This window comes from Panonychus citri, unplaced genomic scaffold (assembly GCF_014898815.1).
Source record: "Panonychus citri isolate SS breed McGregor unplaced genomic scaffold, ASM1489881v1 Contig00060, whole genome shotgun sequence".
NCBI lineage: Eukaryota > Metazoa > Arthropoda > Arachnida > Trombidiformes > Tetranychidae > Panonychus > Panonychus citri.
In genome coordinates, this window is record NW_026515465.1 from 1 (window position 1) to 66,064 (window position 66,064).

General features: G+C 29.8%; 4 protein-coding genes across 4 annotated transcripts; 3 read left to right on the plus strand and 1 right to left on the minus strand.

Moving 5' to 3' along the window:
- Window positions 1–223: 223 nt before the first annotated feature.
- On the plus strand, window positions 224–2,092 carry LOC128385934 (inositol 1,4,5-trisphosphate receptor type 1-like). Its single transcript, XM_053344865.1, has one exon. The coding sequence runs from the start codon at window positions 224–226 to the stop codon at window positions 2,090–2,092; it is 1,869 nt and encodes a 622-aa protein (XP_053200840.1).
- A 4,503-nt stretch (window positions 2,093–6,595) lies between these two features.
- On the plus strand, window positions 6,596–8,502 carry LOC128385932 (cuticle protein 16.8-like). The gene is made up of 4 exons (XM_053344862.1): window positions 6,596–6,888; window positions 6,997–7,155; window positions 7,505–7,583; window positions 7,662–8,502. Exons 1-4 carry the CDS (start codon window positions 6,880–6,882, stop codon window positions 8,048–8,050), a joined length of 636 nt encoding a protein of 211 aa, XP_053200837.1. The 5' UTR covers window positions 6,596–6,879; the 3' UTR covers window positions 8,051–8,502.
- Window positions 8,503–10,267: 1,765 nt separating this feature from the next.
- LOC128385933 (glutaredoxin domain-containing cysteine-rich protein CG31559-like) lies at window positions 10,268–32,784 on the minus strand. Its single transcript, XM_053344863.1, has 4 exons — window positions 31,829–32,784; window positions 14,283–14,296; window positions 13,237–13,479; window positions 10,268–10,796 (listed from the first exon to the last, which is right to left on the minus strand). The coding sequence occupies exons 1-4, from the start codon at window positions 32,010–32,012 to the stop codon at window positions 10,401–10,403; spliced, it is 837 nt and encodes a 278-aa protein (XP_053200838.1). The 5' UTR covers window positions 32,013–32,784; the 3' UTR covers window positions 10,268–10,400.
- A 25,806-nt stretch (window positions 32,785–58,590) lies between these two features.
- Window positions 58,591–59,613, plus strand: LOC128385935 (uncharacterized). Its single transcript, XM_053344866.1, has one exon. It carries the CDS (start codon window positions 58,591–58,593, stop codon window positions 59,611–59,613), a length of 1,023 nt encoding a protein of 340 aa, XP_053200841.1.
- The last annotated feature ends 6,451 nt before the right edge of the window (window positions 59,614–66,064 follow it).

Below are 66,064 nucleotides of genomic sequence, written 5' to 3' on the forward strand. Positions count from 1 at the left end.
ATTCTTGATCAAACTTTGTGGCTCACATAAGACTAAAACAATCGATGGTAATTATCTTAACGAGGAAAATGTTGGCCTTTTCAACCAAACCGTTAAAACGCTGATTGAATATTGTCAAGGTCCATGTCATGAGAATCAAAATTGTATCGCTAAATGTGAAAGCAATGGAATTGAATTTATCATTACATTGATTAAAAATCGAGCAGAATTGGACTCTAAGTACATGGAAGATGTTAGATCGCTCAAGATTAACGCTTCCAAACTGTTACTGGCCATTATTGAATCACGATCGGATATTGATTTCGCCGAAATAGTTACCAAAATTGTGGACGCCAACCTTATCCATCATTCCTGTGAGATTTATCAAAAGTATAAGAAATTCATGGAAACGGAAGCTCATCGAGGTAACCCTTCAGCTCTTAAAGATGGCGAGGAATCAGAAGAGGTGAAAGAGATTGAAGTTGGTCATAATATTTACATTCTATGTCACCAGTGTCAACGATATTCAGTCCAATTGAACGAGCAAATCAACCGAGAGCAAAAACAAGAGGACTGTCGTGATGCGATCGCTTTCTTTCAGAAAAAAACTGCCCAAGTTGAGGTTGTCCGACGTGATAGTCCCGAACAGCGAGTTGAGTTTATCGTATTCGCGGTACCCGAACAATGCCATTTCCTCACGGAAGAGACAAAGAAAAAAGTTCTCCACCGAACTGAACTTGATGAGAAAGCTCGTTCCAAAGTTCCTGATTTTTTCCGTCAAGTTGACATTCTCCAGGCCGAGATGGAATGGCAACGTGACCTTCAGTCAAAGAAACGGCTTTCGCACGCAATTAGCCGTTACATGTCCAAATGGGGCTCTCTTTCTTTCCAATTAGCGGTTCTATTGAATCTGATTGTGATCTCTTACTATCCGTTTGGTGAGACTCCCGTTGGACTTGAACATCGGTCATACTTGGCCTGCCTAGTCATTGGTCTTTGGTTATATCTGTTTGGAACTCATAAAAGGTCACTTGATCTAGTTTTTGACGGCGCCTTCCGTTTAACCGTTGTTCTCACAACGTGGCTTCTAGTTCATACCATTGGTCCACAAGCGGTCATTTATATCTGTGGTATATTGGATATTATAATTACTATTGTCTATCTTTTTAGTTTCTTTATCAATCGTGGGTATCGACGGGGCTGGTTAAACAATCTAATGGACTATGAATTGATCTATCACTGCGTTTATCTGACCTTTTGTACCTTGGGACTGTTTCATCCGCTTTTTTATTCTGCCCTTTTGCTTCACGTTATTTATCAAGAGGAGACTCTAAGAAATGTTATACGATCGGTTACACGAAACTCAAAGTCTTTACTTTTGACCTGTTTATTGGCGTTAATCTTGATACACATTGCGGCCACTTTTGGTTATCTTTACTTCAATTTTGACTTTCGACGGGAATATGTACCACAAGATAATGAAGAGGAAAGTCAAGCAACCGAATACTCTTGTAAAACTTTATTCCAATGTTTGATTACCACCATAAACTATGGCCTTCGATCGGGTGGAGGTATTGGCGATGTCCTTCGACCTGCATCCTCGCAAGAAAGTCTCTACTATGGTCGTGTTATTTATGAACTTTTCTTCTATTTTTTCATCAATGTTATCATTCTCAACTTATTCTTTGGTATCATCATTGACACTTTTGCCGATCTCCGTCAAGAGAAGCAAAAGAAAGAGGATATCCTTAGAAATACTTGTTTCATTTGTGGCCTGCCACGAGCTGATTTCGATAATCGTGCCGGTGTTTCCTTTGAGAAGCACATTGCCCGTGAACATCATATGTGGCATTATCTTTACTTCATGATACTCTTACGAACTAAACCTAAGACTGAATTTACTGGACCCGAAACTTACGTGTTCAAATTAATGGAGAAAAATGATTGGACTTGGTTTCCCATTCGAAAGGCCATGTCGTTGGAAGGTACCGATCCCGAAATTCAATTGGAATACATTAGAGCTCCGGAACGATTTGCTTATCCCCGTGAATTGGAGGCTCAATGTTTATCCGGACATCCAAGAGATTCATTATCCCTTCTTACTCCATGTTAATTGAAACTCACGCAAAATCAACTTTATCCCCAATAAACGAGAGCAATTAGTTAATTATCAACACTCACATAAGGAAACGAGAAGAAAAGACGAAACCAAAATTCATATTTAAACAAAAATATCATTCCAATAGCTGAACACATGACATATGACATGACAACTACACATCAATTGAATGGACACAATTTAAATTAATCTCAATTAAATTGGCTTGAAACAATTACAACCCAATCATTAAGATCAACAATTAAGGAGCACAATTAATGAACATTGTTATAATTTCAACCCAAAACAAAAAGCTCAACTCAAAAGCTTATCATTTATTTTGCACAAAAAAAACGTTAATATAATTAATTTAATCATCCCGTGCCGATCAACACCTGATGAAATTGTTGGCCTGTAATCAAAAATGATCAACAAATCATAATTTTTTGTGTTAATTGTTACACAATATTTAGTTTATCAGCACAATTAACCTTAACCTTGTTGATGAAAATGAAATGCTATTTGTTAACATTATATTATTACATAAGTAACAATATGTACAAAAGAAAGTAAATGTTAACAATCAAAAATCAGATACAATTATAGTTAGTTAATCAAAATTTTACAATTTAGAGTGCAATTAATTAGCATTTTATTTAATCATCAAACAAAAGGTTTAATTAGTTTAATTGTCTTTCCAAAATTTACCGAAATGTTCAAGCATAAGAAACAACAAAAAAAACAAATCAAATTATCTCGTTATCATAATATTACAATCAATTGATTTTAATCAATTAAATTAAATCATTTCCAATGTTAATGGTCACAATTACAGAGACTTTAAATGAACGCAATCAACTTATGATAATTAAAGTCTTTCTGTTAATCAAATCTAAATAAAATATAATATTGAAATTATCACAACAATTTAATGTATTGTGACAATTGAATGATGGCAAAACAAAACAAAAACAATAAATTAAAATTAAAATTAACTGTTAAAACAATTAAATTAACAATCGATCCAGTTGATTGTCTCTACATGAGATATTAAACTTTAATTGTCACGTGACCGATGAGAAAGTGATTAGTTAATTGTAATGATAGTCTAGCAAAATTTTTCCCCTTCCTGATTTGCAATCTCAATGAAAGATCAATACAATTAATCATCATCTTAATTTAACTGGATTAATATTGATGATAATCAGGAACAATCAACATATTCAACAACACCAACAATTAAAACTAATTGTTTAATCAAAAATGAAAATAAGACAATAAAGTTAACCAGATAAACGTTTCTTGATTATCACAGTGAGTTAATCATCAACAATCAAAAGGTTAATTAACTTGTATTGTTTTAATCTGATATCACCTTGGGTATATAAAAATGAACAACAATTAACCAGCAATCAATTTTTTTCCTTGCTAATCCCTTAACCATTTTGGTGTAACAATTTAAATTGAAAGTTTTTTCATTCGCTTCCTTTAATTGTTAATTTAATTATTAACCGGATGTTTACCTTTAATGGTTAACTTTGTGATTCCAATGATGAGCTTCATGTTAATTAGTTTTATATAATTGTGACGATTGTTAAACAACAATTAAGACAAATCATAACGAAACAGTAATCAAATTATTAATTCGTAATGATAAACTTTGTTAATTCTTGATAACAATTAACTCAACAAACAATATAATCGCTCATAAGAAAACAATTGAACAATTTAGTAGATAAAATTAAGGCTTAATCTTTGAGCCTCTTAATTGTTACACTGCGAACATGATTAAGAAACAAACACAATTAAATTCACACATACACACACCTTAATTAAGAAAGTACATACAGTTAATTGTTAAGATAATTAATGATCGTTAGAAACTTTAATAGTTAAAGAAACTTTTTCTTTCTAAACAGAAAACTCGATTAATTGGAATGTAAGTAAATTGTGATCGTTAATTGTGCCACAATTTACGCAAATATTGAATAGTATTTAAACTAAATGATCAACAATCAATTTAAATTAACTAACGATTAACATTAAATCGATTCCGATGACAATCAATTAGTTTTTAAACGAAAATTTCATCAACTTAATTAAAGTTTGGATCCATTTTTTTCTTGGTACATTTAATGATTAAATCGTTGACACTTCGACACGCTTTCGACATGGTTATTGATACTCATCATCATTATCTTAATCATCATCATCATCATCATCATCGTGATAATGATGATAACTAAATTGTTAAGCTTCTTAAGTTTAGACGATTAAATTGTTGTGATTAACTTTTACCACCGAGAAGGTAAATTGTTGCAATCGATTAGGCTCATGGTGAGAGATTCAATTGAAGAGAAGGTGAAGAAAAAAAGTTCAACCGATAATCATGATCATCATGTTGATCATCATTTCCATGATTAACATGGAAAAATATTGATGAGAAATTTTTTCTTTTCCAATTATATTGGTTATCGATATATAATATTGATTCTGATATTATTATGATTCAGTTTGATTTCCAGGTAATCAGGAAATTGTTATGATTAAATTTCTTGCGATGAAAAATTGTTGCTTCCAGAAAAGTTTGATTGATTGTTAATTGGTAACAATTTAAATTGCTTCTATTTTCAATATCAATGGTTCATTTTGAATTACAAATTTTCATCGAGTAAATTAAATTGTAAATCAATTGATTAATATGAAAACTGTTTGATTATTAATTGGTTTTCATTTATTATTATCAATGTTATCATTATTTGTATTACTGGTTGTTGATTAACATTTAGTTAATTGGTTGATAAATTAGATTACCAAAAGTCAAATCTAATTTATATAACAATCAATTGTTGCTGTTGTTGTTGATTAAATTGTTAATAAATATCAGAAAACTTTAATTTGATGGTTGATTATTTCATTTTTCAGGTCAATCAATTTCAAATCAACTGATTAACTAATTAATTAACAATATGATTTCTTGATTCTTACTGATTATCAGAATTTGTAACAATTGCGAAGGAGAAAAAAAAATTAGTTCCAATTGATTTTCGTTAGAACTTTTTTTCTCCTTGGAAAAAGTTGATTGTGATTCTAAACAAAACAACTAATCTTAATTGTCTTCGTCTAATTAAACTCATTAACTATGCGATAATTAGCACATCCTGTGTCATCATCTTCATCTTCATCATCATCATCATCATCATCATCAGGAAGTCTTAACAGTTAATAGAAAACTTTTTTTGTCGAAAAAAAGTTTCCTCGTAACAGTTTGATTCCAATTCGTTATTCATTCAATTGGAACTAATAATCAAATTTAAATGATTGTAAATCAGTTTGATGTTAATAATATATTTATATCGATTAGTTAACAATTAGTTAATTGTAGAAAACAAATTGTCATGTTATTAGTTAATGATTAGGAAAATACAAATCTCCAGACTAACAATTGATTCAAATTGAAAATAATTTTTCCAACTTTCAATTATTTGAAATCAAATCAATTAGTTTTCAATTTAATTGTGATTAATATAAGTATAATAACTAAATTGGACAATTTAATTAAATTGTTGTCAAATGAACCAATAAACAAATTTAGTAATCCAATATTCAATTAATTGTGATTTAAAAGTGAAAAATTATTACTGATTGTTAAGTTAATTAGTTTTTAACAATTTTCCATCCGGAAACATATAAATGAAATGATTAATATAAATTGTCAATTTAATTTGATTAAATTTACGAAGACAATTAAAAATTTAACCTTAAATCACTTGTAACAATTTCTAATCGTCTTTGTGATCACAATTAAATACTTAAGATTGAGTTAATTGTAACAATTAACAAAACTCTCGAAGAACGAATCAAGATTAATAATCAATTGTCATTGGAAATTGTTAAATGATTAGCAAATTGATCAATTGATTTGTTGTCAAATTAATCAACAAAAAAAAAACGTTCTGATTGACCCTTAACTTAAATTGTACTTGACCACGAATTGATTTGATTAAAATGACAACAACAACAACAAGAGCAAATTTAATTAACTGCCCGCTGAGTTATTGTTAACAATTAACAGAAATTTTGTCTTTCTTGATGAAAATAGTTTCTAATTGGTAGCAAAAGTATTGACAATCAAATGAATATTGATTTAATTAGATTATCAAATTAATTGTAATAAAAAGTAATAGAAAAAAAGTTTTACCCACTTATTGTGGATTACATTTCAATCATTTTAATATACTCACACTTGACCTCAATCAACAATTTAAACCCTATCACAATCATGGTGTTAACCATGATAAACAACTTTCACTTTTCACACTTTTACTTGACCAGTGTCCACTCCTCCTCCCATTCATAATTGTAATCATTTTTTTCATCATCATCCTCAACATGGATCAACTCTGGAGGAGTCCTGAAGATAAACAGGAAAGGAGATCGAGAGAGAGAGAGAGTTAACAATTTTCACCGTGCTAATGTCCACCAGCACGTATATAATATAAAAGGCTGACCAGTTTCTCATCATTACTGGACATTACTAACTAACTGACCAGTTAACAACGTTTCCATTGTAGTAAATACAAGTTACATAAGAATAAGAAAAAGTTTTCTTCCGAAAAGATTGAAACCAAATTGAAAATCTTTCAAACAAACTTTCAACCTTTTCCCGTTATAATCACGATAATAAACTCTCGAAGTGACCAGTGGGCAACATTCATCGATCCAAGTGAAGTTTATTCATCACCATAAATTCATCATATTTATACATCTACAGTTGAGTTCAGTGAAATATCATCATCATCATGTTCAAGGTAGATTAATGAATCAAATGAAAAGTTGAATATCAGTGAAAATGGAATCAAACAATTTCTCCTAATCATTTACTCTCATTTTTTCCTTCTTTTCCTAACAAAATTCAGTGTCTTCTCGGAATCACCCTGATAACCATGGTAACATCTTCTCCAGCCTATTATGGGTATGCACCTTCATCTAAATACTCACCAGTGGGATCTTATCCATCAATCCCAGCACCATCATACTCTCACCATAAGCAATCATATTCAGAGCCAGCATCTTATGTAAGTTAATCTCTACAAATTCAGATCTTCTCGTTCAGATTCAATCAGATTTCATGATGATCAGCAAAGTATTTGTTTTCAATCAACATGAAACAACAAAAGTAAACAAACAATTTAACAAATTGTTCAATGAGCCATAAGATTGAATTGATTTTGATCAAGTAAAAAACAAGAATAAGTTTTTTCTTTCACATATAAAAAACCATCAAGAATCATCATCATCATCATCATTTCATCAGTAATTGATCAACATTAGATAACGAGAATGAACTTGAAAGTTAATTAACCGAATCAAATCTAATAATCAGTTAATTTTGCTTCTGCTTTTTTGGTTAACAAAATTAAACAGGAAAACAAAGGTTACCCTTACAGTTTTGGCTACGATATTGATGATGGTTATGGTAATAATAATCATCGGATGGAAGAGGGTAAGAGTTAATATTTAATTATCGATACAAAATCAAAAATTAATAACAATCATTTTCTCCCGATAATCAATCAATTAGGTGATGAATATGGTAATAAAAAAGGTTCCTATGGTTATACTGATGCTTATGGTGTTTACCGGAAAGTTGATTATATTGCCGATGATTATGGTTTCCGAGCAACAGTGACCACAAATGAGCCCGGAACTGCGCCAGCGGATCCAGCGGATGTTAAAATGTATGCAAAGGAACCAGTAACAGTTTCAACTCCAGAATATCATCATCCAGTACCATCAACACCTCCACCACCACCACCGCCACCAACTCCAGCAGCCGTTTACGCAGCTCCGGCTTACCTTTCACCTTCATACACACCAAGTTATGGCTACAAACCTTATTCATCATACACCTTGACCAAACCCTCTTACTATGATGAATACAAGCAACCCTATGAGTCTCATCGTTATTAAAAACACCCTCTAGAAATCACCCACTTCCATATATATACAGAGTCTCCCATCCTTTTTGATAAATCATCATGATCATCATGATGATCAACAATCAAAAATCACCATTGTATCAACAACAATTATCAAACTATGCTGATTATTTTAAACATTATTTATAAACCAGAATCAAAAGAAATCAATTTATTATTATCATTTTCTAATCACAATTAGTTTTTTTTGGAGTCGTTGATGGTTTAACAATTAACTAATAACTGATAATGATTATTGTAGTATTATCTATTATCAACTTTGGTTTTGATAATCATCACCAATCAGATAATCATTATAATCATTATTCTGATTGTCTATCAACTAATTGTTGTTTTCATTTCCATCTTGTTTAATTGTTTGTTTGTCTACTGTTGTTGTGACAATTAATTGAGTGGTGGTTGGTTAATAAGGTGCTAATAACGGTTTGTTAAATTAGTTTTATATAAGTTGATTGTAGAGTTAACAATTAGTGTATTATTAACAATCAAGTTTGCGAGAAGAAGCAAAAAAACACTTTTATCAACTCAACCATTTATGATAACTAAACCAACAAATAGAGTTACAATTAATAAATTGTTGTTACCGTTAACAGTTTGATGATGTGTTAACTTTAAATTGAAAACAATCAACATGATAATCAAGAAAATAACAACAACAACATCAACAATTAAATGTAACAATTTTTCTTTCACAATTAATATTGTTACACCAAATATATGAAAAGATATCACGACAATTTAGATACAATTAAAGTTAATCAGCTGATGATAATTCAAGGAGTCAACTAAAAGTCTTTACAATTTCCAAGTTAATTGTTAGACGAATATATTAATATACCATTGATAGTGATTGATTATTGATCGTATCAAATTTGAATTTAACTTTTGAATCAACCGATTGATTTGTAATATTATTACAATCAAATGTGTAATCAAGTTTAATCATGAGATTAAAGTTAATTCAGTTTATCTGAAACTTTTTTCTTATTCTGATTTTCAATTTGTCTTGCCAAATAATCATCATCAGATCATGTAACCATCAAAATCTCAAATTGAATTGAGTGATAATTGAACCCAAATGAGAATAACCAACAACAACAATCAACTTAAATAATATTAAATTAACTTTAAGGTACCAATTGAAACGGTAAAAATAAAGGTTATCGTGAGTAAGAGCTAAGGTGCTAAGATGAACCTTGAGCCAACCTTGAAAATTGCCCAAAAAAACATCGATGCATGATGATTACTCATCCACCATGTTGATAACAATATGAATCAAAGTTCTGAATGAGACTTGGAATCATGAAGAGAGAGAGAAAAAATTAGAAACTGATTTGACCTTTCAACCCGAAACACCACCAATATATCAGCATATTAACGATTTAATTTCATCCAATTTAGATTCATCATCATCATTGAATAATAATCAGTCCATTTGATTGTCACAATCGTAGACTAAACAATTAAGATGAGAGCGAAAAAAAAAATCCTATTCATGATATTTTTTTTTCTTCTTCTTCTTCGGTGTTCAGTTGAATAAACTTTATCGTTAGAACTTTTTTTCGCCTCATCTTCACTCTTGCAACTAATAAAAATATAATAACATTTAATAATATTAAACTTATATATTTCTACCATTTAAGAATTAATTGTAAACAATCAATACTAGTTGTTTTTTTTCAGATCATTTTCAAGGTTATAACGTTGACAGAAGATTCATCATTCAGGTATTCATATTGAGGGGTATTTCCTTGAACCGGAAACCAGAAAACCGTAGCAACCGGCAAGCAGCACCTTCATCACACTTAATCACGTTCCAAGTCACATTAAGTCAACTGGAACCCAATTAACTGATTGTTCAAATTGGCTGGATAATTATTATTACCAGGTAGCAAAGTATTATTATTATATTAGCCAAATAAGACAGTAAATCATATTAGGCAAACCAACCGGGTATAGATAATTGTTCAGTAACATTTCATTATAATGGATAAACAATTAATAACATGGTAATTGGTTTAACATTGGATAAATTGAATGGTTACTGTTGTAGGAAAACATATTAATATATAAACTTTAATTGTTTGCTAGCAATTAGTAAAATGATTTAGTAAAACAAGAAGTGTGAACGAAATAAAACAAAAACAAATGAATAATAATTAAGCTTGAAGATGATGTTTGATGATAATCTTACAATTAGAGTTGATTGATGATTAGAATGCAGGATTAGTAGTAGTAGTTAGATGATTAGTTTTAATTGCTAGGAAGTTATTGATTTTAATTTGATTTGATTAGTCTAATTTTTCAATCACATTGGTTGCTTATGATGAGGACGATGAAGATGAAGATGAAGATGATGAAGGTGGTAAAGGTGTAATAGGAAGCGGAAGTGATGGATTTGTATCTTTATCCATTTTTGGATTAGTTTGTGGGACATTATCATCTGTAAGTCCAGTAGTTGTTGGATCACATTTGGTACACTTGACCAGTCCAGTTGCGTTACACTGGGAGCATCTTAAGGTAATTGAATCACTGGTGAAATGATGGATTAGTGATTTTTTTGATCCATTGCAGGTATTACATGGGATGAATCTCGCATTACCACAACATGGACACACTTGAAAATATTTGGCCGATGCTGTGGCGGGAATCCTAAAGTTGACCAGAATGTCCATTAGTTTATCCGATTCGTTAAGTTTCTCGACCAGTTCAACTCCCTTCGAGAAATTGAAATATGAATGGGATAAATTGGAAGAAAAAAACGAAGAAAAAAAATTCGAATTAGCAATTCTTTCAATTTCAATATAGAAAATTAATTGATTAGAATCATTTTCTCAATGAGACAACTTTTTAATTGTCAAACTGATCAATTTATCGATACTAATCAACCATTTCTAATGATTAACTTATCATCATTATCATGATAACAAATGCTAATCATTTTACAATCAACTGTAAAATAAAAAACATTATCAACTTGTACTTTTAGCGTGATGTTAATCATGATTCAAATTGTTGGTTAATTCATCAACAATTTACCGTTAAATGATTTAAATTAAATCGTCCGTCATTATATTACTTATGATGATTGTGATTGAAACTTTTTTGTTCCGCCAGTAAATTGTTGCTTGTTATTTATAGTTACTCAAAATTATCATTAATTTATAATTGATGCATAAATTACAAAATATAAATAAATAGTAACTATTACAATCAGTTAATTATGATGATGATCAATAATAATGAATTTACCTTGGTTTGTGTTATTAAAGTGGCAAAAAAAAAGAGGAGCAATTGTTGAGAGACTGAACAACAATTAAAGCTTAAGCTTCAATTGATAATTGATTGTTGATGATGATGATGTTTATTAATGGTTATTGATATTGATTGGGAATGATTAACTTTCCTTTAGATTGTTATTGTTATTGGTTAATATACTAATCAAGTAAAGTTAATTGTTGTAGAGAGAGAGAGAAATCTTTGACTAATCAACTTTTGTAAGTTAATTGTAATTGCACAGTTGATTGTTGAGAGAGAGATGAAAATAGGAGAGAAGCAAAAAATAGAGTAACTTAATGACCATTAGATGGACATCATCATTAGTTAACGGTAATTGATTTTGAAAGAGCTTAAAGATGATGAAGATGATGAAAAGATTGTTATCATTGGCGATTTTTTCTTCCTTTTTCTATTCTCCTTCATCGAATCTGTCAGTTCTAATCAATCTTTCAGGTCAGTTTTCTATTGATCATCAAGGCTCATCATCAATCTAATCATCATCATCATCTTAATCATCATTAAACACCAGACAAGTTAAGATATAAATTGAACTGGCCAACGAGTTAATTGTGATCATCAGCAGAAAGAAAACTCAAGTTAACTTTTTTTTTTTGCTCTCCAATTCAATTGTGACCTCAATTAAACTTTAATTCATATCCCAACAATCAACTACACAATCAAGGCCACTAACTAACAGATTAAAGCGATGATGATTAAGATAATTAAAGATAAAGATAATAGAGCACAATTAAAGTTAATCTTGGTTAGAGAAAGTTTCTATTTATTAAAATTCATTTAGTAGTAAATGATTAAGGTAAAAGTTTCGAGTTGTTAAAAAAAAAAGTTCTAACGGGATAAATTTAGCTTCGTATGAACAAGTGAACAATCAACTAATTATTATTACTTGGCCTTAATGATTTAATTCTTGATATGATTTATTTTTACAAAGATTTCTCATTGTGATTAACCTTTAATTGTTGTTGTTGTTGTTGTTGTTGTTGTATGAACAATTTTTTGATTGTCTTGGATCTTGAACTTGATTTGATTTGATTTTGTTATTATATCAAAATCTCACAATTAATGGTAACAATCAGTTAATGAATCTAACTGATTGTCAACACTGTTGTTGTTATAATTAAACAACTTCCGTGAAAAATTATTATTATTTTTTCACATTGACTTTTAAACTGTTAACAATTAACTTTGATTGTTGACCATGGATTTGAGATTTCAATTGAATACATTGAACCTGAAAAAAAAGTACACAACAATTTAATCATCCGGTCAGCTAACGATTAACACAACAATTTGACAATCAACTAAACAATTGATACAAACAATTAAACAACAGTTAAAAGAAGTGAAAAAAAAAATTATCACAATTCAACCAACAATCAAATTAAATTCAATTGGTAACAATTTAAACTTCCTTGTTATTATTATTATTATTTTCACCATCGTTACATATTAACCATTTTTAATTGTAAACAATTAATTAATAGTACTCTTTGACCTGAATGTTATCCATAAGCAATAACAATTAACTAAATCACTGCAATTGCCAAAAAAGTTAAATACAACAATTTAGATAAACATAACTACCGGCTATTGATCAATAAACGTTTATAAATTACTATTAATATTAGTTTATAGCTGATAATTAACTGATTGTTGCTAATATTAGTATTTAACATTTTTTAATCAAAACAACATTTAATTGCTTGTAAAGTTTTAATCATGTTTACTGATTGTAATTGGTAAATGAGTGAATATAAATTATATAAGTGTAATAATAAATTGGAAAACTTGACCAATTGGAATTGAATTTTTTTTTTCGCTAAATTGTTGATAACAATTAAAATAAATTCTCATACTTACTCCTAAGTATTTACCCTCAACAAAGAGTGAAGGTATTCTTAATTGTCCCAATCTCTCAATTAGTTCATCTCGAAAATCACCATTAAGGTAGACATCTCGTTCTTCGTACATAATCAAGTTCGAGAATAAAATTTTTCTCATAGTTCGACAATTATCGAATGTACTTCGAACAATTCCCAAAGTCGTCGAATAGAGGACACATTTGTTTCTCTCTTCTTTCAGATAGTTTCGAGTTTTGTTATCCTAGAATTGAAGAAGATGAAAAAAGATCGTTAGAACAACAAGTTCGAAGGTAAAAAAGACAATTCGAAACAAAAAAAAATCGAATTCACTAACTAGAACTATCACCAAAGTGACTTCTCGAATTCTCAGCTAAATTTAAATTCAGACAATTAGATTAATTCTAATTGTATCTTCATCATCACCATGAGAAAGTTAATTGTTAACTGATCTGTTATAATGCAACGTAATTAAATTAAGCTTAATTGTAGTCAATGTTTGATATGAACAGAAAAAATTAACAATAACAAAGTTTAATTGTCAATTAACTAATGATCTAACTTTTTAAGTTAGTGAAAACTTTTTTGCTCCTCATTAATTGTTACTGTTGTTGCTTAACAATTAACTAATTATCCTAAATATTGACCTTTCTTTTCGTTACAATCAGTAAATTGTATCACTAGTGTTTAAGATAATCTGAGAAAATGATTAGTAACTTTCACACAATTAAAAAAAAAAGTTCTTAAAATAAACTAACAATCAGATAAAAACACTAATCAGTTACCTTGAAAAATGATTAACAAATTAATCTTTGGCTAATTGTGTGATAATTAATTGTTATATCCTTAACAATATCAACTGATTAAATATAAATTCATTGAATTAACTTAAATTTACTTTTGCTTGGTTGATCTAAATCATTACCATTGTCACCTTTACACAATTTGAATGGTTAATTGTTAACCTTGGTAAACAATTAACAAGGTAAAACAAGAAAATTAAGAAATAACAATCAATTCTCAATTAAGTGGAAAAGATTAACTTACTTGATTAGTGATAATCTCATAAGTAGTAATAAACTGCTGGCTTTGGCTCATTTCATGAGCCAAAGCTCAGCAGTTGTCTTTATTCATTTAAAATTGGTTATACATTTTAATAATCATCTTCATTAAGAATTTTAGTCAAAATATTTTTCAATATTTTTTCATTCATTGAATGTTTACAAATTTTAAACAATGAAAAAAATTTTCTAATTCTATTAACCAAGATTACGAATAAGACACAAAAATAACCACACGCTGTAGAATCATTTCCTTGATATTTCATGGATGAATGGCTGTATCCATTTGGTGCATTACGTTCTATAAATGTCAAAATCAAACCATCAGGCTGACGTCCAAATGAATCAAAATATAAAGCACGACCATAGTTATTGAAATGTACAGCAACCCAATGTGATCCTTCTTTATAGCTTTCATCTAAGTTTATTACATAAGCTTTAGGTTTTATGGTAAGATGTGGTAAACGATCAATTGGGTAAACACCACCAAACCATTTATATTTTTCAAAGCATTGTTAATATCTATGCTCGTAAGCATTTTAGTAATCTATTGTTACTTGTCTATCTTTGTCTATCGTTATTAGATTATCATATTGTCCAAAAATAATGGCTTTGACAGACTTATCTAATGTTTTAGAAAATCTTATTTCTAATCTAACCTTTCCTCTTTTAATTAAAGATAATACACCAGTCTCTGCTCCTAAGTCACCACCTATATCGAAAGCAAATAGAACAGTACTTTTCAAATATTTTTCATAGTCTAATTTCATTTGAGGAACTCCATCATCTTGACCAAGAACACGGTATAGATCAACGAATTCTCTGACCGCATTATCTTGTTCAAAATTAGGTGTATATGGGATACTTGGATATAATACACCATCAATATTTAAACAGATATGATTAATATTGAAATGGTCAAATTTCCAAGGATCTTTTTGAATATCACCACTCAAACTTTTATCATCGACGAATCCAATGATGATCCGTTTTGGTAATTGTCCAATGAAAATATTCTCAATTGTTACATTAGAAACTCCTTTGGAAATTGTTAATCCTTTTGTATCAGATCTAGTTACAAAATATTTAGCCGGAAATGATTCTAAAGTTTTCGCAATTGAAACTTGGACATCAGGATATAGTTTAACCCGTCTCAATATCAGAGAAAAGGCGTTAATTTTAACAGAATAATTTGTATCAGTAATTGAAATTAAAGGAAAACTTGAGGTGCTTCTAGTGAACTTAAATATGATGGGTACACCATTCAATAGAAGTTTGTCTTGTGTACACATAGGCACATTTAATCTAAAGTATAGTTCATAAGTTTTATTAGGTTGAACGTTTGTTTCCTTATTGATAACACCTTTTTCGGCTTCACAAGGATGACGGTATAATAAATTTTCAAGATAAGCTTGATAATGATACATATTATTTGCTAAGGAAGTATTGACAGTTCCTAGAATAAGATCAACTTGTTCAAATAGCGCGTTACCAAAGTTATTCACAAGTTTAACTGTATTTTCTTTGTCCACTATTTGACCTTTATCATTCAAAATATTCAAATTAATATGAACCATTGTAGCACTTAAGTCAGTGAAATCTTCAGATGCAGGAATATTAAGCTCATAAGTCTTTCCGTTTTCTAAACTAGCAGCTGGTCTATAGTCAACTTCATAGTATGTATCAATGGCGACTTGGTGGGGAACAACGAATATAGAAAGTTCACTTTTACTTGCAGGCATTGATGATTGATGTAGATACTCCATATTAGTCAAAAATATCTTTTTTATTTACTTTTCTTTTCTTACTTCTATTTTTCTTATATGTTTTTTTACGTTTAACACCAGAGCCTTTTTGCTCTATATAATCAGATGTTTTAGATAATGATTCTTTAGCAGCTTCCTTTAAACCTTGTTTAGCCCTTGTTATTAAAACTTGTTTGATATTTCTTTTCTTATCTAAGATATCTTGTCCCACATTTACTCCAGTTTTTAGTGCATGTTTACCAAACATTTTGAGAATCGGTATTCCAAATCTTCTGATTAAAGTACCAATACCATAACCTCTTTGATATGGAAAACCTCTATAGACACTGATATCCGAAAACCCTGAACCAGCTTGAGTTTTATAAAAGTGAGTGAAATTAGAATCACAAGAACAATAAACTTTTCTTTGCATTTTATCTTTATTTCATTTCAATAGCTAATTAGTATTACAGTTTTTCTTATATAGTTTCAAACTCTTTTCAAATGTAAACCAATAAGAACTCGGCCTGATGCGAATTTTATTTGATTACCCATCTCATCAGTTAGTAAAAAATTTATATCATCGATACGGTTAGTTCTTAGTGGATAATAAAATGGCTTCAGAAATCTCTCATGAACAATTTCTGATTTATCACCTCGTTTTAATGGAAGAACTCTCAGAACACGTGCAGATTTATTTCCAACAAAATGTTCAGCTACAATGTCTGAATGAATAAACATTAAATGAGAACGCAAATTAAGGTTGCAATTATTCACCCCAGTGAAGGATTTAGCTCCATTGTTGAAAGATTGAAGCATTTGCAAATACGAATTAGAATCAAATCCTAGAGCAGAAATGAAATTTATATCTGGAAAATAGGGAACAAATATATTTCCTTCATGCACTCCTGGGAAAATGATTATTTTACCATCATTATAGGAGATACCGGGAACTGATTCTATATCAGTGGGTTTCTCAATATTTTTACCCTTACTTTTACTGATAATACCAAGTTCGGATAATCGCAGTAAAAGAATCTTCCCCTGTTGTTCAACTCTAGATTTTTCTTCTTCCAAAGATCTTTTAACTCGTTCTGTTTCATTCAGAATTTGTTCGATGTTTTTAGTTTTATTCTCTAACTCGAATAGCAACTCGGATTTTTTTCCTTTCAGTTCATTATTTTCAATTTTTAATTGATCAAGAGTATCATTGTTAGCAATATTCATTTTGTTAAGATTATCTCTTTCTTCTTGTAGAATTATAAGCTTTTCTTTAATTTCTTTGATCTCTTTGTCTCGTTGCTCTATCAATGTATTGAATTTAGTATTTAAAAGTGTAATATTATCATTACATTTGTTGAGCTCAGCAACCTTACTAGATATTACATCTATTGATTGATTATTTTCCATCTCATAGTTTTTTTGACTCTCATTCTGGACTTTTTTAAGCTCAGTTATTTGTTTGTTCAAATTTTCAATTTCTTCTTCGTATTTTCTCTTCATTTCTCTTTTATTGTTTCTGCTAAAACGCTTCGTGTTGTCTCTTATTTTCCTCAAGCTTAAGTATATTTTCTGTCTTTCTTCTGAATCATTGATATGTTTTCTGAAAATTCCTGCATATCTCTTTCATGTTTAGCTATTTGAATATTAAGATTGTGATTGAGTTCTTTTCTAATCTAATCTCTTTCCGTATATTTTCGATAGTTTCTTCATGACGTTGAATGTGACCTCTTAATGTTTGAATGGTATTGTCTTTGAGTCTTGTGATACTTTCGATTTCTGAATTTTTCTCATTATTGAATGAAGCTTTTTTCCCGATTTGATCTTGTAAATCATGAACTTGTTGAACAAATTGCTTGAGTGATGCTTGTAATTTATCGATTTGCTGTTGTTGTTCAATAGTCTGTTTTTCATACTTGTCCATTTCATTGTATAAACTTTGTAAATCGATTTTATCTTTGAATTTTTCTCTCAAAGTTTTGAAAATATTTCTTCTTTCGTTGTCTGACAATTCTCTAAGTTTTTTAGCATCCCATTCAGCTACGAAGGTGTTAATATCTACATTTGGTTGAGTTTCAGGTGACCAAATAGTTTCAAATGTATTAACAGAAGATTGATTTTGCAAATTTTCAGAATTCGTTTCTGAGTTACTTTTTTCATTAGGCTCGTTTACATTGGATTTATTATCACCAATCTGTTTATTATCAAGAGTTTGCTCAACTGATCTTTTACTTCGTTTATTGCTTGTATTATCGTTATATAAATCGAGGAGAGCTCTATTTATTTTCTCGATAATTTTATGTGTATCGTCTGTTTCCTCTAAATCGATATCGGTTATCATTTTTCCAGTAACAGAATTGTTAGATAGCAGTTGAACTTCTAGTTTAAATGACGATGGTCTAACATCAACAGGATAAAATATTTCTTGTACCCCAACTACCCAGTCACCATCTAACTTCAATGAATATGGTAGTTTATTCGAGAATTTACTAAGGGTATTTTCTGGAAAATGGTCCAGTGAATCATTAGAAACCACTTCTACAAAATGTTCTTCAGATTGATTCCACATCTTTAACCCAGCTGTTAAATTTATCAGGGTATCCAATCCACTTCACAAAATATTCTTTTTTCTTAGTTTTAGAGTTTATCCTCGTCTTTAATACTTTAACTTGTAATAGATCAGGCTCGTTAGCATGTAATAACTGAGAATGATAAAAAATTGATGTTATCGGTTCACCTTCGTAGTCAGAAAGTCGATAAATATATCCTTGTGGAGATTTTTTCACTTTTACAACTTTGAATATTTCTTCAGTAAATGTACTTGTAGCACCTTTTTCAAATTTTCTTTATCACGAGATATGCGAACTGTATCACCAATTGAATAGGGTTTTCTTCTATCTTTGAATTTAGGATGAGACTTTCTTATATTAGCTAAAACATTTGAACGATTACTTTCATTGACTTCAGATGGCGTCATCTGTATTATTCGGTGGTAGGAATGATTATATGCATCGATTATATTTTCAAGGACATCTATATATCTATGCGTATTTTGATAATATAAATATCTATATAATCTATTGCGTAATGTTCTGTTAAATCTTTCAACTATTGCGCATTTAATCTCACCGTCAGTTGCGTAAAAAAAATTTATGTTAAAACTTTTGAAGAATTTTTTAACTGGTTCATTTTTAAACTCCTTCCCTTGATCACTTTGAATTTTTTGAGGTACACGCCCTTTGGATAAAATATCTTCAAATGCTTTGATGATATCAGTTGATTTTTTTGTTTTCAAAGCTCTGGCCCAAACAAAACGACTGAAACAATCGATAACATTTAGAATGTATTTGAAACCACTATTTTCTCTTGATATCCATGACATATCCATTAAATCGATTTGCCATTGTTCATCAATATTTGTTACGATAATTGGTAGTCTAGGGTACGGTTTTCTTACTTCCTTGAACAGATTATATGCGTTTTGTTTTTTTAACCAAGATTTTACAGTCTCAAATGAAATGTCAGGATTTATTTTTTTCGCTTCTCTGTAGAGTCTATTAATACCTCCTAATGAGCCAGGATTTTTTACTGTGAAGTAGATATTTTTGAGAGTCCTTTCCATGTTTGTTGAATATTACTTTGTAAATTCTTTTTTGCAAGGTAACTGCTATTATCAATCTTTTTCATTAAATCAGGATATGATTGCAGTGCATCTAGAACTCGTAGCACTCCACGAGGTGTTGGAATTTTAGTCAAATCAGATTTTTTAAACATAAATAGGAAAGGTAAAACTTTACTCAACTTAGAGTTATGCATAGGCGTTCCATCGTTTCTAAGTATGTTATCGTCCTGAACCAGACCTGGTATCTTTCTTATAGCTTCTTCGATTTCAGCTAAATTTAGTGAGGTTTTATTTAACAGCGTATTTTCTGTCGAATCGTATTGTGTCGATGTTGATGGTAAAATACTCTCATACTTATCATCTGATACATCAAAATCTTGTTGTCTGACCGATGGTGTTGATGTGGCTACTGGTTTAAAACTTTTAACTGGTGATGTAATACTTTCATTAAAATTATCATTTTCATCTTCATAAACTACAGGTTTTTTAAGATATTGATTTGGTAACTTATGTTGAATATCATGGTTTTTGATGAAATCGCTTATTTGATCTCTGATTTCTCCATCTTGTTCAAGTTTCTTTTCACGATTCTCTAATGATCTATGAACAATTTGATTTATCAATCTAACTTTCATTTCGTCAGCTAAATTCGCATTTAATATTGGTTTTATGTCTGATGCATTATCTGGTAGACATTTTTTATTATATTCTCGTTCTGAAATAAGAACCATTTTAGTCAAAGTGTTCATTTTATAAATTTACGTGCTACAATATCAGCAAGAAGCGATATTGCAGGAATTAAAAGAGCTGGAAGAGCACCACCATGTTGTATGATTATCTTTTTTTTATTTTTTAAAGAAGAACTTTTTCCTAATTTTCTAAGAACTTTCTTATATGGTTTAAGTCTTCTTTTCTGATTCGCTTTGAGGGAATGTTTCCTTTCAAGATATTTTACTAATATCACTTATTGTTGAATATATTTTACGGACATTTATCTAGTATTTGTTTTCTCTTCTTATCAGTCTTTACTTTACTTAATTTTTAAGCACAGGGTAAAAGAAATCGCACTTTGAACAGTCATTTTCAAATGATATAATAAATGATTTTAAGATTAAATCTTATATAATCTATATTTGATAAGCAGTAACAAATTTTTCTCACCAAGAACATCAGTGAGCAAGCGAACTTCATCTGGTGTTTGTGTTTTAGTATCAATGAAAAGATAAGAATAAGGCTTTAAAGTTGCATCTTCAAAGATGTTTCGAAATTTCCGTATTGCGAAGGAAACATTTGTCTTGCAATGTTAGTTGCAATCGATCTATCTCTGGGGTTTTGAATAAAACAAAATAATTACAATTTAATGAAATATTGCGGCTTTCAGACCCTTTAACAAAAAGTTTTGTACAATAAGAATCACTGAACAGTTTTATGATGACTTTTTTGTGAATAATTCAGAGACAATTTTTGAATTTGAAGATTCATTCATTAAGTCATCTATTATAAACAACTCTGGCTGAGCACCATCTAAACTTGTTAATATGTTTTCAGATAATCCAGAAATGAAATTAACATTATTAAGATGATTAAATATTTCCTGATATTCACTATAAAAATAAGTTATTCGCGCAGGCATAGGATATGAAAATCGAGAAACATTTTCAAGAAATTTCTTTACCCATAACGTTTTACCAGATCCTGACGGACCAGCAATAATCATTGTAAAAGGGTGTTTCAAATAAATATCATATAATTTCATTTTAGTTTGTTTAAAATACTTTTATTAATTTTTAATTTTTTTTCTTATACAGTTGTATTTTCTAGCGCTTTTTCTTTTTCAAAGCAAAAACGTTTACAAAAAAGATCTAATGATTTATTTAGCTGTGAATAACTTTTCGCTCCAGTTATTACTAAAGAGCCTTTATGGAAATAATTGAATGCTGTACCATTTTCTTTCCACATTATAGCAGGAAATAACTCAGGCTCATATGAAACTTTCAGATCACTTTTGAATATTTCTGAAGCTTTTATTATTTTATCAAATTTTATAACCGCACAAGATCCTGATATTTTTTCAAATATTGCTTCTGGGTAGATATTGTTGATAAAGGTTCCCGCGTCCCTGATAGTTTTAAATCCTGTCGCAATAATTTTTCCAGATCCGAAAACAAGAAGTCTCTTTTTACCATCTCTTATGATATCAGCATTAAATTTTTTTTTTTTACCGGATTTTCCCTCAATTTTAACAGGATGATGCAGATTCCAAACAGAGGCGATATTTACTATTTTAAGAGATGGATAAATTTGTTGCATTATAAGTTAGAAAATAAGGTGAATAAGTAGAATAAATTATTATTATGATTAAAGTTATTATTAATAATGTTGCTGAAATAAGACCGTTCATGGTTATGATCACTTACCTAGTTTTTACCGTCATTTATTGGATTCACGGTGAATTGCATGATGTCCAAATGCATATGTTGTAACGCCATCTGGTTTCAAATAACGTTTATCATCGAAGGGATTCAAGGCTAGTTTGTTGCTTTGAATAGATGATATATCATGTTGTTGACTACGAATGTATCGCATGTCGAAGAAGAATAGTTTATGATCAAAAGTGATTCTTTATAATCATCAAGAGTGATTTTGTCTTTTAACACACTCCTCTGTACCCTTTGGCTGTTTTTGATATTGTCTTCTGAAATAATTCCATATACTTTAGGCTTAAGTGCAATAAACTCTAGAATATGTTTACCATTCATTTCGTCTTTTAGATATCCGAGTTTTTTTATTACATTCATTGTATAAATTGGAAATATGATTTTTGGATAGTCACAAAAGTCGAATATGCATTTTAAATCCATAAAATCAACATGAACATTGTCGGTTTTTATATGATATATGAAACTATCGGTATCGGTGTATAAAAGAGATATTTTATCACGATATTTTGGTTTGAATATATCATAGTGAAGTTGATACATATGGAGCTTAGAAAAATCTAAGACCGAAAAACCTATGTATATTGGTTTATTCAACAAGCATTTTGTTCTATGTAGCTTGAAAAGGGCTTTATTTTCATCAAGAATGTAGAAACGTTGGCACATAGGACGGCGTAGTTGTTTCATAACACCATTTTTATTAAGTTCTAAACGAACATCTGAATGTTTTCTGACATCTTCAATAGATTTTCCGTATATTGCATTAACCATGAGTTTCCAAAAGTTTTTTTCAAAAGGAGAAGAACATTGCATTCTCATTTTTGTACAAAGAACAATATAATCTTTAAGCCAGGGTTTTTGTTTGAAACAAATGATTCGGTGAATCTTTGTAACTACTAAACCTTTTTTAACATAATAATTTAAATTTTTATAGTGTACAACATATTTGGACTTTTTTAGAAAAGATGGAATCAACTTTTCACATACTGTTCGTTTCCTACCGGTTGAAATTAAAATTTCATGTTGAGTTTCACTCAACAAATTATCGTCAATTTTTGTTTTGTCGGGAGCGAGCGGGTAGTCATTATGATCATCGTGTAGAAATGATGGATATGTTATATCAACTTCAAAAACTGTTCCTTCCTCACTTTCATGGGTTATAGTCTCTGTGACGAATCTATGATAATAATGTTTAAAATTTTCTTCTTTAACAAAACGAAAATCTGAATAAGGCATACTCTGTTGCAATGCGAAACCGTATAAATTGTTAACATCTAGGTATGTAATATAACTATTTTCTTGTGATTTATCATAATCAGGATAATTTGGTATATTCGCTTTAGTAAATCTGGTCATTGCTGAAGAAATACCTCCTCGAATACCCTTTTCAAACATCATTATCATGTCTAAATCTGTTAGTAAATCAATTTCGACATCTGTCTTTTTTAAAGCAGCTGACCAAGTAAGACCAGGCGAAGAAAAAAAATGTAATGGATCTAACTGAAATTGGTTTACACTGATTGATCTGAAATTTTCAAAAACAGCTGCTAATAGAACTACATCGATTTTCTGATAAATGTCTTGAAATTGTCCGATGTTAACTACATCAAAATGTTGCCAAAGATCACACATATTTTGATAAATTTTTGGATCGAGATTTTCGAATTTTAACTTATTATAAAACGCTGATATAGGTGGTAGTGATGTTTCATTGAATCGATCAAAGCTGTCTAAATAGTCATACGGTAATCGAGCTTTCTTGCAGACAAAATTTAGATCTTTGACGTTGAATAATTGTAAAAGATATGAATTTTTTAAATCATCATTCAAGTATCCTGCAAGCTCATCTAGAGAACTAGCAAGAAAAGCATAACTATCAAGAAAACAAATATTATCAAGTTTGAATGATATATACTTTTCCATATTTTGTGGAATAATCTTAACTTTAGTAAACATTTCTTTCTCTATTGCTTTTAAGATTATGTGTGAATCAAAGTTTTTCAAGTTGTGAAATACTACTGGTATGTAATTTGGGGTAGCCATCTTCAGATTACATGGAGAATGAGCTGCCCCTCTATACTTTCCAGTAAAATGATCATGATCCCTTACTTTAACTTCTCCTTTAATTATTTCTTTGTTGCAAATATGACAAACATCGGTAATTTCAAAGTTTTTAGTATCTTCTTCACTCATATAGAAATCTCTTTCTCTTTCAGCAATTAAACTTAATAACGTCTTAACATCACTGATTAATGTCTTCAAGAAATGATATCCGCACTTTTCTCCTCGATAAGATCGATAGTTTGTTATTTCATTTTTATAATTTACTATAACATAACCAAAGCCTGAAGGCTTATGTTCTTGATATTCAAAAGTTTGTCGATTCAAATCTGAATTTTTAGGACAACAAAGAGTTTCAAAATCTGCATATATGACATAAGGAAAAAATGATTGCTTATCAAAAGAGTCAAATTTCAGTTTGCTTCCTATTTCAGGTAATAATATTCTTTGAGATTTGAATTGATAACAAGTTTGTTCATGTTTTAGTAAACTTAGTGATGATGGAAATCCATTCAAACAACTATCACAGAAATGATGATATCGTGAGTTTTTTCACCTATAAACCGGTTGAAATTTCTTATTGGATAATAATGTTCATTGAATAACAATAAATGTACTTTTTTTGAACGTGTTATATTACTAACATATAGAGGTATCGGGATTGTCTTGCCCCAGTCATATGTTAATGTGTAAATATTAACTGTTACATCATTTTTGCGTTCAAAATATTTGACTTTTTGCAAACTTACGAAGTTTCGAAACCCGGTGAAGTCATATTTGGAAACATATGGGGTATAATTTTTAATTCTGTTTCCATTTTTCTTCACGGGGTGTAAACAAGCAAGAACACTCCACATAAAACAATCTTTTTTAACATCTAGTTGTAAGAAACAACGTTTTGCTATAAAAGATTGAGGAAGCTTCTGTTGTGAACATCCTCCCTGTAATGGTTGATATTTACCAATCCTCAACTCAATCATTTTTACCGAAAGCAAATTCCATCCACTGCCTTTATTTGTAAAGGAATCAAAGTCAATTAAAATTTCCATTGAACTTGTGTCAATAAAATCATTAAATAATTTAATTGTTGTCAGAGGTTTCAAGCTTGAATTAAACATGGATTCTATCCAAACAGTTTCATTGTTTTCTAATCTGTAAAAACAACACAATAAACCAATTTGAGCTTTGATAGCTTTAAATTGTATTAAACATTGCTCAAAAATCAATTTAATGTTTCTTTCTTCTTTTTGGAGAATTGTTTCAATATCAAATGACTTTTTCTCAACTTTTTTCATAAAAACATTCAACGTTTTATTGAAAGCATGTTTCTGTAATACATAACTTGATGGTAAATCAAAGTTCAAATTTATACGATCGAATGTTTGCTGGCTTTTACATATTTGTTCATGAAATAATAAGTTACTAGCTTTTTTGTAAATTTTGCGACAAAACTTACATCTTTTAGTAAATATATCCATTTTAATATATATATATATATACATATATATATCTATATGTATATTAAAATGGATATATTATTATCTTTTCTTCAATGATTATTAACTGCAATGAGAACTCATCTGGTTAATACATTCATTCGAATGAAAAGTTAGAATGAAACTGTTCATAAGATGTCTTTGCTTTTATACTTTTTGATCGTCTCACTAAGTGATAAAGTTTAATTGCGAAAAAATTCTGGAAGATGGAAGATTATTTTCAAGGTAAAATAGAGCAATAAAATTCGAATAGACATAAGGAAATAAAGTAAGGGAAATAAAATAATAATGTGAATAAAATAGTAAATGGAATAAGGAAATTAAATAAATGGTTCTAAATAAGGAAATGAAATAAAGAAAAGAAAATTAAATATTAAATAAGGTAATGAAATGAGGTAAAAAATAAGGTATAAAATGAAATAAAAAATAAGGTAATAAAATGAGGAAAAAAAATAAGATAATAAAATGATGGAAAAAAAATAAGGTAATATAATGAGGAAAAAATAAGGTAATAAAATGATGGAAAAAATAAGGTAATATAATGAGGAAAAAATAAGGTAATAAAATGAAGTAAAAAATAGGATTAAAAAAATAAGATAAAGAATAAGGAAAATCAAAAAAAGGAAATAAATGTTTTATAACTCAAGAATTTAAATTAAAAAATAGAGATTATCTGTCAGTCATTTTATCTTCGGTAGAAAAAATAAAAAAATATCAAGATCAGGGAGGTATAAAAGAATGATTCAAAAAGGTTTTTAAATCACTGTTATTAAAATTCTTATTACAATCAGTTGAACCGAAAATGTTTCTTTCTTCTCCACCTTCATCTTCTAGTCAAAATTTAAAGTGTGAAAAAAGTCCTATACGTTACATAAAGTTCAGTTCCTTGGCCATTTTACCGCAAAAAGGAAGTTATGGAGCAGCTGGATTCGATCTTTTCTCTGCTGAGTGTATGACGATTCCACCTGGACAAAGACGTTTAGTTTCAACAGACATTGGCATTGATTTCACCACGAATTTAGACTATTTTGGACGTTTAGCTGCACGATCGAACTTAGCCATACTAGGGATCGACGTTGGTGCTGGTATAATCGATTCGGATTATCAAGGTATTATTAAAGTCTTGATTATTAATAACTCTGCTTTGCCTTTTACAATTAAGTTAGCAGATCGTTTTGCGCAAATTATATTTTGTAAAATATGGCCGTGTCTGGGATTGAAAGAATACGACAAAAGCTATGACGAACTCAACACCATTTTCCCTATTGAACTCGAAAATGATACCGACGAAAAAAGCATCTTGGTATCACGAAAGGCTAGATACATTAAGCTACCTGAGTTGGCTAGTAAAAACGCTGCTTCTTATAATCTTTTCGCACCAAAAGATATAATTTTAGAACCTTCAATTCGTACTATAGTTTGGACTGGAATAAGCTTTGACTTTAGACCAAATGCTTATGGATTTATCACAGGAAGACGATCGTTTACAATTGATGGAATTGATACGTCAGAAAATGTTGTGGAAAATAGTTTATTCAAAGAGCTGAAATTACATCTGACTAACACGACTAAGACGCCTGTTTTGATAAGTGCTGGTGAGAGGATAGCTAGAGTCACATTTTGCGAAGTATATAATGCTTATGAGCTTTCTTCTTGTGATCTATTTTTGCTGAAAACTGGAAGAGGAACCGCAGGATTTGGTTCAACTGGAATAAATTAAAATTTTGGATAGTTTCGAAGGATAAATTAGTTTGTTCTGATTTAAACTAAATATATAAAATAGATTTAGACAATAACTTTGATTAATTAAAAAAATAACATTAGATTTTAAAATATTAATAATATCTACATCTTATATGACATTTATTGTAAAACTCTATTTGTGTTATGATAACAATAAATTTTTCGACAAGAAATATTCTTAACTAAGACTATGCATAATACTTCAAAATTCATACATTTATTCTTTTTAATCGGGACAATCTTGATATCCGAACACAAGGCATTAAAATCATCAACAATGAATTTGAAATCTTCAAATGGTTCATCCATATTTGACTCGTTGTAATGCGTAATGAAGATTTCGAATAAACGAGCAGCTGAAACAAGAAGACCAGTGACCTTTTTACCATCAATGTTACGACTGGCCTCACATCGAACTTTCAAATATTCCAGCATTGCTTCGTAAGTGTTACTCTTTTTCAATAAAAATTCCTTAACAGAGGCTGGAGCAGGACGTGACATTTTTTGATTTATTTTCCAACGATTTATCATGAATTTATTGAAATAATCATTCAGTTTTTTAGGGTTGGATCTCATGTACGATATTTTTTCATAAATTGAAGTCATCTGAAAAGATAAGAAAAAATCAAAAATTATTTTAAAACGTTAAAACAAAGGTTGGGTGAATAAATCATTTGGCTATTAAACCAGTTAAATGTTCAGAAAATCGAGACAAAATTTTTTGAATGCTTATTAGTTTATTCGTCTACATCTAAACAAAAGTGATACATTTACTAATTTTTGAAAAAAAACCTAAAACATCTAATCTCTGATAAACAAAAAAAGTTTTCTTAATAGTTCCATTGAGCGTTAATCCAGTCAACCAATTCATCATTCTTGCCATGTCGCATAGGTTTTTTGTAACCATGATACAAATTTCGGTATATCCGCTTTCAACATCTCGCCACCATACGCTGAGACCTGATGCTTCCGTCTTTCAACCAATATTTTCTAATTTTACCTGTCCTGATACCACTATAAGTTGAGCTTGTGAAGAAAACCAGATTGTCCGAAACTCTGAATTGATTTTGAACATTGAAATCAGATGAAGGTCGCTTATTACGATTTCCTGGTATATTGAAAAGATCCATTTCCATTGCCGCAACTGTTTCATTTCTACGATTTCTTTTTCCGCTGGAAGCAGATGATGTGGTACTACCATCCGTTTCGAGTCATCATCTCGCATTTCCTCATCAATTTTACGTTTCATTTCTGTCTCTTTAACAACTTTCGGTAGATCAATAGAAATTTCAATATCTTCATCTTGAGGTGGTTTTCTTAGCGATACGCTTTTGACCTTTTGCTTAGTTGAAGTTGATGGTAGCATAACTTGAGCCATTCTAGTCAACAAGACGAAAAAATCTTATTTTGGGTTGAATTGAATTACATTGCAATTAACCGCTTAATGGAATAAAATAAGAAATAACAATAGTAACTAATTAAAAAAAACCTAAATAGAGTAAATGAAGACATAAAGAAAAACTAAAATTTCCATGAAATTCCTTAATATCAGTTGTCATATGGACTATTTTGGAGGATTGCTTATCAGCTGGATAATTCTAACTTTTTTATCTTTATTTTTATCCTTAGCATCTTTGTCTTTGTTTTCGGGAATTTTTGGAAGACCAACCCATTCGTCAGTTCCACCATTATTATCCTTTGATAAGTTTAAAGGTTTCATGTCTTCTTTTAATGTTATGTATAAATTGAAAAGCTGATCAGTTGTGATGCCCGAATGAACCAATTTGGTCATCATTTTTATTTGTTCAAGTTCGTACTTGTAGACAGTTTCATTATTCTCAGGATTTGATTTCAAATAATCCTTTTTAGGGTCCACTTTGTTCGGTTCAACCATTTCTTAAATAATAAAAGCAAAAATAAACTATATAGCTCTAATGAGAAAATTCTAAAGAAATTCTGATAAATTATCATTGAGATCATTAACTGAGAATGTTCATAGAAAACTCATGACTAGAACGGAAAAGTTCTGATAAATTATCATTGAGATCATAAACTGAAAGAATTTTCAAAGAAAACTCATCAAAAGAACTGAAAAGTTCTGATAAATTATCATTGAGATCATAAACTGAAAGAATTTTCAAAGAAAACTCATCAAAAGAACTGAAAAGTTCTGATAAATTATCATTGAGATCATAAACTGAAAGAATTTTCAAAGAAAACTCATGACTAGAACTGAAAAGTTCTGATAAATTATCATTGAGATCATAAACTGAAAGAATTTTCAAGAAAACTCATCAAAAGAACTGAAAAGTTCTGATAAATTATCATTGAGATCATAAACTGAAGAATTTTCAAAGAAAACTCATCAAAAGAACTGAAAAGTTCTGATAAATTATCATTGAGATCATAAACTGAAAGAATTTTCAAAGAAAACTCATCAAAAGAACTGAAAAGTTCTGATAAATTATCATTGAGATTATAAACTGAAAGAATTTTCAAAGAAAACTCATCACTAGAACTGAAAAGTTCTGATAAATTATCATTGAGATCATAAACTGAAAGAATTTTCAAAGAAAACTCATCACTAGAACTGAAAAGTTCTGATAAATTATCATTGAGATCATAAACTGAAAATTTTCAAAGAAAACTCATCACTAGAACTGAAAAGTTCTGATAAATTATCATTGAGATCATAAACTGAAAGAATTTTCAAAGAAAACTCATGACTAGTAGAAAGTTCTGATAAATTATCATTGAGATCATAAACTGAAAGAATTTTCAAAGAAAACTCATCAAAAGAACTGAAAAGTTCTGATAAATTATCATTGAGATCATAAACTGAAAGAATTTTCAAAACTCATCAAAGAGAACTGAAAAGTTCTGATAAATTATCATTGAGATTATAAACTGAAAATTTTCAAAGAAAACTCATCACTAGAACTGAAAAGTTCTGATAAATTATCATTGAGATCATAAACTGAAAGAATTTTCAAAGAAAACTCATCACTAGAACTGAAAAGTTCTGATAAATTATCATTGAGATCATAAACTGAAAGAATTTTCAAAACTCATCACTAGAACTGAAAAGTTCTGATAAATTATCATTGAGATCATAAACTGAAAGAATTTTCAAAACTCATCACTAGAACTGAAAAGTTCTGATAAATTATCATTGAGATCATAAACTGAAAATTTTCAAAGAAAACTCATGACTAGAACGGAAAAGTTCTGATAAATTATCATTGAGATCATAAACTGAAAGAATTTTCAAAACTCATCAAAAGAACTGAAAAGTTCTGATAAATTATCATTGAGATCATAAACTGAAAGAATTTTCAAAGAAAACTCATCAAAAGAACTGAAAAGTTCTGATAAATTATCATTGAGATTATAAACTGAAAGAATTTTCAAAGAAAACTCATCACTAGAACTGAAAAGTTCTGATAAATTATCATTGAGATCATAAACTGAAAGAATTTTCAAAGAAAACTCATCACTAGAACTGAAAAGTTCTGATAAATTATCATTGAGATCATAAACTGAAAGATTTTCAAAGAAAACTCATCACTAGAACTGAAAAGTTCTGATAAATTATCATTGAGATCATAAACTGAAAGAATTTTCAAAACTCATCAAAAGAACTGAAAAGTTCTGATAAATTATCATTGAGATCATAAACTGAAAAATTTTCAAAACTCATCAAAAGAACTGAAAAGTTCTGATAAATTATCATTGAGATCATAAACTGAAGAATTTCATTCCAAACTCTTCAATCTAGCTTAAGATAACTTTCTTCCTTACTTTTATCGTTGATGGATTATTGGATAACGTTATCGATAACCAGGTGTAAAAAAAACCAATGATGAAAGCACAATAAGCTGGCACAAAGGGAAAAATAATCAAACAAAAATGATTAGAATTATTATACATAATAATCTATTGATTATTGAATTCAAACTATACTTACATTTTAATTCAGATTGAATCTCATGTAAAAGAAAGAACTCAATGAATTCAAACTTTGATCAATTAATATCGTTCTTTTCTGTTTGGTTATCAAACTTCGAATGATAATTTTCAATTTTCAGTTTCGTATTTATACAAATCGGTATATGATTTAATTACTCAGGAAATTTAATCTAAATTGAAATTAATTCGATCGTAAAATGTGAAGTTCAGTATATTTCAATATAAAACTTGAGGAAAAATCTTTAAATTGAATATTAAGTTTAATATTTACATTTAATCAATTTCATTTATCATAAATGAATCGTAAAAATTATGATTTAATAGTTAATCTAATATAAAATATTATGATTAAATGAATATAAAATTATTAAATTCATTTATTTCCTCAAATAATAACACTCATGAAACTGCTGAGCTTTGGCTCATGAAATGAGCCAAAGCCAGCAGTTTATTACTACTCTCATAATAACTTTTAATACTTTGACGGACACAATGTTTAATCCCTCGGACACTACCTGAAGGTCCCTTAATTGTTACACCAGTTAATGAACTATTTTCAGAGAAACCTTCATCCTCTGATTCAGTTGTTGAAATTGGTGATGAAGATGATGATGGACCATTAATATGAATCAAGGTGATCATTTTTTGTTTCTCTATCCGGCAAGATGTAATCCAAAATGTCTTAATCCGATTGATTGGTAATCCTTAATTCAGTTAATCAATGATTTATGTATACCGGATAAATCACCAGATATTGGAAACTGCAATTAACTTGGTTACTTGTTTTCTATTTTATCAATCAAATTGATTAAATCACTTGAGCCACAAAACAACAATTATAATAATATTGTGATGATATTGATGATCTTAATCAGGTTCAGTTCCTTAAACCGGTCAGTCTCAGGTCAACACTTGAAGTTTTAATTACGAAAACAAGAAACAAGAAACAAGAAAAACAAAACAAAATTACCGTTATTTTTGTTTACCCTCGAAATATAAATTCAAGGTTCAAATGGACACATGATGAATATTCAATCACAACGATGATTCCGTTAATCCAATTGACCAATGGTGATTTAGGTTGACCAGTTTGATTGGTTAAAGTTGTAACGAAAGTAAAGTTATTGGGTTGACTCCTTAAAGATCAATGATGAAAGTTTCAAGTTCTGATTTTGTTTCTTCAGAACTTTTTTTCTTCCAGAACAATTCTAATAATAACAATAATTAACATTAATTCAATGATGAAAACACGTTAGCACGATTATCATGTAAATGGTAAAAGTATCGTGTTTCCTGTTATTTGAACAGCAAGTAACTTACAACAGGTAAACTGATTTGTTTTGTTTGTGATGTGATAAATGGGATAAAAATGTTTGTGTATAAAATAAGCAGCAAAGTGAGAGAGTGAAAAAGAGACGAGGGAGATGAGTGAGATTGGGAGAGAGATAGAGAGAGATAGAGAGAGAGAGAGAGCAAGAAGGATAAGACAAGTTTGATGATGAGCAAGTTTAAAAAGGATACACAAGGTAATGATAAGGATGAAGATAATGATAACCCCTCGACACTAGTGCTCTCTACCTGATGATATTGATGATAATACGTGCTAATATTATCTACTACTCACCCTCTCTCACTCACTCATCCACTTGCTCTCTCATCTCTCTCTCTCTCTCCCTTTAAACAATCATTAGTCTGGTCTAATGGTCATCTTAAGGATAGTAAATGTATGTAATTAAAATAAATTATTGTTTCTCACTTGATGTGATATGTATTTAATTTCATCGGTTGAGTAAATGAAGAAAGATAATAAAAAGTAAAATGATTACCGTTATGAACTAATTAGCACTTTGGTGAAAATTTCGAATTTTTTTTTCTCTTCAAAATCGTTGTTCTTATTTATTGTTTTCTTTTCTTACCTCGAATTGCTAAGCCGGTTCTAAGTCTCTCTCTCTCTCTCTCTCTCTCTCGCAATTCAAATGGCTTGTTGAAGACAAAGTGGTAATGGTAACGATGGGAGAAGTCAATGTTGTTTAAAGTTAAATTCTGTCAGTCGCAGTGGAAATTTGATTGGAACATCAATCGATAATAAACATTATATACTCGAGCCTCGAATCTATTGGCTTACGAAACAAAGAGAGAGAGAGAGAGAGAGCAGTATTAGAACATTTTGTTGATTAGAGTCGAAGAATGTAGATGGAACTATCTGTTACCATGGAATTTGAATCGATTCTTATCATGATTTAGTTCGAGTTAGTTCTATGTGAACATTTCCATTTTAGTCTTTCTGAGTGGATTCTTTTTTTCGAACAAATTTCTTTTCTCTCTCTCACTCAGTTTACTATCAGAGAAAATATCCTAAGTTTACTTTTTTTCAGTTCGACTTGGAGTAAGTTTTATTATTATTCTTGTTCGAATAAGTTTTTCTTTTTCTGTTCCAAGTCAACATTCAATTACAATCAACATCATTATCATCACCATCTTATCATCATCAACAATCATAACCATCAGTAATCATCATCAACAGAAACAAACAAACAAAAAACAAACTTTCATCATCTAATAAAAACATAAACAACAATAATAATCATCAAATCATTTTAGTTTAAATTAAGTTAATTTGTAGCAATAAACAACAACAAAAAAAACCCTCAACACAATCACAATGATTTGTGATAAGTTTAATTTAAATTGTGTAACCAATACTTTGATCAAATGGATTATATTGATTGCTACCACGATCAGTTTAATACTAATCAATGGTGATCATGTTGTGTACACTTCACCCACAGTCTCACTCTCCCCACCACCACCACCATCACCACAACCTCCATCATCAACATCAACAACACCAACAATAGCAACAAAAACAACCACTGCCAATACCATCAGCCAAACCAAATCATCAAGTACCGGTGTTATCAACGGTAAAGATAACGGTATTAATGATATCGGTGTGATAACAGGTAAAAGTAAAAAGAGTGCCAGAGGCAGTGGGACTTTGGGTGGGCCAAAGGGAAGTACCAAATCGGCCCGAGCCCCCAAAACCCTTTACACTGCCGGATTTTTCCCGCTCAACTCGAAAATACCGGAAGGTTCAATAGGCCGGGGTGTTATGCCGGCGGTAAACTTAGCACTTAAACATATCAACGCTGATCCAACGATACTTTCAGGATACACTCTTGACATTGTACCCAAAGATACTGAGGTAAGATTAACACTAATCCTTTTCTCTTAATCAAGTAATAAATTAATCTGTTTACATTTCTTGCTGACAAGTAAACAAACAGCCAACAACCAACCAAGTAATTTCTGCAATCAAAAAATTTCAACTCATTGTAATTTCAGCGTAATTAATGAATACCATGAATATCATGAATACTTTGTTTTGTTTTTATTTTCTTAACCATTTATTTACCATGAAAACTCATCATATCTCCCTGGTGATTATTTGGAACCTTCAACTTTTTTTTTCCTCTCCATCAATTACTCAATTTTCAGCTGAATATTTTTCTGTTGATAATTCACCTTGATTAATAATCAGTGATTCTGATGGTGTTGATGGTGATAATTATTATCATTTCTACACTGATGATATTTTTTTCTTGCTTGTTGTTTGCATAATTTGGGAACCCAATAGGGAATCACATCAAGTGTGGTGACGAAGAGCGGGTTAACTATTAGCATTCTAAAGGATTCCAAAGGCTGAATAGAATTTTTTTCTCTCTCTCTCTTTCTCTCTCATTATCAACACTATTTTCATCTTTCTTCTTTAGTCATCTTCTTCTATCTTCTCTCTCTTTCTTTTTCGTTCTCTCTTCATTTTCTGATTCGAGGTTTTTTTTGCTTCTATTCCATGGGGCATTGATTAACATTGGAATCCTTTTGTACCATCATCATCATATGAATATTATCATGAAATTATTCTGTTCTTATTCATGGAGAGAATGAAAAATACACCAAAGGAATTTTTCTGTTGCAAAGAAAAAAACATTTATTACTTTAGTATATTAATACAAATGAACTTTCAGAACTATTCACATGGTTGATGATCATCATGAAAAAGAATAAGAAGCAAAAAAAACTACTGCTCAACAATTTCATTCCTTCAGAATTGATTTTCTACTCAAATTAATCACATGAACATCAATGTCTTCGAATCAAATTTATCATGAAATTATCACCAACACATTGAATAATTAGAACAAGAATTGATAGTAACACTAAATTGTTATTAATTAACATTCCAAACACTTGGAATATTTGAATTGGACTGAATTTAAAAAAAAAGTTCGTAACTTTGAAGAGAAAAATCTCTCAGAATTTTGAGTCTATTCTTTTCCCCTCTTTCTATTTTATCTTATTCGTCAGATAAATTCTGAGGATCATTTTCAGAATTCTAATACTCTCTTTCTTTCTTTCTTTCTTTCTTTCTTTCTTTCTTTCTTTTGGAAATGGAAAAGTTTATTCAATTCGAAGTTTCTTTTTTTCCTTGATCATTGTTTACTTTAATCTCATGATTCCGTTTCAACTGAATCTTTTTTCTTATAAAATTCAGACGAAATCATTACTAACCATTTAATAGATCATCTTATCAACCATTTTAAGTACCTCATTGGAATCCAAGGGTATCTCTTTTCATGATAAGTTTACTTTGAGAACTGTTTTTTTATTCTGAAAATTTTTGGAATGGAAAAAAAATTCGATACAAAATAATATATAATTGCTACACAAATAATGAAAATGTTATAAAATGTTCTCGATTTAAAATGATCATCATCATTATCATCATCATGATTATCATGTTGATATAACATTACCTAGTCGAGTCACGAACACTACAAAGAGAATGAGAGAGAGAGAGAGAGAGATTGGGGCTAGAGGAGAATTTTCTATTCTGCAGCATTTTCGATTCGATAAAAGTTCTAACCACCATGAACGTCACATGGGAACTTGACATGTTGATTCCGTTCGATAGTTAATTGTCCATTGTAATCAATTAGATAGAAGGTAAATAAACTCGAATGTCCAATTTTTTTTCTTCTTCTTCTCTTGTAATAAGAGATATTTTCTCTCTCGAGATAAATGTATGTTCAGAGCAGAAAATTCTGTCATCCGTGAGAAAAGAGAAAGTAAATTAAGAATTGTATAATCGGGAAGAGAGAGAGAGATGGAAATATTGTTAAATCGAAAAAATTGTGAGTAAAGAGAAAATTTTTCCAAAGAAAAGGAAAACATTTTTCTCTTTCTTTCGTTTCTTTTTCATTCTTTCTTCTTCACCTTTGTTTCAATTCGAAAATATATTCAGAACTTTCTCCTCGATCATCATTATTATTACATCGTCTTCATTTTCGTCTTGATAGTAAATCTTTTAGAACCTGAAATTTTCATTCATGATATATATTCAATAACATGACAGTAATAAAACTCTCTCGATGGATCGATAACTTTTAGGTTCTAATACACATTCAGATATCAAGTTCTAGAACATAATAAAAAAAAGCTACTCGACTTGTAGTTCCAGAAGAATATGAAAAAATTAGCAAATCATTTCGATCAATATAATTCATAGTTAATATGAAACATCTCCTCATCCAAGTGATGAAACTTTCGCAATCAGCATGGAATCGAAAAGCCTAAGAATCAAAAGAGATTAAACTTTCGAAAAGTTTAAATTAGAACTTTTTTTCGAATCAATATTAATTCGAGTTCTAATTCTCTATCTGTTATAATAATATCTCATACTGAATATGGTATGAAAGTAGACATGATATTAATTTGATAATAAACTTTTCAAGCTGAATTAATATTGTATTTTATGAAATACCCTCAGGGCTTTTATCATATTGAGTGTAACTATTATTTCATGGTAATATTTTCAAAGAATTATATATTTACGTTCAGATATAGAGATGATATTCCAATTTTGTAAATTAATAGTGAGTACTTGAAATGATTAACGTTAATTTAATTTGATCAACTTGAAAGATGAAAAATTTCATCAAAATGGATTCATGATTTATCTGTTCAATTTAATTATTCATCTGTTTGGACCAATATCTTCAAATCATCATCAAATTTAATTTGATTAAGATAATTGCTCTGGGTAAGTGAAGGAATCTCATAAAATGAGCTAATATAAGTTAATCTGTTTCATGTTCATCACGAATTATTGTTCAGTCTGAGTTTCGAAACTTGAAACAAACTTTTTCTCTTCATTATCTCTCTCTCTCTCTCTCTCTCTCTCTCTCTCTCTTGTTTACTACCTTCAATTAAACCTTCAATTGATCAACAATTCGAGTTGTTATCATGCTAATGAGTTTATTCATTGAGTTAATGATACGATTGCACAATTTTACCCAATTTCCATTGATTATCATGTGATGATATAATACTTTGAATGAATTATAGTGTAACAATTAGTCAATTTAGTTAATTGTAATCTCACAATATGATGAGCATTTTGAAAGTTTTTTTATTCGTTTCCATGAAAAATGATTCTGTTGATATTGATTCTCACACCCACTTACCTTGAAATCATCTTTAGGTTGACTTTGAATTGTTGACTTGAACCTAAAAAAGATTAGGATGGAGATGAAGATGAAGATGACGAAAAGATAGTAAAAGAACTTTTTTTCCCTTCAAATCGAAAAAAAAAGTTAAGATGAAAATGCCAATGGAAAAGTTTTATCGACGTATTCCACTTGAAAATGGAAGAAGATGAAAAAGATAAAAGTTTATATTTTTCTTCGTAGATTCTTGATTTTCATCAGAATTTTTTTCTCTTCTCTTCTTTCTCATCTCTCTCATGGTAATGTTTATTTATTGTCTTCATCATCATGAGAGATAAGATACAAGATTTTGATTCTATCTGGAAAAAAGAATAAACAAAAACAAAAGAACTTTTTTTTTATACTCTCTCGTTCTTATGGGAGTTGACAGTTTATCGTCTATGCGTTATTATCCATCACTATGAGTGAGATAGATGGAGATAAGGGAGGAAAGACCTCTCACATGGAGATGTTATCGTTTTATTATCATTCGCTAGAACTTAAAGAGAGGGAAAAGAATAATAAAAGAAGTTCAGAAAACTGTCAACAGAAAAAGTAAATAACCAGAAAAATAATCATCAGAATTCATGAAAATGGAAAATTCCACAGAATTTGTATTTCGACTCGTACTCTCTCTCTCTCTCTCTCTCTCTCTCTCTCTGCAAATAATTAAATAGAAAACAAACTAATTAGAACACTAGAAGATGATTTTTTTGAGTAACGATAAAATTTCATTGAATCAGATTCAGTGGTGATAATATGGTTATCACTTACTTTTCTGTTGTACATTAATATATAACAATATCATCATGTTGATGATGATATTTTCATGGTATTATCATTATCATATGATAATAATATAATAACAAAAATGTTATCGGAACCATGAATAGTGGGAGATGTGAAAGGAGGAGGAAGAGGGTGGGATACAAACTGTCAGTCCAAGGGAAATGTTATTGAAAGAAGGGGAAGATTTTTTCCTCTCTTTCTGCTGATTCAGTGATTGATAGTAAAGATAAGGCAAAAAGTGGAAGGGATAAACACACCGCCTAAAGATGATGATGAGAAGTATCATGAAGATGAGAGAGAGAGAGAGAGAGAGAGAGAGAGAGAGAGAGAGAGAGAGAGAAGATTTCAGGGGCAAAAAGAAAGAACCAAAGACAGAGAAAAAGAGAGAAAAATATTCTATTGATGTAGAATTAACAGAAAATATTTCTTCTCATCTCACACTACCCACCCAACCTCCACCCACCATGTACATATTATCATCATCCCTGTTTCACCAAATCAATATCACGATAAATATTCAGAGTTGAATCTTATTTCATATTGAATATACTTTTTTTTGCCTGTTTACTTCATGATTATTGACTATTTCGTTAGCTGTTATTAATACTCATTTGAATTATTATGCAACATTCACCATGATGATAATAAGCTACATGATTATGTATTATCAGCTGACGACCATGAAGACGATGATTTAATGCTCAATCATGATGATAAAATTGATTGTCATCAATTGAACATAGAGATAATATTAAACTCTGATAGATTCAATGATTACACTTTTTTCAGGTTCATAGTTTTTGATTATCTTTATGATAATAATTCTGGTTTGGTTTTTTTTTGTTATCACTATGATAATGACGATGACGACCATGATGAGGATGATAATGATGATGATCATGACGATCATGATGATTCGCTCTGATAAACAATTTCAATTCTGGAATTCAGTTGAAAATGGACCAATTTCATTTATCTATTTTTCCATCTCTGGTCATCCACTTATGATCTAAAGTTTTTACCTTGACCACTCACACCAGAAAGTTATCAACATGAATATATAATATTTCAATCTGAAAAAGTTTCCATCTCTAATTGAGTAGAACTGATATTTTTTTTATCTCACCATAATCATCATGAAGCTGAATAATAATAATGAATCATCATGAAAATGGTCATTTTAAATTCTCATTCTGTTAGCTTCTGATCTCACTGTCATTCATTGATTCAGAATTGGTATAATCCCATCATGAGATCATGAGTAATTTCATCTGATTCTGATGAATGAGATTTGTGAAAGGAAAAAGTCAATTAGTGTAATAGATTTTTATTTTATTAGTTCAATTATTATCCTCGGGTTTCGTATTATTTACATTCAATCATCATCGTCATCACCGTCATGATAATAATACATTAACACACTTTCACCATGGTGATAAATATGATGATGAGATTTGGAAATGAGGTTGAAATGCTTATGAATATTATTATCATGATTAAGTTGATCAAATTTCCATCAAGAGTATTTTTGGTAATTGATTAACATTACTCACTATATGTTATTCAGTATATTAATCATCATGTGGCATTGGGAGTAGGTTTCATATTGACCCATTAGATTAGGTTAAGATCAATTTTTGTCTTCAAATGTTTATAATCATGGTGACACTTATTCAGATTCATGTTATTTATCAGTATTTACCAGAGACGCTGGCAAATATTCATGTACTTGTATATATTACATATTAAATACACATAAATTATAATCGATAACTTTAATTTGATTTGATAGTCATTCATTTGTATTGCAGAGTAATTGAGCTCAATTGGTGTATTGTTGATTATCAGATGTACAGTTAAAGTTTAGGAACAAAATTGATTGTAACAAATTGAATTGTTAAAAGCGATTACAAATTTAAATTCAATTCAAGATGAACCATCATGATAAACATGAGAGTAGTTCAGATGAACAACAAAGTAATAGTAAAAAAAACAAAAACATTAACAATTACAATTGAAGGTATTACAGTTTTTGGGTTAAGTTGATTAAATCAATAGTTTGGGAAGACAGTCAAAGGAAAAGAGAGAGAAGACAACGAGAGAGAGAGAGAGAGAGAGAGAGAGAGAGAGAGAGAGAGAGAGAGAGAGAGAGGTTCAGAGTGGGGTGGAATTGAAGGGAGTTTATATATTCAAAGTGGAAGATCAACGAAAAGAACACTCTGTATAATCTAATGTATTGGTTTGGAGCTTTTTCTAATTGTAAATTGCTTTCGATCGAACTCATTGGCTTATTGAGAGAGAAAACCAATGGAAGCAATTAATGATTTATCATCATCATCATCATCTCTCTCTCTCTCTCTCTCTCTCTCTCTCTCTCTCTCTCTCTCTCTCTCTCTCTCTGTCTGTCTGTCTGTCTTAGTCAATCATCTTCCTCTTTTTTCCCTCATTACTTTCTTCATCTCCTCTGCTCTTATTATGGTAAAATCATCTAATATTGTTACTAATCAAGTTTTGCTTATTGTAAATCGATCAAGTTAATAGTTTGAAAGCTTAAAGAAGATACAATTTTATAAACATCATGATAGTTACTGGGAGGGAGAAGATGAGGTTACTGGTGATAAAAAAATTCCAGTTTGAATTTAGTTCAATTCAAGAATCAATAAAAGACTTGGAAACTGATATATTTTCTTAATGAGTGAGTTCTACAAAGAAAGAAAGAAAGAAAGAGAGAGAGAGAGAGATTAAGATTATTATCACAATAAAGAGATAACAACAATTACCTTGAGAACGATTTTTTAATGTTAGATAATTTTGTTATGTTCATTACGAAGAAAAATTAAACGATAGCACTTGAACTTTTCTCGAATCTGTTATTCAGTTTTCTTAAACTGTGGTGAGAAAAAAAAAGGTTACATATTAGTGAACATTTAAAACTAACCACTACCTAGAACTTTTTACACCTCACACTCCTACTACTTAACCCACTCTCGAATTATTTTCAACCATTGTTGTATTTACATTCATTCACACAAACAGCTCATGACCTGATTCCCATGATTCAGAATTTAATAGACTCTTATTGTCTGAACATTCCCTTTTATCCGAAATAAAAACTCCAACACTCTCAATGTCTACTCGAGAGTTTTATCTACCTGCTTTTACTCCTCACCATCGCCATTATCATTATCAATTCTCACACAGAATTATAGCTTGGAACTATTTTCTCCTTCTCCTTCTCTCTCTCTCTCTCTCTCTCTCTTTTCCTTTTCTTCTGAACTTTTTTTCTCCCGAAATATTATCACAAAGATAATAATGATAATGCTCTTTGTTATTATCATCATTATATGAATTATATGAGGGAAACAACAACAACAACAACAGAACCAACGGAATACCAGTGATCTTGTTTATCGTCATCATCATGTAATTTTATCATCATGTTAACGATGAAAATAAGATGAAGGGGGTAAAAAAAGACAGACCAAGAAAAAAAAGTTATCATTAAGTTTACATGGAAACTCAAGTGGCTCATACACGATAATTGAACTTGTGATTGAGTTGAAACTTGAAATAAGAAAATGTAATCATGGTGATGATCAATTATGTCTTAATGCTCTGTTTCTCAGTATTGTCAGAAAAATACTAATTAGAATTAGCTAATCGATTGATTGTCAATCGATTGGTCAACTTGTTCAGCTCAAATGTAAGTAACAATTTAACAAGAATATCAAAGTTCTGATTGTGTTAATCACTTTCATGGTGGATTATATAACCTAACTCAAGATAATATCGATAATATTAATGAATTGTTATTTATATCAATTTGTGAAAGAAAGTTTTTCTCATAAGCTCAAAATCTTAGGTTTGTTCAGTTGATAAAAATGAAAATGAAATAAAAGGTAATGATTATTGATGTGTCAAGAACTTCATCTATGTCCAAACCTGTAACTTTATCCCCTGAAAATGAATCTCACCCAATCTCCAAATGAATCGGAGTAAATCTCAATTTGAATTAATCTCAATGTTATCGTTCAATATCAACCAGAATTCAATAGTATCTAAAATGATGATGATTAAAGATCTGGAGGATTGATTCGTCTTCCCACTTCGTCTTTGTAGTGAGAGGATAATGATGATCAATTTCACCTCATTTCATCAGGGTTAATACTCTTACAGTTAAAAGATGATAAACTTTAGAGGGGTAAACAATATCTTCCGGTTCATTGTTGTTTATCATTCAATCTCACTCACTGATTCTCTATCAACTTAATATCGCTATGATTTCCCTGTTTCTCCCAGAGAAAAAAGAAAAGAAAAAAAAAATTCTATTCGATAATATTTCTTCCGATCGAAAATAACTTTGTCTTTACGATTTATTTTCCGAATATTTTTTCAATATTAAACTTCAACTCGAAAGATGAAATCACGGAGAGCAGAAAAAAAGATAAAACAAGAGAAAGAGAGAGAGAGAGATAGAGAGAGAATTGCAAAGTATCACATGGAAAGAAATTCTCAGCTTCATCTCTGAGCTTCATGAACGCAGGTCTGAATTGATGTATTCAATTTCCACCAAAGAGGATATGAGATATTTCCAACCGACCGACTCCCAAAGAGTAACCAGTTGAGATTAGACTAGTTTCTCATCATAACTTGTCTTCCATCATCAGAATCAAACCAGAATCCACCAAAATCATCATCATTTTCAATCAAACATGATATCAAATCATTTCTCTTGCTACATTTTACCATTATAATCATCATCATAAGAACCATAAGTCTCAATTTCAAATGGAAAGTAAATTTGTTACCGAAAATCCCACCGAGAGAATCAAAAATTTTTCCTCCTCCTCGACCATCATCATCAATTCTCTCACCCTTTGGAACTTAATCTACCTTCGGTTTGCCACCCTCATCATTGCACTTGAGGATGAGAAAATAAAATTCACCCTTTTGGATAATCATCATGAAACATGAAACAGAAAATTCTGAAAACACAACTTCATATGAACACGAGCCTCAATTTGTTCCGATGAAAGGTAAACATTATTGATGACGATCTTCATGCTGATCAGGTAGATTATAAATAGAATTTCCAAACTTCTATTCCATATAATGAATGAGAAAGTTGATTCTGACAAGAATAACTTGTCCATGTTGATCATTCGGTAATCTAATACGTTGAAACGTAATCCGAAAAAACTGGAAATTAATCAAAATTTGTCATTCCAAATCAGTGATGTTAAACACTAATCATGTAATAATAGTAATGAGGATGATTAAAGTTCATTAGTGATTCCATAATTTTGCTAATCAACAAATTTCATCAAACAATTGGACGATCAGTTGACCATTAAGAGAGAGAGAGAGAGAGAGAGTTTGAAAATTGAGCTGAATTCTTTGAGCTTTGAAAAATGTTCATTCAACTCTATTAAAATTGTAATAGAGAAAAAGTAAAAACAAAATTATCTCAATTACAGTTCAGTTCATTTGTTCAAAATAACCATCATGATATTTGTGAGGAAATTATTTTCCTTTTTTCTTCTTAGTTAATGCCCTGAAAAAAAGTTCCAAGGTAAGACTTTAACTGAACAACCAGAGAATGAGAGAAGAAAGAAAAAAAAAGAGTTCGAACCATGGTAATATAACCATGATGATACTCGAAATATTTTCAATTTTTTTTCTCCCAAAGAAAAGAACAAGTAACAAAAATGAATCTAAACTCATAGAGAAAAATGAAAAGTTCATTACTTATTTGTAAACCCTCAGGGTAATTTCAACATGAGAAACAAGTGATCAAAGATGGAGGAAAATAATCTGAGTATCATGGATATCAGATAAATTCAGAGAATCAGTTTATTGATTTGAATATTTCTCATGTAAAACATGATGATAAAGTTTCAGGTATCATCATCATTATCTGTCATCATCAATTATATCATAATAATAATCACCATCATAATCATTTCATTAACTTTTATGTATCAGTTGAATGGTTGAAAATTCATTTTCAACAGATTCAATTTCAAGTTCACCCTGAAGGCTTATTCATATCATGACAAGTAAAATAACTGTTAATGACTATGTTACATATTAATAATCATTCATCACAAAGTGATTAAATTGTTAATTGATTTTTAAAATTAGCAACAAGATATTCACATATTCAATTAAAGGAATCGTTGTAAATAGAGATGATTTCATGAGGAAGAAGGGAAAAGTTTTATTCTCATATTTTTCATGATAATCGATTTGAAAATTATCTCGTTTTCGAAATGCTCAAAATCAGTTCTATTTACTCTTATTATTGAATGAAAATTCATTTTCATCTCTAATTTTCTCATTTTTATTTATTCATCACGATTCAGAGTCAACATGAATATTTGATTGTCTTTTTCTTCTCTGGTCATTAATCATCATCAGAATTATTATCTGATAGTAATGAAGATATTTGATATAATATCTATCATGATATTGTTTTATTATTCTAAAGGGTATGTTTCATGTGAGAATGAGAGAGAGAGAGAGGAAATTTCCTAGTAAATCTATTAGATGATAAAGAAAAACTTTATCATATCAATGGTTGTTTACTCATTGAACATGAACTTTTCCCCCTGTTGAACAGATTGGTATTAATAATATAGTGATACAATGATAAAGTTTCCACTCTTCATGAAAAGAAAAACCTTTCAGGGAAGATTTTGAATCGTAAGTCTGAATCTTTCATACACCATCATCAGAATCATCCAATGAATCCCATGAATTGAACAGATACACCAAAAGAAATAATAACAACATGAGAAAAAGAGAGAGGAAAAGAAAAAGAATTTCATTTTTTTTTACTCTTCTCCTCATGAAATAACATGGTGAACATGGAATACGACCAAAAGGAATTGAATTGAAACTGAATTATTAGGTTGGAAAAAAGGGTAGTGGAGGAAAAGGATATTAAGACGATGAAGATGATCGTCATTGAGGAAGAAAAAATTTTCTTTTCTTCATTTTTCTCAGAGGAAACATATTGAAAAAGGAAGCGATAGAAAGAAAGAGAGAGAAAACCTCAGAACTTTCATGAGAATTGATCCTGGAAATTTCCAAGGAATTGTAGATGGTTGAATCAATGAATGGTTCATAGGTAATCATAATAATAACCCCAATGATGACAAAATGATGATCATGAAAAGAGATGAAGATGAAAAATTTGTTATATTTCATAGATCATATTTTGTTCATTTTGCAGAGAGGAAAAAAGTTCCTGATTTTAAAGATTAATTCTTTCAATGTTCCATGAGCCGACACAGAAAACACCATGGCTCAGGCACTTACTCCTTGTGGATTACAGTTTTCATCGCCTTTGGAAATTTCTGTAGAAAATAGTTGAACAATTATCTCCAGTGAACTGAAATCCTTAAATTTCCAGCAATCTCATGAAATATTTCAACAGCAACTTTTTCTCAAAGTTCAATTGTCATGACAGATAAGTTATCTCAGAATTATCCTCTTTCTATCAATGATTGACATGATACACTCATGTGATAATCACCAAAGTGAATACATGTATACTAAGATATTCTACAAAGATTCATCCAAAGTACACCAAACATTTTTCAAGAATTTTGAATTTTTTTGGCGCGAAATTCTAAAATAATGCAAAAGAAAAACTTATTAATGAGTTTTTTTTATGATATTCGTTCATTTGTCTTCTTAGTTTCGATCTCTCAAGACTTTAGCACCTTATTTTTCATACCTCTTGATCAAAAAATGCCTTGGGAGTCCTGTGTATCGCTGGAGGCGTAATTAAAGCTAATTAGTCAAATCGATCTCAATTTCAACCTATTTGACTTTCAGAGCTCCAGTGGTAACACTTTGGTCCAGACTCAGTTACCAATAATAATCAATCAATCTAATGAAAATTTGAAGATTAAACTAAATCAATAAAGCGATTTACTGTTTCAAAAATCATTAAATTTAAATGATTAGTGTTAATTGTTTAAATTATTTGGAAAAAAACAAATTAAATCACTTTAAATGTTAATCAATTGGATGGAGTAAAAAAAACTCTGCAAGGCTTTAATGTACATTAACTGAAATCAATTACAATTTGAGCTAATTATCATTAAGAGACTTTGAAAGGTGAAACTTTGATTCTGGTTTGGAAACTGTTTCCATCTCATTTACTCTGATTTCATCTCCTTCCACCCACCACCCACTGTTACATTCATTTCGAAGCAGGTTAATCATCACAAACTCACCGATGGAAAAGGTTTTTTTTTTCATTACCTTATTTTTTGTGAATGGCAAGTAATTGGGGGAGAAACAAAGTTCTAAGAAAACTTTTGACTCCAAGAAAAAAGTTTAACTGAAACTCATTCAGCTGAATTATTCATTCACATGATAATCATGGTGATGATTCTGAAATGAATCAACTTCCTGGTTATTTCTGCTTCTATCAAGGTAAGTAAAGAGAGAGAGAGAGAGACTGACTGGCTGAAGGGAAAAGTTTCAAATTGAATCAGAGTAAATTGTTATTCAATTGTCAATGAAAATGCTGATTTAACAATGAGAGTTGATTGTTGACAATCAGCCAAAGATTAATCAAAAATCAATGATATTTTTTACCAATTCAGTGTTCAGAACTTGAAATCATTGAGATTTTGTCTCCTGAGTTTTTCTTATTAAATCAATCATGATAACTGAATAATTTAGTTGTTTCTTTTTAAAAATAGAATTGATTATCTTGGAAATTGTAAAGTTCTGATTGACTTGAAATTCTCAATCAATTAATGATCAATTTTTAATATTCACCATAAATGTTTAACCAAGAATCAAAATGTTTTTCTTGACCAAATAAAAAGAAATGACCATTGGTTTATAATAAGATTTTTCTTGTGGCCAATGGTCATCTTTTCATCATCATCTTATTCAATGTAAAAGCTTCATAAATATTTTAAATTGTATTCAGATGTACATATAATTCAGACTTATATTCATGATGTTAGTCTTACCAACTATCCAATGGTCATTTCAAATTTTATCAATTATTCAGAACCCAAGGAATCAAAAATATTTTGAGACCTCAGAATCAGGGGGATAGAGAACAGTTTCAGAGAAGAGACTCAATTTTCATGGAGATAAATTAGATGTATGAAAAATTCTGTTTCTAATTTTGTACTAGCAATAAATTCAATCTCGTCCTCAACACCATGAAACATCATGTATAATGAATAAAGAATCTGAAAAAGGTTGAAAATTGAATATAAATGTTGATCTTGTTGTTGGAATAACAAAAGATGAGTAAAAATTTTCTCCCAAACAAACATTCAGAACTTTTTCCCTTCCTCAGTTTCATTCATTGTTGAGAACTTTTCTTTCTTATCATTATCATTCTGACGATAATGCTACCTACTGTTATTAATAAATTGACAACAAAGTGATTGTGATAATGTTATTAATAACAGTTGACTTGTGAATAATAATCAGCTGATTGGTGAATGAACCGAAATTCAGGTTTAACTCATTATATATAAAAGGGATAACAACAATGATAATTATACTATGAAAAATAAACATGGTGAGTTCAGGGTAGGGGGTTAGGCTGATGTAATTATGTTTGTGTTGATTATTATTATTATCATTCATAATATTATATTGTTATTGGAAATTAATCTGAATGAGAGAGATATTTACTTTAACATAACTGAGATGCCTTTTTTTTCATGTTCAGCTTACATGTTGGATTTTCAGTGTTATTATCATGACCATGATCATGTTGTTGAGTGAAATGATTAAATTAATGGTTCCGTCAGATATATTTGAGATAATCTTCAATGATAATAGATGAGAAATGATAAGAAAAGATAATGATGGTGATAATAATAAGAGAGATATTTAAGTTGACTGGGTGGATGAAGAAGGGAAAATCATACCAACTCAAGATAATCTCATGGTGTATATTCCAGAAATGCCCTGAACTAGAATACATACAACATTCATCATGATCAATAGTTGGATGATAAATATTGATTTTCTCTTCATCATCTATCTATCATTTTTTACATCTTTAGCTCTCTAAATTTGACTCATCTCTCAACTGAAAATTTCAATCGCAATCCACTTTTTGATACCTTCTCCTTAATCTTAATCTTAATCCTAACCATTTACCTTTTCCTATTTACACTTGATCTACTTTTCTTTACAGTGTTAACAATATCAATTAACGAACTACTAACATGGTGATTTCTTTTAACCATATTATAGATATGAACTTTTCCAAAAGATCAAGAGTTTTTTTTTGCATGATAAAGTAAACACCCAATTTCCATCATGTTAATATCACATAAATTTAATCATCTTTAACCTGAGAAAATATAATTTCAGTTATGAGTAAAGTTAAAGTTCATAAGTTACCTTTATGTTAAGCCAATCACCAGATTTTCATGTCAATTCTCATTTTTATCTTCAGGTGTGTAAGCCTCATTTTATTATCATCATTAGTCACATAATTATCGGCACAGAATCACAATGAGGCTAAAAATAGATCTGAAATTTTATTTATCGAATCTGTCAGAGAAAATTAAAACCAAAAAGAGTAAAAAGTTCTGATGATGAATTGAAATTTCAAGTTCTCTCTCTTTCCCATTAACTAAGCAAACAATTTCTGAGATTCATGAACTAATTCAGTAATAATAACAGGCCTATTTCATGATTCATGAGAATTTCTGAAGATTATCTTGTCCCTGTCTCCATGATGACAGGTAAGCTTTTTACCTTGATAATAAATAGTTAATGATGATTAAATAATTGAGCTTTATGATGATATAGATTAAATTGTTGATTATCTCTTTTAATTGTGATGACAATGGTTGGACAATTAGTTAGATAACTTTAAATTGTTATCATTTTTATTTTCGTCTATTGATATGATAACAATTTAATCTTGAGAGATAATTGGTAATGATCACAATTAACCACAATCAAGAAACTCTACTCTCAAAGTCCATTGTTTTACTCATAATCTTGACAAAGTTTCCAAGGTATCACCTTAATCCAAACGGATTAACCTTCATTAATCTTTTACTATTTCCATGTGTCTTCATTTTCAACCATTCATTTTACTTGATTCTCCTCTGATTAACTTTAATCACCTTTAAATCATCAAATTGTTAATCAAACAATTAAAGATGCCACTTAAATAACCAAAGTTAAATATCATTTATTTTTAATCAACAACTGACAATCAAACAGTATAATAATCAAGTTCAAGTTGAATTTAAAGTTTTTTATTTTTCGCTTTTGTTTTCATTACGATTTCATGATATTAATCATGAGAAAATAATATTTACACTCGAAATTGTCACAATCATCAAGATGAAGGGGGAAAACAAAGTTGTTCAATTTTATCTAAAAAAAGATCCTCATGGAAACGATAAAATATATTATTTAGTAATAATAATAATGATAATGATCTTCATCATCGAGACAACTCATGAATATTCATAATCCCTGATCTTGTTAGAATTGAACTTTTCAGATGAACTTTTTTGTTCTAATGAAAAGTTTCGAATGAAAATATTGGTAAAACTTTCTAATTTGTGTCTCTTCTTTTTTTTGTCTTCGTTGTTTCCAGTCTCCATTTCCGTTTTCTGAGAAGTAAAAAGTTCTGAATGATGAACAAAATGAAAGCAGAGAAAAAAAAGTTCGAGACAAACAAAAAGTAATAACAACTAGAATATAAGTGATACTATGAACCATTTTTTCGGGTCATGGATTTAATTTAAATTCGTAACAATTAACAAAAGAAAAAGTGTCATTTGTCATGATTACGAAAATGATTTATTCGAGAAAATGTTCGTAGGGGAAGAAAATTGAATTAGAACTTTTTTTATCCTCATGTTAGTCTATTTTTTCATCTCGAACATTGAAAACCACAAAACGACAATCAAACGATAAGTAAACAAAAACTACTCAGAAATGGGCGGAAACTGAACTTGATTTATGAGTAAAACATGAATACATAATTATCATGGTGAAAGAATTTTTTTTTCATCTCATACTTCTCATCAGTAACCATGAATTCTGGCAAAAAATATGCCTCAGAATTTAATTCTGAATACTGATTAATAATAAATTGTTATCCTTTATTACCTTGATTAGCATCTATGTTGATAATTATATCTTTATCACCATCGTCATCATCATCACTACCACCATGTTAAACCACAAAGATAATTAGATTGGTATAAGATGCTATTAAGAGAGAGAGAGAGAGAGAGAGAGAGAGAGGAAGATTGGGGTGGAGTAAAAACCGCTTCTTCATCAGCTGAATGAAAAAAAGAGTGTGGGAGTTAATGAGAATAAGAAATTTTTTTTCGTTCTCTTCTAATAGTTTAACATAATGAGCATGATAATGAGAATATTGAGAAATAAATGAATATATAAAACTGAGTTCGAAAATTGAATTCGTTGAATAGAACAACTCGAGAGAGAGAGAGAGAGAGAGAGAGAACATGTTAAGCATAATGGAAGATAAAATTCTTTGAGTAATGATTCTGATTCAATGATTTAGATTAAGATGATGAAGATATAATATGAATTATCAATAATAATGAGTTAAGATGATAATGATTGAGTTGTAGGTGTGAGAGTGTGAGTTTCATGGACTGAGGTGGGAAGAGGAGGAAAATTTACTCGAGATGATCAGAGTAAAGTTAATAATTCTGTCAACACCAGAAGCGATGATGAAAAATACACGTTCATCTTCCTGGTTTTATCATGCTCATTATCACTTAGAATTTATTGTGATAATTAACATGATGATGATGATGATGATTTTGCTTATCGTCATGAAGCTTGAAATGATGATCGAGAGGCAAGGAAATTAGCTTGAAGCAAATGTATCCATTTAGTGATGAATCACAAATAAATTATTAGACTTTAATATAAGATTGTTAATCGTTAGACTCAATGAATTTTACCATGATTATTATGATAAATTTTTCATGATGAAAGACAAATTCATGACTTAAAGGGAATGGCAGAGCAAAAATATTATTATAAAAATGTGAATATCAAAGTTTCATATGATCTATTCTCAGAGCTTCAGTATCATCTAACAAACAGGGAGAGAGAGAGAGAGAGAGAGAGAGAGAGAGAGAGAGAGAGAGAGAGTTAATATTTTATCTTCATCTCTCTAATCATTTTCATTATAACTGCTGACGGGAAAAAGATGAGGATGAGAAACTTCATCTAAGTTTTTTTCATCTTTTCTCATTTTTTTCTGTCCTACCTTTTAACTTTCAGTCTCTTCATCTTCATCCTCATCCTTAATCTTTATGACACCCAAACCGGTACCAGGACAAGAAAATCAGTAAATATTATATTATCTTGATAATATTTTGCCCATGATAATCTGAAAGTACTTTGAAGTATTACAACATTAATCAAGAATCAACAAAGTGTATTGGAGGTAAAATGTTGCTAATTGCAATTGATAATTTCCCATGAGAGTAATAGTTGCGAAACTGATTAGTTGCAGATTTTGATACATGATGATAATCATGGTGATAAAGACGATGATTAAGCCGAGGTTGATCACAAGAAATTAAAGGTCCAATCACTGTAATAAATAAGATTTCAACTTAATCATGATTTTCCCCTCAATTATCTGATTGTAAACGAAAAAATTATCACCAATAGATTGGAATGAACTTCTCTAAAGTTATTCAATCCTTGTAACTAAATTAACTTGCATTGATCATGATGAACATAATAATGAATTCATCAGTTCAACTGAAGGGAAAAGTTCATAAGATGTTGAGTAATTGTTATGATAATAATAAAGTCATTGGATTATATTCAGATAACAGGTTGAACTTTTGTATTTTCTCAGTTGAATATCACCAACAAAGCTTTTCAATGATATTGATCATTTCCATGGTCATGAACATGATAAATATAAATATAAATATCCCCATGAAAATTACCTCTTACTATTTATCGGCAATTATTATGAACTTTGGTGAAAAGTTTTTGACTTTTAATAACTTAAAGGGGTTGAAATTGTCAACACAATAGCTCATGACCAATTCAACGGATACGAATATATTATAATACTCATTTTTTCAGAACTTTTCTGAGATTTCTCACCATTATTTTCCCGTCTCAATTATCTTCACTCTAATAGCTTCTCAGTCATCAGCTATGAGTAAATGCTATTAAGCTTCATTAGTGAGGAAAAGGATGAAGGTAAAAAAATCATTCGAAAATAAGCTAATGGTCAATGTGCCTGAGGGTCATTTATGGATTTTTCTTGTGATGAAAACATCATAACCATGAAATTTGATCTTCTACGCTCGATATTACACCTTAATAAGAATCGCAATTGATCATTGTTGACAGAAAAGAAATGAAAATACAAACAACTTAATAAAAGAATTGAAAATCAGTCAAGTTCAGGAATCATCAGTAGCTCATGGTGTTTATCATGATCATCATGACTAAATGTTTCTCTGTCATTATTAGCATCATTTGAGATTCTCAGTTTACCGAATGAAGGAAAAGAAGAGTAAAAAAGGAGAGAAAAAAAAATTGAATAAGAAAAAAATTGATTCGATTTATTTTCTTATTCGTTTCTTTCCTTGCCATTGTTATTTTTTTCCATTCCCATAGTAACCTAAGTTATTTCTGGTTCCAATTCTGGTTCTCATTTCGTCCTGAACTTGAGGTTCACCATCATTATAAACGTCAACGTGATGGTCATCTGATAATAAACATGAAATTTCAAAATGAACTTTAATGAAACTAATGTAAAATATATTTCAAGAATTATATAACTTTGTAGACATAAAATTCCGAAAAAGTTAGAAATTTTCATTTCTCATGACTTCATGGCAGAAGATAGAGACTCAGAATGACATTTCAAAAATCACTTAACTGTAGCTCAGAATGTCGATTGAGTTTTGATAGATATATATCATTACCCTTATCATGATATCAATCGATGAATAATATATTGTTAGAGATGAGAACAGAATCATTTTTGAAAGAGAAGATGAAAAATCACGAAGAAAAGTTCTTAAGCTTTTTGGTTTCATTTTAGAGCGAAAATCTCAACGATTAGCTCATAGAGGAAAAAGAGCTTAATCCTTGAATGAAAATATGGATGGGAAAAGAAAATCCCTCCATCGAATTATCTCAAAATCGAAAAGTTATCTAATAGAACTTAATGATTTTCATCAATATCGATTGTCATAGTTAACTGAATAGCTTTTACTGTTAGCCTGGAATCTTTCATGTTACAACTAAACCGAAAAAAAAGAGATAAATTGTCAGGGTAATTGTAATTGTCGCTAATCAACAGGCTGATGGTATCGATAAAAAAACAACATTGTAAGATATTTATTTCTGACAATTAACTCTTAACATGATTCAATAAATTTCCATTGATTGATTTTGTTTCCTTTTTCTCTATCGGATATAATCATGATGATCACTCTAATGATGATGATGATGACGATGACCATTATCATCAGTGATGATTATGATTAATGAACTTTTGCTGAGTATATGTTGATACAATATCATGATAACTATTAATATAAAAAGGAGAAAGAGAAAAAAAATTTTATCAATACTTAAGGGATATGTGATATTATTAGTATTTGATGAGATTGTTTATTTTCATTATATAAGCATAAAGATATTGTAATGAGAAAAGGTTAAGGTTGATGGAAAGTTCTGAGACCTTAGAATTGATTGGTTGTCGTAATAACATTTAGATATAATAACTTGGTTTATAATTCAAAAAGATGACCAATATATTGATAGGATTCTTATCCAAAGTTATCTGGTCAGGTAGTTAAAGGAAACGAAAGAGAGAGAGAGAGAGAGAGAGAGAGAGAGAGAGATTTAATAGGAAGATGATGCAAACAACAACAAACATGAAGATCCAATTTCACGGTTGCTTCACTTTCCATGATACCTTCAGGTTTTTGGTTCATTTCCATGTCATAAACGTCCAGTATTTCATTTCTTCTGAATAGATGGAAAGAAAAGTTCCATTTGAAATAGGTTGTATCATCATGTAGACATCATGTAATTCGATACATGAGATGAGAGGTGAATCGGTGAATCTTTTTTAAAAAGATATTTAGATTTTCGTTTTGAAACTTTGAAAGTTCTGAGTGAATGACCGTTCAGTTTGAGAAGTAAACATATATTTTCCTGTCTCATTCTTTGCTTTCTATTGTTATATATTCTATCACGATTATGGTGATAGTGGGAGGTGATGATAGTTATAAGGAAAAGGGAGGGCGAATGAGAAAGAAAAAGAAAAAGACGGAAATGAATGAAAAAAAAAACGGATTCAGGTCAAAAGGAAGACAGAAAATTGGACAAGAAACATAATAACAATCAGCATCATCTCATGATGTTCATAATGATATTCAGGGTGAATTGTTGTTATCATAGAATCAAGATTGGTAAATGAGCAGATAGTAAACTGAATTCAACTATCATGTGTATGATAATCAGTGAAACTGAATCAAAAGTCATACAAATACATTTGATTCACATTTCAAGTTATTACAAAGATTCATTGTTATTATATTATTATCCAATCATATCATGAAATATTATCCATGATAATAGCCCTATTGATCTAATGGTTATTGTATATATGAATTTTTATCATTCCCACTTCACTTTCAATCCTATCTTTTTAATACCAACCTGATTCATGATGGAATTGAGTGAGAATTTATCAAAATATTCTGGATGAAACTTGTAAATTGTGAAATTTTTACATAACCTGACGGAAGTTGAATTGAAATTGAGATGAAGCGTAAAAATTTCATGTATATTCCGATAGTTTGCTCATTGGATACGATAAAACTAAAGAGAAAAAGTTCATTTCCTTTCTCTCATGATGATAATCTTTGATAATGAACTTTATTCAAAAGGAAATCACCAGTAATTGAACAGAGTATAAAAGGAAAGAGAAAACTTTTTTTCTGTTGAAATTTTAAGAATCTGAATGATGAGATAAAAATGAATCAATATCTTGTTGCAACTTTTTTTTCTCATGAACTTTTATAATAATATTGATCAGTTGCACTCTGATTAACATGATAGATGAACTTTAAGCTCAGTGTAATTTCATGTATGAAAATAACAACAAAAGGTAAATATATTTACTAGTAAATGATGAAAATAATAAAAGCTTAAAGTCAAAGGGAAACAAACAAATAAAACTCATAATTTATCATGAAACTGAATCAAGAATCTGAAACTGACATGAAAAAAAAGAAAGAGAGTAGAAGGAGAGAAAATCTGAAAACGGAATTGGAAAATATTATAATAAATAGATTACTGATAATATTATCATAAGAACATGAGAATATCTTGAGGAACAGAAAATAAAAAAAGTTCCAAACATAAAGCTACTCTGATTATAATAATAATCATCATGATGATCATGAGAATCATGAAAAATGGACTTGCAAACGATTCAATTTCTGTCTGAACTTTTTATCGATAACTTTCTGTGACTCAAAATAGTATTCAGGCAGGAAAGAGTTTTAAAATTTTCCGTTCAGAAAAAGTTCAGTTGATGTGATGATCATCATGAACGAAATACAAAGAAAATACTCTGGGGTTACTTTTCCCTCCCTGCTCCTCGTATCTCACTGTCATAAATATATGACTCTCACTCTAATTCTCAGTCTCTCTCTCTCACTCTCTCTTTCTCTCTCTATTTTTATGGTGGAGTTAATAAAGAATAGAATGAAAAAACTGAATTTCTATCTCATTCATTTCAAATAAACTCATTATCAGTATCTTTCTCATTCAGTATATTACCATCACCATGAAAATTATTGTTATCAACATTATGATAACCAAATTAACTTTAATGTAATATGATAATGTAACAATAATTTTATTATCATAATGATGATGATAATTACATTTGAAGTGATAAAAAAAAGTTCTGAATGGAAAATCAATTGGTTATTACATTTGACTCGAAACTTTGAGTGAAGAAGATCATGAATACAATCAGAACATTGATTTTTATCAAAAATGAAAAATTCTTTGAATTCATAAGATTAAAAATTGTCTTTCTTTATAAGAATACTAAATTTTTATGAATTTTGATCTAAAATCAATATAAAAGACTGAGTATAGATTAATGGAAGGAGATTCAGTAAGACAACTTGAAGTGAGCGAGTTTCAATATCGATGCTCAGATATGGTTCCATGAGTATTAACATGGTAATAATAACGTTCTGAACTCAGTTCTACCTTGTTAAGGTCTCTCTCTGTTTTTTTTTCTGTTTCATGTTCTATTCAGGGTTTCACGTTATTGTTTCATTGTTTCTCCATGATAATGACAACAATCATGATAACAATATTTATGAATAACATGTCAAAATAAACCTCTCATTTCCCCATGAAAACATGATGAGAAGAGAATGAAAAAAAGTTTAGATTAGAAAAAAAAAACAGAGAAAATTTGTCTTCTTTTTTCGCTGTCAGAACTTTCTGTCGAGTAAAATTTTGCCATGAAAAATGTTGATGAGCATGATGATGTTTTCTCGATGCATGAGAAAGAAAGAGAGAGAGAGAGAGAGAGAATTGGAAAAATAATAGAGGTAAAATTTCCCTTGAAGACAAAGTTACTCTAAGAAGATTCATTTCAATTCTGACATGATATTATTTCGTAGTCATGATATTCGTAATCGTATGTTATTCGCTCCCTGAACCTGCCAAAGTCTTAGAGGAATCAAATTTAATATAAAAGAAAGAATAAAGAAATAATTTCATTTTCTAAATTCAAAAATCAAATCAAAACATGTAACATACTTTGTGAGAGAAGCAAAATTTCAGAGTCATGATGATTATCATGATAATAATGATTAATATTTCAGTTCTGTATAAACTCGTCATGTCTGAAAATAATTGTTTACTTTTTCTGGTTAATTTTATTTCATTTGTCAATTGATGAAAAACTCACCTGAAAACTATTGGAATTGAACATTTTCCATTTGAATTGTGACATGATGATTGCTGATTGTTATTGATTTCCTCCCTTGGTTATCATTAAGGTATCAAAATAGTAATAATAATGATAAACATAAACACATCCCAGCTTATTGAGGAAGACAAAGTGGACATTCAACTAAAGTAACTGGACATTTAGTTACTGGTCATAACTTATCAGTTATATATATAATAAATGCTGTTTGGCCATTTGAAATTGAATTGAAGGGGATAAATCATGATGATAAATGTTTGAGTTCATAATCATCCATGATACATGGTTTGTTTCTCATGGAATCAATTTCAATTTCTTATTGATTGGAATCTTTTGATTTGCTCTATGCTGTTTATCTCATTCCCATTCTCATCCTCCTCCCATACAAGTGACCTTTAAATAATTCAATCATTACAACAATAACAACAACGATAATAACATTATCATCATCATCATTTGGATGACCACCACCACCATCATCATCATCATGTTAGCTAATATTGAAAATGTTTACTGGTTGAAAAATTTTCCTCCTGAAGATCATTTCATCTCCCTGGATTATGGTGAGTGAAAAAATCTGTAAAAACTTATACTAGCATTAGCATGTTGACCATTGAGTAGGATTTTTTTTTTCTCTTCATAGTCTAGATATACAGTCGTGAAAAATGAGTTTCGAATGGATTGAAAATCATTTGCGCAGGTAATGATTACAAACAATTGATTAATTTAATCAAATAATCAAAAAAGCGATAATTACTTAACCAAAGATAACAAAATGACTAAATGGAAGTCAAAGGTAAACAGTTACTCACCTTTGTTGTTGTGTTATTAGTTAATTAATTGATTATTTTAAATGCCTCGTCCAATTAGTCCAGAAATTAGAAGTCAAATTTTTGCTCTTCATAATCAAGGTTACAGTTACAACGAAATTTCAACTGAATTGGGTGTAAGCGCCTCGACAGCTTGGCGGTGGGTAAATTTGTGTCAACAACGTGGTGATTTAAACACGAGGTATTTAGGATCAACATCTAATTTAAGTGAAGCTGACAAGGAAAATCTACTATTAAAGTGGATCGAAGATCCGTTCAAACCATCGACCGTAATAAGAAAAGAGTTGGAATTGGACTGTACGAGTCAAACAATAAATAATTTCTTTCGATCCCAAGGGATTAAAACTCGCCATGCAGCAATTAAGCCTCGACTAAATGAGCAACAAAGAATGAATCGAGTCGTTTTCGCTACTTTGTATAAAGATTTAGATGTCAACAAATGTATCTTCATGGACGAGAGTTGCTTTTCATCCTCACGAGAGGGAATAAAAAATGTTAAGAGGACAATTGGTACTCGTTATGACCAACGGTTTACGAGTAAGTCTGATCATTGTACAAGGAAGGTCGTATCAACATGGGCAGCGATTACGGTTAACGGTGTTGGTCCACTAGTGACGCTTGATTGTAGACTTGATCAGTATGTTTACCTTGAGATTTTAGATACATTAATAGTAGATTTAGTTAAGTCTCAATTTGGACAATCTGAATGTTTTCTGATTGATGACAACTGTCCAGCTCATCGAGCTAATCTAATTAATGAATGGCTTAGTTGTTGCAATTATCTACACAACATCAACCTTAAGTTGATTAAATTACCTCCATATTCACCTGAATTAAATTTAATTGAAAATGTTTGGGGTTGTAACAAAAAAGATTTTCTTTATTCTGATTGTGTCCCTAATACTCGAGATGAGATGAAAGATTTCATTGTTAGCAATTGGAATAGCAAAAAGTTGATTCCTAATTATTGTGAAAATTTGTTTAACTCATGGACAAAAAGATGTGAAGACATCATTTACAATGATGGTTACGCAATTAAGTATTGATTAAAATTATCGCTTTTTTGATTATTTGATTAAATTAATCAATTGTTTGTAATCATTACCTGCGCAAATGATTTTCAATCCATTCGAAACTCATTTTCGACTAATATTGGTCATTCTTGACCAGCATAACATTTAACTGTCAATGATTTTTTCTTCCTATCAAATGTAACATGTTGTTGTTGTTGTTGTTGTTGTTATACTTTGAGTCAACTTTTAAATGCAAATATTTACATGGTATTATTATACATGGATAAATAGTCATCCTGGATTATTATCATCATCATGGTAAAGTGTCATCATAATGATAACAAGTGGACAAGGAAGACATAAAAGAAATTGAAAGTTTTCATCCAACTTTCTCTCTTTTTACTCATTTTATGTAAATGCAAGCTATGATGAATATTTTTCTCGAGTTCTTAAAGTTTAGAGTTCTGGGTGATCTATCTGCTATTTATGAATATCAATACTCTGAGGACTAAAATTTCCAGCTCTTTATCCTGTTTATGCAAGTTTGTATTTCAATTTTGAAAGTTCAAATTTAAAATCGTTCATTGTGACGAGAATACAAGAAATCAAAAATATCTGTTTTTTTCTCTCAGTACTAATACTTGGATTTTTATCATGAACCTTTTATTTCCTGAGTTTCAGGGCGAGTCGATTGATGAATAGACGACGGATGAGGAAGAAGCTTAGGAAGTTGAAATAAACTTTGAATTCTGATAAGTTCAATTCATAATCGCAAGGTTAAGCTAAAATATCTTCTCATGATATCGAGAATCAGTATATAAGGTTTCAGGGTTACTATGATGATTTATGAATTTATTGAGATAAAAGTTGAAGAATAAGAATTGAAAGACAAAAAAACGAAATGTTTTTCAATCGAATGAGATTTTTTTGCTCAGCAACATTATCTCTAGATTCAGTCATGATCTTTTATTTCATCTACATTCATCATTCTATGGTGAAAGATTGTGAAAATTGTTCTATTACCATGGTCAGCAGATTTTATCTCTCACCTGGGAAATGGTCAACACTTTGACTGGTCAGTTACTTAAGAAATAGATTGAATATCATTGAGCACTTGAACTAATTTATATATTTAGTGAATGTTGTAAGAAGATGGGAAAGATAAATTCCAAAGTGAACTGAGTACATGTAATGTAAACATTGAACATCAATTGATCAAGAGAGTGAGAATCATCAATTTTACGAAAAATTCAGGGAAAATAATTTTTTTCTCAATTGTATTTCATGAGCATCCAAGAACATTTGTAAATTATTGTAAGAATAAGATTCATTACCAATCCGATGATAATTATCTTGCCAGAGTCAGCAAAATTTCATGAATTATCTTCATCATGAAATTGAATTATCATGATCACGAAATAGTAAAGTTCAACTGGAAAATTATTTCCTCTCAAGTTTAAATCCAATTAAACTGATAACCCAATGTAATTGATTAGTTTTAACTGACCATTGATTCATGATGATAATTGAAAGTGACGATAAATTTTTGGAAACAATGAAAATAAATTATTTCCCACCAGAACTTTTTCTTCAATTTCGAGCAATCAATAAATTTCTATTTTTCCATCAACTTTTCATTGCTACTCCAAAAGGTTAAAACAGAATACAGGGCATTTCACCAAGAACCCAACAATTTTTTTTCTTTTTGAGTGTTCAGACCCCAGACTCGAGTTATGGTAGTTTAGCGATACTCAATTGTCATATTTAAATATCAAGGTCATTCTTGTTATTCTGTTAGGGTAGGTCATTTTCTTGTCACAACCAAATTCACTTGCAATAATGAGGCACTCAACGAGTTTACGATTTTTGGACATTTTAAGTTGCAGAGATATATCGTTTTTGATTCGGAATCCTTTTCATTCAAGTTTTAATTTACTATAAAATGACATTTTACATGGATCAGCTTTCTACATTTGTATTTGAATGGCATCTTATTGAATATTTTCCGGTCCTTAACCTCTTATTAGTCTAATTAGTTCAAGCTCGCCTTTAACCATTAATCATTAACCCAGATCTTACCAACGGTCGAATCAAACAACAAATCCTCATCTCTCAAAAAGTAGTGAAGTAAAATGGCGGATTGAGTTTGATCCAGCCTTAGACCAGTCATTTCCGATGAACTTTTAAATGACATTAAAACCTTAGCCTAACAGAATAACAAGAATGACCTTGATATTTCAATATGACAATTGAGTATCCCAAACTATCATAAATCGAGTCTAAGGTCTGAACACGTAAAAACAAAAAATTTATTCAAGAAAAACTTGTTGGAAAACTTGGTTAAATGCCTTGTAAATGTATGAGAATAAGATAGAAACAATGAGAATACATGATTCATTACATAATATCAATAGAATTGTAAAAGTTTGAAAATCAACGAAAAGCTTTTTCGTCTCATGAGTACATCTTCATGGCAATCGAAAGTTAATTACTACAAGGTGACCTTCCTTTATGCTCATTTGTACATTATCATTATATTAGATTGAGTTCAATTAGAATGAGGTGATAAATGAATTGATTTGTGATTTTCTACCCTCCAGATCCACCCAACTCCAAGGTTTTCATCTTGATTCTGGTTTAATGATATATTGTTGTTGTTGCTCATGATACAAGTTTAATAATATATATTGTTACCAAGTTAACATTCAATGATAACATATAATGTTTCCCATGAACAAATTGAATTGAGTAGATAATAGAATTGATGAGAAGATATTAGATAATATTAGAAGGTGGGATGATAATGATGATGAGGATGAGAAGAGCATCGAAGAAGAGAGAGAGAGAGAGGAGTTATAAAAGGAAATGTCAATTAATAGTGTATCAAATTTGTCGACCTGAGTAAGATGATGAAGATAGAAGATGAACTTGCAAAAGGTAAATCCCATGGGGAGAGACCTAAATGTGATAAAGAAACTGAAGTGACATTAGAAAAGAACAAAGTCAAAGAGATGACTAAGATAATGATAATGATGATGATGAAAGAGAGAAACAATGAACTTGAGAGAGAGAGAGAGAACGAGAGATAATATCGTATAAAAAACGAAATCAATCCAAAGTAGAATAAAAAATTCGAAAATGATTCTGCTTCTTTTGTTTTTTTTTCTTTCGCTCAAATTGATGATCTTTATGATGGAAGAATTAACAAAAGGATGGAGATAAATGAAGAAAAGAGGTGAATAAAAATTTATCTTTCGATATTTTCTCTCCAGTGAATTCGAAAAGTGGTAAAGTCGAAACTTAAATTGTGAACTTTGCAACATTTTTTTCCGGGTGAAAATGCTTTCAGATTCACTCAATATCAGAATTTGTATCGAAATTCATTATCATCAACTACAATAAACTCATTGAGATAAAATAATTGTCTCTGTTTTATTATCCGATAACCATCATGTTTTCATGATAATAAAATGAGGCTGAAAAATGAATTCCAATGTCTATCAAAATGATCAACTTTCACATGGAACTGTAAGAATATAATTGAATAACCTTTTCTAATATTTCCCTCTAAAATGTTTGATGATTTATGTTCATCAGCTGAACACATGGAACCATTATCATGTTAGTACAATGATTTAATTTGATTCCAATGATTAATCATCATTAAAACTTTCGGGTTGATGATTAATTTTCAATTGTTGTTTTCGTTGTTGAAAATCTTGAAATTTTCAAAGTAAATTTGAACTTTTCCATCCTTCTCCCCATGTTCACTCCATTAACTCATAGGAGAAAATATTGAGCCCCCTGAATCTGCTAACAAGAATCATAATGAGTGATAATAATAGTGATAAATATTTATTACGATCAAACATATGATAGAAAGTATTATTATCTTCATCATCATTATCCTCCTGATGATCATCAGGATTCCCTGTTAATGGGAATTCTGGTGAAACTTGCTGAGTAATATGATGAATATGAATTTTATTATTAATCTATTGTAATTTGTTGAATCTGAATTTTTTTTTTCTCTCAACGTTGAAATTTGAAGCAAAAGTTTCAGGGGAAAGTTCATTCCAATTTATATTCTCCCCAAGAAACATTCACATTATTCAAAATCGTAACATGGAAAATATTAAAATCCTCTTTGAATTTGGAATTGCAAATTTCCTTTTTCTTTTCTTAAATTCGTAGATGATTCAGATTAGAATTTTTGAATATTCTAAATTCTTTACGATTTTCTTTTTCCACATTGAGGTTTCCTTCTTATTCCAACCATAAGAAACTAATTCGAGATTCATTCGTTATCAGTTCGAGTATTGGAAAAAGTTCCTAAAGAGAAGAAAAACTCAGGCTAGAAAACAAATTTTTCCCTTCATAGAATAGAACTGGATTTTCTTTCTTTATCTGGAACAATCTTCATGATAATTAGGTTAATTAAGTGAAATTAAAGTAACCATCAATTTTGTGGTTTTCTGTTCAATTCCATGTTCATGATCATAAATCAGATAATCTGATGAGCTTGAATAGCATCAAAGTGAAACAATAGAAGCTCCGAAAGCTTTTGTTCAATCAAAACTGGGGATAAAAAAACTTTCTATCATGATATAATCATGAGAATCTATTAATAGCCATCATACTCATATTTCTGAATTCTATTCATTTGATAAAACCTATTATTCAGTTAATTTTATTACCTAGAATTTAAATTTCCATTGAAACTGTAGAGAAAAATTTTCAATTTCAAACCTTTTCATTAATTCCCTTGATCATCATGTTATTATCACCCTGATTGTATCGTCATCGCTATGAACATGATGTGAACAATAGAAATGCTCATTAGAACTTTAATTTGTAAAGAAATACTAGATTACCTTGCAAATCGATTACAATTAAAACTTAAACTAACCTAATTAAGCGGATTCACGATTAGCATCAGAACTTTTTTGTTTCAAAAATATTTTTCTCTATCTAGTACAATCAAAATTACCTTATATGTATTGTCTATGTCCAATTGTTTTATCCAATTTGCAGGAGGTGAAATAGGGATTCATGATAATCTCCTGTGGGTATGATGGATTTTCTGAAATCTATTAGCAAGAAAAGTTCTTGTCCAGAATAGATGACGAAAATATTTGGATACAAAATGACTATGAGTTATTCTGTAAGCATGAAGATCAATTCCAAAGATCGATAGGATTAGATGGAAAAAGACAAAGGAAAACATTATCAAGAAAAGTTGAGAATATATTATATTAGATAATATCAGTTTCTGGCCTGCAGGGTGATATTTTCAGGGTGGAAAGATAGAGAGAAAGAGACGGAGAGAGAGAGAAAAGTAAAATAGAATATCATATTTTTACTTCATATCTTATTTTCTGTTGCAAGTTTATGAGTTTCAAGGATAAAATAGCTTGAGATGTTTGATTTTCATTCTCAATTCTTGTGGGTGATGAGTTTTCACTTTTATTCAGTTAATGGATTTGTTTCAATTTTTCATCATGGAATCATCACCATCATCTGGAATCATCTTTTTCGATTCAGTTTCAATTCTCAGTTCAATGGCTTCAAGGGATAAAATCAAGTCTTTCACTTGACTTTACATTCACTTTGACATTACCCTCACACTCAATCCTTCATCCTGATCCTCTTGTCATCTCATGAATCATTTTCATTTGTTCATGTGAATGAAATTGGAATTTTTTCCCCCTCAAACACTGTTGAGTTCAATTCTTTATTTCAAATTATTCAGCTTTCAATTCTATTGGATTGGTCATGTAGATAAATTTTCATGATAATTGGTCGTGCTGGCTTTTACCTAATGCTGGTTACATGATGTTTCTCACTTTTTTTAACTCAATTTTCAGATGTAATCTGATTTAACCTGTGGATGAGACATGATGAAAAATCATGAGAGAATAAAATGAAAACATGATACCTGATGGAATAGAAATAGCTACAGAATGAATTATTTGTGTCCAATTTGAACTGGAAACAAAAAATTCTTTACACATTATCTATCGTTTTTATTCAGTGGATATTTTTTTCATCATAAAACATAATAATGAACATGAATTCACATTCAGACATATGACAAGTTTTATATTATTCAGACGAGTTGGAAATCAGAAAAGTTGGACAAGTTAAAACAAACTGAAACATCAAGTTGACAGAAACACTGAACCAGAGGAGTAGATTTAGTAATCTAATCATGATGATAATAATTCTAAATCTGATGTAACAACTAAATCGTAACATTGATCAGGGTGAAAACGAAAGGTAAAAAAAGAGATAGACTGTAGTTCGTTGTCAAGATTTCAAGAAAATTGTCACTCTTTTCGGACATAATCAAGGTGAAAGTGAGAGGGAAGGTCAGTGATTTTCAGGTGAGACTTTTACTTTTACGTATCAAGTTGAAACAATTTTTTTCTGGACATCGAGTTGGTGGTTGGGTGGACAGAGATAAATAAGTTATCCCATTTTC

Bases quoted from the DNA above. Each gene is read 5' to 3' on its own strand.
- LOC128385934 (XM_053344865.1), top strand. From the start codon at position 224: ATGGAAGATGTTAGATCGCTCAAGATTAACGCTTCCAAACTGTTACTG.
- LOC128385932 (XM_053344862.1), top strand. The intron at 7,156-7,504 runs GTAAGTTAATCT...AAAATTAAACAG, and splicing joins ATTCAGAGCCAGCATCTTAT to GAAAACAAAGGTTACCCTTA. The intron at 7,584-7,661 runs GTAAGAGTTAAT...TCAATCAATTAG, and splicing joins TAATCATCGGATGGAAGAGG to GTGATGAATATGGTAATAAA.
- LOC128385933 (XM_053344863.1), bottom strand. From the start codon at position 32,012: ATGATCACCTTGATTCATATTAATGGTCCATCATCATCTTCATCACCA. The intron at 10,797-13,236 runs GTAAGTATGAGA...AATTTCTCGAAG, and splicing joins TTGAGGGTAAATACTTAGGA to GGAGTTGAACTGGTCGAGAA.
- LOC128385935 (XM_053344866.1), top strand. From the start codon at position 58,591: ATGCCTCGTCCAATTAGTCCAGAAATTAGAAGTCAAATTTTTGCTCTT.